This window comes from Cucurbita pepo, chromosome 11 (genome assembly GCF_057944985.1).
Source record: "Cucurbita pepo subsp. pepo isolate OVF chromosome 11, ASM5794498v1, whole genome shotgun sequence".
In the NCBI taxonomy this organism is placed as follows: domain Eukaryota; kingdom Viridiplantae; phylum Streptophyta; class Magnoliopsida; order Cucurbitales; family Cucurbitaceae; genus Cucurbita; species Cucurbita pepo.
This window is the reverse complement of record NC_141808.1, coordinates 12,107,334-12,179,422: the sequence shown is the minus strand read 5'-3', so window position 1 is coordinate 12,179,422 and position 72,089 is coordinate 12,107,334. Positions and strand designations below refer to the sequence as shown.

General features: G+C 35.8%; 3 non-coding genes and 2 pseudogenes across 3 annotated transcripts; 2 read left to right on the top strand and 3 right to left on the bottom strand.

The window, feature by feature from the left end:
- Positions 1–26,236: 26,236 nt before the first annotated feature.
- On the bottom strand, positions 26,237–26,310 carry TRNAV-AAC (transfer RNA valine (anticodon AAC)). The gene has a single exon. It is a non-coding gene; the product is annotated as a tRNA-Val (tRNA).
- A 711-nt stretch (positions 26,311–27,021) lies between these two features.
- On the bottom strand, positions 27,022–27,095 carry TRNAV-AAC (transfer RNA valine (anticodon AAC)). Its single transcript has one exon. It is a non-coding gene; the product is annotated as a tRNA-Val (tRNA).
- Positions 27,096–27,963: 868 nt separating this feature from the next.
- TRNAV-AAC (transfer RNA valine (anticodon AAC)) lies at positions 27,964–28,037 on the bottom strand. The gene has a single exon. It is a non-coding gene; the product is annotated as a tRNA-Val (tRNA).
- A 4,398-nt stretch (positions 28,038–32,435) lies between these two features.
- Positions 32,436–36,705, top strand: LOC147790328 (uncharacterized; annotated as a pseudogene).
- Positions 36,706–37,996: 1,291 nt separating this feature from the next.
- LOC147790327 (uncharacterized) lies at positions 37,997–39,041 on the top strand (annotated as a pseudogene).
- The last annotated feature ends 33,048 nt before the right edge of the window (positions 39,042–72,089 follow it).

Genomic DNA, 72,089 nt, shown 5'->3' with positions numbered 1-72,089 from the left:
AGTTCTCATGATATTATTAGAATGCCTATGATGATGCATCGATATTGATATTAATATTATTATTTGGACATGTGCATTATTTTAAGTTTTATGGTTTTCATACTATTTTTCTTGAAATGGTTTGTCAAAAAGGAGGAGATGGTTGGCTTTTTCGCCTTAATCGTTTTGATGATAACAAACCTACCTTCAATTATTAACAATTCTCATCATTTTTGTCCACAATGTAAGGTTGGGAATAACGATTTCAACGTCTTTTTTGGTTCACTAAAATTAGAGATAAAACGAAAAAGTTCCAGTCAAAACAAATACCCGACATGATGATGTGGTGGCAAAATTGACATCATGGACCAATCGAATTCAAAACAAGATACTTGACGTAATGATGTGGTGACAAAATTGACATTATGGATCAGCGGCAAAATTGACATCATAGACCAATCGCAGTATGACATTTATAAATTTGGTAGAGTAACAAATGGTGGAATTTTCAATTACATTTATAAAAGTTTTCGATTACTTTTAAATGGAAAAAAATTATAATGAATTCATTTACATTTATGAAATTGTTACTTTTAAATAGAAAGAAATTAAAATTAGTTTTGAAAAAGAAAATTATTAAAATTATAAAATCATTTCAATTATGTTTATAATTTATAATGGTTTTAACTACAAAATCATTTCAATTACATTTATAATGGTTTCAATTAGATTTATAAAACTTTTCAATTACCCACGTCGTTTTCATTAACATTTTTTTATTATATTATTATATTTCAATATGTGATATATATATAAATAAATAAATGAATTTAAAATGTTTATAATATTTATTTAAAATAATATATATATATATATATATATATATATATATAAATTTAAATGAAACATGTGGTTTATAATTTTTTACGATAAATTTAAAAATAAATAAATATTATTTTTCGTAGTCCACGTTTCGATTCACGTTTTAGTGGTCCGTATCAATTCCTAATTTTACAACTTGATCGCTATTTAAACTCATTACCTCTTTTTCAGAACACAAAACCGAAAACATTTGTTTCCTCAATCTAAATTTTTTTTAAAAGCTTCCATGGTTGCTCTCTCCAAAGCTTCCAATTCTATTTCTTTTTTATTTTATTTTATTCCTAAGAGAGATGTCTATTACTTCAGAGTGTTGTGGTGTGTTTCTATAAGATTTCAGACAATCGTACCGGTTTGATCCTGAGCCGTGGAAAGGATTGAGTTTGCTCTGAGCGGTGTAGCGGTTGGGCTCTGGTCCGAGGAAAGAGTCAGAAAGTTTTATTCAAATTCTCAAGAGGCGCTTGGGGAGTGAAGTAGGTCGAGTTTGACCTAACCACTATAACACTACGGTGTTATATTTCTTTTCCTATTTAAATTCTAAATTATTTTTAAGTTTTATTGCATGTTATAAGTTTTATTATTATTAAAAAAAATTAATAATTACATTGTTGAAACTCTATTCACCCGTATCTAGGGTTGTCATATCGATGGTACAATTGGTATATTGTTGGCTTTTTGGCCCTTAATCTCAAATTAATTCATTTTAATTAATTAATGAATTAATTGATGTTTTGATGATAACAAACCTACCTTCAATTATTAACAATTCTCAGTATTTTGTCCACAGTGTAAGGTTGGGAATAACGATTTCAACGTCTTTTTTAGTTCACTCAAATTAGAGATAAAACGAAGAAGTTTCAGTCAAAACAAGATACCCGACGTGATGATGTGGCGGCAAAATTGACATCATGGACCAATCAAATTCAAGATACCTTACGTGATGATGTGGTGACAAAATTGACATCATTGACCAGCGGCAAAATTGACATCAGAGACCAATCGAAGTATGACATTTATAAATTTGGATTTATAAAAGATTTCTATTACTTTTAAATTAGAAGAGGAGTATTTGAATTATAAAATCATTTCAATTACATTTATAAAAGTTTTCGGTTACTTTTAAATGGAAAGAAATTATAATGATTTCATTTACCTTTTTTATCTTATTATTGACAATTACTTCTAATTTTTTTTTATCTTATTATTGACAATTCTATTTCTTTTTTATCTTATTATTGAGAGAGATGTCTATTGTACTGTGAAATGTTCTATGTGTTGTGTTCTTAAAAAATATGAAGAGGTAATGAGTTTAAATAGGGATCAAGTTGTAAAAATAGGAATTGATGAAAACCACTAAAACGTGGACCACGAAAAAATAATATTTATTTATTTTTAAATTTATTGTAAAAAAGTTATAGACCACATGTTTCATTTAAATATATATATATATATATATATATATATTATTTTAAATAAATATTCAAAACATTTTAAATTCATTTTTATTGTCTATATAAAACATATTGAAATGTAATAATATAATAAAAAAATGTTAAATCAAAACAATGTGGTAACATTTTAAAAGTAATTGAAAGTTTTATAAATCTAATTGAAATCATTGTAATTAAAATGATTTTGTAATTTCAAACGGTTTTCTTTCTCAAAGCGAGTTTACATAAATGTAAATCATTATAATTTCTTTCCATTTAAAAGTAAGGAACTAATTTTCATAAATATAAATAAAATTATTATAATTTTTTTATTTATTTAAAAGTAACCACTCATTTTTATATATGTAAATGAAATCATTATAATTTCTTTCTAGTTACCTGAAAACTTTTATAAATGTAATTGGAAATCTTTTATAAATGTAATTGAAAACTCCACCATTTGTTACCCTACCAAATTTATAAATGTCATACTTCGATTGGTCTCTGATGTCAATTTTGCTGCTGGTCCATTATGTCAATTTTGTCACTACATCATCACGTCAGGTATCTTGCATTTGATTAGTCCATGATGTCAATTTTTCCACCACATCATCACGTCGGGTATCTTGTTTTGACTGAAACTTCTTCGTTTTATATCTAATTTGAATGAACTAAAAAAGACGTTGAAATCGTTATTCCCAACCTCACACTGTAGACAAAATACTGAGAATGGTTAATAATTGAAGGTAGGTTTGTTATCATCAAAATATCAATTAATTAATTAAAGATGAAGGGCCAAAAAGCCAACAATATCCCCCTTTTTTATGACGATAAACCATTTCAAGAAAAATAGTATGAAATTCATAAAACCATAAAACTTAAAATAATGCACATATCCAAATAATAATATTGATACATCATGATAGGCATTCTAATATATTATCATAAATTTGAAATTCACTCAAATTCATATTCTCCCCCGGTATGAATGCTTCAATGAATTATGAAATAACACAACAACAAAGTGATTCATTAATTATACAATAACAAATTTAGAGCATATTTTTCCTAATTTTCTCCCACTTCGTAATCATAAAAAAGAAGAATAAAACAATAATAAAAGAATGACATTCTCCCCTAACAACATGCCTATAATTAAGATTATAAAATTCAAGATATATCACACCGAGTAATACCAAATTCAAATTCAAGATATATCACACCGAATAATACCAAATTCAAATTCAACATATATCATACCGAATAATACCAAGCTCAAGTCGATTTTTGCAAAAAAAAAAAAAAAAAAAAAAAAAAAAAAAAAATTCATTTAACGGCTTGGTAAAAATATATGCTAATTGATTATTAGAGTTTACAAAATCAAGAATAATATGTCCATTTTGCACCTGCTCTCTAATAAAATGATGTCTAAGGTCCATATGTTTAGTTCTAGAATAATGAACAGGATTTTTGGTTAAATTAATAGCACGAGTGTTATCACAAAAGATAGGCACACCATCAAATTTTAATACAAAATCACGAAGAGTTTGTTTCATCCAAAGAATTTGAGCACAACTAGCAACCGTAATATATTCCGCTTTCGTAGTAGATAAGGCAATCGAATTTTTCTTTTTACTAAACCAAGAAATTGACAAGTTCCACCAGTACTTTTACGATCAAGTAAACTTCCCGCAAAATCCGCATCAGAATATCCTACCAATTTAAATTCAACATTTCTAGGATACCACAATCCTAAATTAATAGTCCCAAGCAAATATTTAATTATTCTTTTAACGACATGTAGATGAGATTCCTTAGGACAAGATTGAAACCTAGCACAAAGACATACACTAAACATAATATAAGGTCTACTAGCAGTCAAGTAAAGTAAAGATCCAATCATACCTCGATAAGATTTTATATCTACACATTTACCATTTTCATCCTTATCAAGCTTGGTAGATGTGCTCATGGGAGTTTTTGCAATCTTACCTTCATTGAACTTGAACCTTTTGAGTAAATCCTTGATGTACTTCTTTTGATTTAGGAAGATACCATCTTTCAGTGGTTTGATTTGAAGTCTAAGAAAGAAACTGAGCTCTCCCATCATACTCATCATACTCATCATACATTAATTCTTCCCATAAATAAGGATTAGTAGAACCAAAAATAATATAATCAACATATATTTGCACTAATAACATATCTTTTTCTTTAATTTTAATAAAGAGAGTAGTGTCGAGCTTACCCATTTTGAAATCATTCTCAATCAGAAAATTACTAAGTCTATCATACCAAGCTCTTGGAGCTTGTTTTAAGTCATAAAAAGCCTTTTTCAACTTATAGACATGACGTGGAAAATCAAAATTTTCGAATCCAAGAGGTTGTTTTACATAAACTTCCTCCATAGTATAACTATTTAAGAATGCACTTTTCACATCCATTTGATATAATATAAAATTTTTGTAAGAAGCAAATGCAAGTAACATTCTAATCGCTTCTAATCTAGTAACGGGTGCAAAAGTTTCTTCATACCTTCCTCCTGACAATAACCTTGAGCTACAAGTCTAACTTTATTTCTAATGATATTTCCATTTTCATCAATTTTATTTCTAAAAACTCAAGTTTAGCTTTATTTCTAATGATATTCCCATTTTCATCAATTTTATTTCTAAAAACCCATTTGGTTCGAATAATGGAACTACAAATAAACTCATTAGAAATATTATTATAAGATTCATCAAATACCTCATTTATAGATTCTTCTAAAGTTCTCTTATTGAAAACTCTATAAGCTATACTACTAGATGAATAACCAAGAAAAATACCAATATCCGTTTTAGAATCAAAATTTTCCAACTTTTCCTTGGTGTTCAAAATAAAACATTTGCAACTAAAAACTTTGAAATACCCACTATTTGGAATTTTATTATGCCAAAGTTCATAAAGAGTTTTATCTAAACAGGGTCTAATTAAAACTCTATTTGAAACATAACCGGCGATATTAACAGCTTCCGCCAAAAAATATTTAGGTAAATCATAATCATTTAACATTGATCTAGCAAATTCTTGTAAAGTACAATCATCCGCGAAAAGTAAATTTTCAGAGAGAGTACCAGAGTCATTACCTATAGTACCCTTACCAATTATTTTACCTTCTTGTTGTCGCCAACCGTTACTAAGCCACCATCCTTATTGGAAAGACTCACAAACTTGGATTCGTTTCCCGTCATGTGTCTTGAGCAACCACTTTCCAAATACCACTTATTTTTCTTGGATGCTTTCAAATAAACCTATAAACAACGATATTCAAAATTGACCTTTTGTTACCCATACTTGTTTAGATCCTAACAAATTAGTTCATAAATTTAGGAATCATGCTTGCATTCATATTAAAAAACTTACCACACAAAAACAAACAGCATCATGCATGAATTTATTTCTTGGACTAAGTTTATGTATTCTATTTTCAATTGAAAAATTATTTCTTAAAACATTGCTAAATTTTACATTTTGAGAAAATTTTCTTCTCCAAGGAATGTTTTGAGAATTTTTCAATTTAAAGCAATTGGATCTAGTATGACCTTCAACACCACAATAATGAAATATAGGCACAAATCTAGATTTATCATGAGATACAAATTTGCATGTGTTAGGCTTGAGCATAATGGGGGATGGTTTAACAAATATTGTTTCAGAACTTGAAGGAGTAGAACATTCATCAACATAGCCTAATCCTCTTTTATCGCCATAAGGCTTACCTGCTCCAATTATTTTATCTAATTTTTGAGCACCTATAGTTAATTTTTGAATAGACTCTTTAGCCTTACCAAGTTCTTGCACAATATTTGATTCCTTTTCTTTGAGTAATTTAATTAACTTATCTTTTTCACAACAATCATGCTCAAGAAATTTAATTTTATCAAGTAATGCAGTTTTCTCATCACAATCATTTACATGCTTTTCACAGGGTATATCAAATTTTACAACATTATGATTATTCTCTTTCAAGCAAGAAATTTCATTTAATAAAGACTCATCTTTAATAATTGAAGCCTTATATTTCTTTTGAAGCATAACATACTTTGAACCAAGTTTTTCTAAATCAAGTTGCATCTCCTCAAAAACTTTAAATAATTCATCATAAGAAGGAGATTCAAGAATTACCTTGTCTTCTTCATCCTCTTTGTTACCCGGAGCCATGACTTCATCCTCTTTGTCACCATAAGCCATGAAGTAAAAATTTGCTACTTTTTCATCACTTAGAGATTCATTTGCATACATTTTGTTATGAGCCAACATGCTAATTTTTGTTTCTTTAACTTGATTTGTTCCCTCGTGAGTTACTTCAAGAGTTTTCCAAATTTCATATGCTCAACAACAGATGGATACTCTATTAAATTCATCATTACTTGGGGCACAATAAAGATAATTTATAGCACTAGCATTAAAAGAACATTTTTTTTATATCATGTTCATCAAATTCATTCTCTAATTTAAGCTCCTCAATGTTATTAACAATTTTTATTGGAATGAAAGGACCTTTACTAACATTCAACCATAATTCATAATCAATCGATTGCAAATAAATTTTCATTCTAACTTTCCAATAAGAATAATTTGTTCCATCAAAATAAGGAGGTCTAGAAGTTGATTGTCTTTCTCTAATAGCCCAAAAATAAATAAAGAAATAAACAAATAAAAAAAATAGTTAAAATAATAATAATAATAATAATAATAAATTAATTAATTAATTAAAAAAAAAAAATCTTTCCCCACCTCTCTCCACTAACCTCTCATCCATTCCCACAATTATCTCTCACCATCTAACGCCAACTGCAAAAAAAGAAAGAAACAGAAAAACAACTATGGGCAGATTTGAGAAGTAAAATGGCTTTGAGCAGATTGCAGATTTAGAGTTTGTCAGTTATTATGGTAAAATAGATTTCCTTTTCCTTTACAGGTATGATTATAAGAAATTAATTGAGTTGTGGTTATAAGAAATTAATTTAGGATCAAATCTTATTTTCTTTCTTACCGTCTGTAATAATTAGATCCCATATAGAATTATTAGATTTTTGTTAGCATTTTAGTTATAAGAAATAAGGTTATAAGGTTAGATTCAATAAAATTTTAGGTGGCAGATCTATAAACTAAAAGATCGTAGCCGGTACTTAAAATTGGCCAGTAATATTTGTTTACACACTTGAAAAAACCTATTTACAAAATAAAAAAAATGAGAGAGAGAGAGAGAGGGAGATTGAGGAAAGATTTGTTAAGCAGTATTTAACCATATCAGAGGGCAGTGAGCTCTTTAGCTCCTTTCAATTTTGTCTAACAGAAACTATCAGAATTTCCTTTCAATTTTGTCTAACAAGATCAGAATTTTTATCCTTTTATGAGAGGGCAGTGAGCTTCTTTCAATTTTGTCTAACGGGAAAGGTCAGAATTTTAAGATGGCCAATGTAAATTAGAGAAATAATTTTATAGAGTTCAAACTTGAAACTGATGTCATGAGCTCATATAGATTGACTCGGATTTCAAAGGATGGAATCGAACTTTCATTAAAGATATATTTGTGACATAATTATTGTCTGTGGATCGATATGCTTCCTATATGTTATGTTATGTTATAATATGTGGATTGTATGATAATAATTATGGTACGATGTGCTCTAGGAGATGTTTGAGATAGGATACGAGAAGGATGCACAAAACGAAATGTAACGATAGGAGTAAGATACGTTCATGAAACGTTAAGGTTAGGTTACACACTGGAGTGCTATGGATAGGAGAGATTGATGAAAGAATACGGTTAGGTTATGGGTAGAAAGAGAAAGGTTTGTGATAGATTGATAGAACGATGGCATTGGGATACGTTCTGGTGGGTACGTTACGTAGTGATATGTTTGTGATAGGTATAAGAACGTTAAGGCTATGGTAAGTTAGAGAACGATATGACTATGAAGTGTTTACGTTATGACTTGTTTATGATATGATGCATTGTATGCTAGCTTATTGTGCTTAAGTACGTAGTTATGTGAACGTGAATGTATGCTTTTAGTCTGATGTGATGTGTAATGCATGTAACGATGTGTGGTCCTTGAACGATTATGGCTTGTTGTATGAGTATTGGAATGTAACTGAATGAATTGTATGACATGAAATACGGTAAATTGCATGATACATAACCCCGCTAGGAATATGTATGATATGTAACGAAATGAGAATGAGAATGACATGTAAGCATGAAAACGTGACACAGGGTTATGTTCATTAAATGATGACTGTAGGACTAGTGGGACCTCATGCATATTGTGTGATCATGCATTTTGGGGGATACCCCTATCCCATCACGAGGGTACGGACGTGTACATCCAAATGGCAGGACAACGATCGTTATGCCCTGCATAGCGCTGTCGTGACGATTTTAGTTTTAACGGGTCCCGGTAGGCCCCCAGAGCATGCCCACCGGCTAGGGACAGTGGCCCAGCGGTGTGCAAACTAGCTGGTGAGCCCATACTCGCACGTATGGGCTGCGTGTAGAGTATATGGTACACGTCCACGATTACCTGTTAGGATTACACCGTAGGAAAAACGAAACGAAACGAAACGAAACGAAATGAAATGAAATGAAACGAAACGAAATGAAAGATAGGTTCCATCATGGCATTGCATGTGATTGTTGCATTTAACCCCAATAGTGGGGTCACTTACTGAGTATTTCTTTAAATACTCAAGCCATGTGCTACTACATTTTTCAGGTTAAGGCAAGGCATTCCTGTACGGCTGACGACGGCATCGCAACTCAAGATCATGGCACATGCATAGGATAGTGGCATTTATTTTCTTAGACTTATGATAGAATATGATGTTTTAAACTTAAACGCTTATTTATTCTATTTCGAGTCTTTTGTTGTGTCGTTTTAAAGATGTTTTCGAAACACGTAAGTCCATGGCTGTGTTTTAAGTTAAAGGTTATGTTTTATGGAGTTTAAATGAAGTCTTCCGCATTCAATGTTTATGGTATGTATACAGTAGCGACCTTATATTTTACGATGTAGGCTTGGCATGTTCCATGGTCCCACCGTCGGTGCCCCGTCTCTGTCAGGTATGTCTTGCGTAAGATAAGAAAATGAAATGTCGTTGATTGTGTATGTTGTTATTGCTTGGTCATTATAAAATATAACTCATAATTGGACTTTTACTTTATTGATTGTATTATAATTTCCCGCATTCATGTTAGCTTAATTTTATATTTATTTCAATTTAGAATACGTTATGTTTTACCTTGCATGGAATGTGAAGGTAAATTGTTGTATTGATGATGTTTAGATTTACTAAGATTGTTGCTAGCTTTAATTTTAGTAAGCTACTAAATGTTTGTGCATGCGTGAAAATGATTTTGCTAAGCAAGATCATATGTTTTAGTTAGACGTCTTGAACATAGATAAACTACACAGTCTTATGACCATAGAGATGGGGAGGACTATACCAATGTATACGGAAAAGTAAGTAGTTTTAGATGAAATAAAATGACCTAAGAAGCTTGATAGATGTCAATATCTTATAGTACACTATAGATACTAAAAGTGGTAGTGTTTGTAAGAAAATTTTATAACTTTGAAGTATGTAAAGATGAAATTAAAAGTATCAGTAAAAAAAAATTTTGAGTTAAGACCATAAAAGTTTAAAACATGTATACTTAAATTGATTGGTGAATGACATAAGTGCCTTTAATGGAAGCTGAGCTTTGGAAGTACTGAGATATAGAAAACTTTCCTGCCTTAATAATACAACCAATTAGAGAAGTTGTGAGGTGATTTAAAAGTATCGAGCCACAGTTTGGACGAGGCATTACGATCATGGTCAAAATTTTAGAGGTGTATGGAGAGGGACTACGGTATGAGATTGTCAAAGGTACCTTAAATTTAAGAAACCATGATTTAAAATGAACTTGGGTGGGGGATACACTAGGATTAGAGTGGGACATTGTCTCTAAATCAACTAGAAGTTTTGTTGTAATCCTTCTTAGGGTACACGAATGCACTAAGGAAGCTCAACATAAACAAATTGTTGTAGAAAATTACCGAACAATTTTTCCAACCTGGTTAAAAGGTATTACCATAGCTAAAGTTTCAAGACTATCATTTTAAGTTTGATTTTCAAGTATCCCAAGTTTTATGGCATCTGAGGATATCCACCATGCTTATACAATACCAATTTTTATAAGAGAATTTTGTTAAGTCCATTCTTGATATTACACCGGCGTTGAAAGGGTTGTATTGTTTTTCCATTATGGTTATAGGAGCATTAGTTTTGGGCTGTACTAGATAAGGTATACCAAGAGAACAGCCTATTTGACGATGTTTCCTATGAAAGTTACCAAATCCTCAAACTCTAGCTTGACCACAAATCAAAAACAGGAGTCGTTCGTAGATCCATGTGATTTACTAGTGCATTCTAGTTGCATTGGGATAGGGTGGAGTTCTTAACCAGTTTCATGTCATGATTTTGACTCCAAAAATTTACTAGAATTGGGGTAGGTAGCCAAAAGAGAAGAAGTATTACAAATTTCTTGATTTTGTATGGGAAAATAGACAAATTTGTATATGGAATTCATCTACAAAGATAGACATTAATGATGAACCAAATCAAGTGGACACAAACAATAATGAGGAAAGGAAAACAATTCTTTCTTTCTTTTTAATTATTAAAAATATAGAGAACTAACAATTTTAATTGAAAACATTCCTCTAATGAATTCCCGAGGAACTCCTATAGTAGATGGACTATACAGAATTGTGATCAGTCAAATATTGCAAAGCCCCGGTATCTATTACCGATCAGAATTGGACTGTAACGAAATTTTGGTCTACATCAGCACCGTAATATCTTATTGGGGAGGAAGATTAAAATTAGAGATGGATCGAGAAGCAAAGATATGAGCGCGTGTGAGTAGGAAACAGAAAATATCTATCCTAGTTCTACCATCAGCTATGGGTTCAAATCTCAAGAGAGATTCTGGAGAATGTTTCTAACCCGAAATTTTTCTTTGTATTTCTTTAATGATAGGGAGAGAGAGAAAAAAAAAATTGGTTCAAAAGAAAATGCCATTTTGGATATTTAAAAATGAGATTTTGAGAATGTATGGACAGAAAGGTCAATGAGTGAACCTTTAGCTAGGTTTAGAGAATTTGATTTGGAGAACAATGTAAAGCAGAAACTAAAACTAGTAAAACTATTAGATTGAAAAAAAAGAAAATGCCATTTTGGATATTTAAAAATGAGATTTTGAGAATGTATGGACAGAAAGGTCAATGAGTGAACCTTTAGCTAGGTTTAGAGAATTTGATTTGGAGAACCATGTAAAGCAGAAACTAAAACTAGTAAAACTATTAGATTGAAAAAAAAAAAGTGAGAAACTATTCAGATTGAGTAAGTTTGCCAACCTTATTGTATACGCGAACATTTATTTCAATGAAGTGTCTGAGCCACAAACCTTAGATGAATTATGTTGTCCATGAAATTTTAGAATAAGACTCAATATGGCATGATAAAGTTATGTACGAAATTTGGTAACCATTAGGTTATGATAATGGGCTAAACCAACTGTAGGTGTAAAATGACTAAAATACCCTATAATTACGTACCACTAGTTTACGACCAAAGTGACCTCTAAATGACATGAAATTTGATGAGGAGCTTTATGACATGGTGTAAAGGGATTACACAAAGTTACAAGGCCATTGGAATATGTTGAAGAATTAAACCAAGATTTGGGGGTAAATGACCAAAAGACCCTTTTGGAGTATGAATTAAGATTTAAAATACCTAACTATGTGACAAAAACTTTACAAGGAATCAAAGATTTTATGAATACAAAGTGATAGGCTTATGAAAGTTTTATGCATGCAAATAAATGTTTATGACTCATACGGATTAGGGTATACTTGTTAAGAATTTCCCCACCTCTCTCCACTAACCTCTCATCACTTCTCACAATTATCTCTCCTCGACCCATCTTACGCCAACTGTAAAAAAAAGAAAGAAACACAAAAACAAGCATGAACAGTTTTGAGAAGTTAAATGGCTTTCAATGGATTGGAGATTTAGAGTTTGTCAATTATTACGGTAAAATCCTATCTCAGATTTCCTTTTTCCTTTACGGTTATGGTTATAAGAAATTAATTTAGTTATGGTTATAAGAAATTAATTTAGGATCAAATCTTCTTCCTATCTTACCGTCTGTAATAATCAGATCCCATATAGAATTATTAGATTTTTTCTAGCATTTTAGTTATACCAAATAAGGTTATAAGGTTAGATTCAATAAAATTTGTTAGATTCAATAAAATTTTAGGTGGCAGATCTATAAACTAGATTCAATAAAATTTGTTAGATTCAATAAAATTTTAGGTGGCAGATCTATAAACTAAAATATCTTAGCCTGTACTTAAAATTGGCGAGTAATATTTGTTTACACAATTGAAAAACCTATTTACAAAATGAAAAAAAAATGAGGGAGAGAGGGAGATTGAGGAAAGATTTGTTAAACACTATTTAACAATAAAAGGAAATATCAGAGGGCAGTGAGCTCCTTTAGCTCCTTTAAATTTTGTCTAAATGAAAGAACAGAATTTCTATGAGAGGGCAGTGAGCTTCTTTAAATTTTTTCTAACAGAAAAAATCATAATTTTAAGATGGCGAATGTAAATTAGGGAAATAATTTTATAGAGTTCAAACTTGAAACTAATGTCATGAGCTCATATAGGTTGACTCGGATTTCAAAGGGCGGAATCGAACTTTCATTAAAGATATATTTGTGACAATGACTTAAGCGAGCCAGGTAAGTGACCTTACTATCGGCATGGTTATATTTGATGTTGACACGTGCCCTGTGGTTCTGCACGTGTCATATATATTGATATGTGTGAATTGTTTGTGGATCGATATGCTTTCTATATGTTATGTTATGTTATAATATGTGGATTGTATGATAATAATTATGGTACGATGTGCTCTAGGAGATGTTTGAGATAGGATACGAGAAGGATGCACAAAACGAAATGTAACGATAGGAGTAAGATACGTTCATGAAACGTTAAGGTTAGGTTACACACTGGAGTGCTATGGATAGGAGAGATTGATGAAAGAATACGGTTAGGTTATGGGTAGAAAGGGATAGGTTTGTGATACATTGATAGAACGATGGCGTTAGGATACATTCTGGTGATGATATGACTAAGGTACGTTACGTAATGATATGTCCGTGATAGGTATAAGAACGTTAAGGCTATGGTAAGTTAGAGAACGATATGACTATGAAGTGTTTACGTTATGACTTGTTTATGAAATGATGCATTGTATGCTAGCTTATTGTGCTTAAGTACGTAGTTATGTGAACGTGAATGTATGATTTTAGTCTGATGTGATGTGTAATGCATGTAACGATGTGTGGTCCTTGAACGATTATGGCTTGTTGTATGAGTATTGGAATGTAACTGAATGAATTGTATGACATGAAATACGGTAAATTGCATGATACATAACCCCGCTAGGAATATGTATGATATGTAACGAAATGAGAATGAGAATGACATGTAAGCATGAAAACGTGACACGGGGTTATGTTCATTAAATGATGACGGTAGGACTAGTGAGACCTCATGCATATTGTGTGATCATGTATTTGGGGGGATACCCCTATCCCATCACGAGGGTACGGATGCGTACATCCAAATGGCAGGACAACGATCGTTATGCCCTGCGTGTTTTTCTAAACTTTATTTTTAGAGATTATGGCGAATCTACGTGTTAAAAACGGTTTTTGTGAAAGACAATCAACTTCTAGACCTCCTTATTTTGATGGATCTAATTATACATATTGGAAAGCTAGAATGAAAATTTATTTGCAATCAATTGATTATCAATTATGGTTAAATGTTAGTAAAGATCCTTATATTCCCATAAAAAAATTGTTAATAATATTGAGTAGCTTAAAATGGAGGATTATCAATTATGGTTAAATGTTAGTAAAGACCCTTGTATTCCCATAAAAAAAATTGTTAATAATATTGAGTAGCTTAAAATGGAGGATGAATTTGATGAGCATGATATGAAAAAATGTTCTTTTAATGCTAGTGCTATAAACGGTCTCTATTGTGTCCTAAGTAATGATGAATTTAATAGAGTATCTATGTGTTCTTCAGCCTATGAAAATTTGAAAACTTTTGAAGTAACTCATGAGGGAACAAATCAAGTTAAAGAAACAAAGATCAGCATGTTAGTTCATAATTATGAACTATTTAAAATGGATGCAAATGAATCTATAAGTGATATGTTCACTAGATTTACGAATATTCTAAATGTTTGAAAAATCTTGGAAAAGTATATTCTACTTCCGAAAATGTAAGGAAAATTCTTAGGTCTCTACCTAAAAGTTGGGAAGCAAAAGTGACGGCAATTCAAGAAGCAAAGGATCTCACAAAGCTTCCTTTGGATGAACTTGTTGGTTCTCTCATGACGCATGAGATTACCATGAAGGAGCGCATGGAAGAGGAGGAGCGCATAGAAGAGGAATCCAAAAAGAAGAAAACTATAGCCCTAAAGTCCATCACATCAGAAGTTGACTCCGACGATGATGAAGCCCTTGATGAAGATGATGTTGCCTACTTCACACGTAAGTGTAAAAATTTCATCAAAAGAAAGAAACAATTTAGAAAATATTTCACCAACCAAAAAGGTGAGAAGAGCAAACATGATGAGATAATATGTTATGAATGTAAAAAGTCGGGTCATATAAGATCGGATTCTCCTCAAATTATCTAAGAAATCCAGGAAGAAAGCAATGAAGGCTACTTGGGATGTTAGTGATGAAAGTGCAAGTGACGTAGAAGTCGCAAATTTTTGCTTCATGGCTCATAGTGACAAAGATGATGAAGAAAATGAGTGGTTTCTCAAGACACATGACGGGAAACCAATCCAAGTTTGTGAATCTTTCCAAAAAGGATGGTGGCTTAGTAACTTTTGGCGACAACAAGAAAGGGATGATTTAGAAAGAAATTTTGGAGATTTACTTGTCAGTGACAAAGGAAAGGAAACTCTTTCAAGTAAAGAAGAAGTGAGCTTTAAATGAAAAGAAGGAAGAAAGTTCTTCATCAGTGCCAAAAGTATGGAGGTATGCCTCATCTCATCCCAAAGACTTGATTATTGATGATCCCGAACAAGGTGTGAAAACTCATTTCTTTATTAATTTATTTAATAATCTTGCTTTTGTTTCTCAAATTGAACCAAAAAGTCTTAAGGATACCGAAAATGATGAGTTTTGGATTTTAGCAGAACTGAATCAATTTGAAAGGAATAAAGTTTGGAAATTAGTCCCTATACCCTCTAATATTTCCATTATTTGAACCAAATGGGGTTTTAGAAATAAAATTGATGAAAATGGGAGTATCATTAGAAATAAAGCTAGACTTGTAGCTCAAGGTTATTGTCAAGAGGAAGGTATAGACTATGAAGAAACTTTTGCACTCGTTGCTAGATTAGAAGCTATTAGAATCTTACTTGCATTTGCTTCTCACAAAAATTTTATATTATATCAAATGGATGTGAAAAGTGCATTCTTAAATGGTTATATTATGGAGGAAGTTTATGTAAAACAACCTCCTCGATTTGAAAATTTTGATTTTCCACATCATGTCTATAAGTTGAAAACGACTCTTTATGACTTAAAACAAGCTCTTAGAGCTTGGTACAATAGACTTAGTAATTTTCTTATTGAGAATGATTTCAAAATGGGTAAGCTCAACACTACTCTCTTTATTAAAATTAAAGAAAAAGATATGCTATTAGTGCAAATATACGTTGATGATATTATATTTTTTTCTACTGATCCTTCTTTTTGGGAAGATTTTTCTAAATGTATGCATAATGAGTTTGAGATGAGTATGATGGGAGAGCTCAGTTTCTTTCTTGGACGTCAAATCAAACAACAGAAAGATGGTATCTTCCTAAATCAAGAGAAGTACGTCAAGGATTTACTCAAAAGGTTCAAGTTCAATGAATGTAAGATTGCAAAAACTCCAATGAGCATATCTACCAAGCTTGATAAGGATGAAAAAGGTAAATGTGTAGATATAAAATCTTATCGAGGTATGATTGGATCTTTACTTTACTTGACTGCTAGTAACCTTATATTATGTTTAGTGTATGTTTTTGTGCTAGGTTTCAATCTTGTCCTAAGGAATCTCATCTACATGCCGTTAAAAGAATATTTAAATATTTGCTTGGGACTATTAATTTAGGAGTGTGGTATCATAGAAATGTTGAGTTTAAATTGGTAGGATATTCTGATGTGGATTTTGCACGAAGTTTACTTGATCGTAAAAGTACTAGCGGAACTTGTCAATTTCTTGGTAGTTCATTAGTTTCTTGGTTTAGTAAAAAGCAAAATTCTGTTGCCTTTACGGAAGCGGAATATATTGCGGTTGCTAGTTGTTGTGCTCAAATTCTTTGGATGAAACAAACTCTTTGTGATTTTGGATTAAAATTTGATAGCGTGCCTATCTTTTGTGATAACACAGTGCTATTAATTTAACCAAAAATCCTATTCATCATTCTAGAACTAACATATTGACATTAGACATCATTTTATTAGAGAGCATGTGCAAAATGGACATATTATTCTTGATTTTGTAAACTCTGATAATCAATTAGCAGATATTTTTACCAAGTAGTTAAATGAAGAATTTTTTTGCAAAAATAGGCTTGAGCTTGATATTATTCGGTGTGATATATCTTGAATTTGAGTTTGGTATTAATCCGTGTGATATATCTTGAATTTTATAATCTTAATTATAGGCATGTTCTTAGGGGAGCATGTCATTCTTTCATTATTGTATTATTGTTCTTTTTTATAATTACAAAGGGGAGAAAATTAGGAAAAATATGTTCTAAATTTCTTATTTTATAATTAATGAATCATTTCGTTGTTATTTTATAATTAATGAATCACTTTGTTATTGTGTTATTTCATAATTCATTGACACACTAATATAGGCGGAGAATATGGATTTGAGTGAATTTCAAATTTATGATATTATATTAGAATGTCTATCATAATTGATGAATATTATTATTTGGACATGTGCATCTTTTAAGTTTTATGTTTTACAGATTTCATACTATTTTTCTTGAAATAGTTTGTCATCATCAAAAGTGTGAGATGGTTGGCTTTTTTGGCCCTTAATCTCAAATTAATTAATTTAAATTAATTAATTTTAATTAATTAATTAATTAATGTTTCGATGATAACAAACCTACCTTTAATTATTAACTATTCTCAGTATTTTGTCCACAGGGTAAGGTTTGGAATAACGATTTCAACGTCTTTTTTGGTTCACTCAAATTAGAGATAAAACGAACAAGTTTCAATCAAAGCAAGATACTCGACGTGATGATGTGGTGGCAAAATTGACATTATGGACCAATCAAATTCAAAACAAGATACCTGACGTGATAATGTGGTGACAAAATTGATATCATGGACCAACGGCAAAATTGACATCATAGACCAATCGAAGTATGACATTTATAAATTTTGTAGAGTAACAAATGGTGGAGTTTTCAATTACATTTATAAAAGTTTTCGGTTACTTTTAAATGGAAAGAAATTATAATGATTTCATTTACATTTATGAAAACTAGTTGTTACTTTTAAATGAAAAAAAAAATAATAACAATTTCATTTACACGCCACTCTGAAAGAGTAGATTTACAATTTTCTCACACACCTCTGTCTCAGAATAAGATAAACTATAGATTTACAATTTTCTCACCCTACAAACTATAGATTTACAATTTTCTCACCCTACAATAGACATTTCTCACCCGAATAAGATAAACCAGAAATAAAATTGAAAACTTGGAGAGAGCAATCATAGAGGCTTTTAAAAAAAAGTTTAGATAGAGGAAATGATCGAATTTGTGTATTGTGAAATGTTCTGTGTGGGTTGTGTTCTGAAAAAATAGGAAGGGAATTGATACGGACCACTAAAACATGAACAAACGTGGACCACAAAAAATAATATTTATTTATTTTTAAATTTATCGTAAAAAATTATAAACCACATGTTTCATATATATATATATATATACCATGTAATAATATAATAAAAAAATGTTAATGAAAATCAGGTAGGTAATTGAAAAGTTTTATAAATTCAATTATAAATGTAATTGAAATGATTTTGTAATTTAAATAATTTTCTTTCTCAAAACGAGTTTTCATAGATTTCACATGATTTTTTTGTAATTTAAATAATTTTCTTTCTCAAAATTAGTTTTTTTTTTCATAAAGTAAATCAAATCATTATAATTATAATTTCTTTCCATTTAAAAAGTAATAACTAGTTTTTATAAATGTAAATGAAATCATTATAAATTTTTTTTCATTTAAAAGTAACAACTAGTTTTCATAAATGTAAATGAAATCATTATAATTTTTTTCCATTTAAAAGTAATCGAAAACTTTTATAAATGTAATTGAAAACTCCATCATTTGTTACTCTACCAAATTTATAAATGTCATAATTCGATTGGTCTATGATGTCAATTTTGCCGCTCGTCCATAATATCAATTTTGTCACCACATCATCACATCAAGTATCCTGTTTTGAATTTGATTGGTCCATGATGTCAATTTTGCCGCCATATCATCACGTCGAGTATCTTGTTTTGACTGAAACTTCTTCGTTTTATCTCTAATTTGAGTGAACCAAAAAAGACGTTGAAATCGTTATTCCAAACCTTACACTGTGGACAAAATACTGAGAATGGTTAATAATTGAAGGTAGGTTTGTTATCATCAAAACATTAATTAATTAATTAAAATTAATTAATTTGAGATTAAGGGCCAAGAAGCAACACTAAGACACCTCAAGAAATTGAGGATATGAGACATATTCTCTATGTATCAGCAGTCGGTAGTCTGATGTATGCCATGTTGTGTACTTGACCCGACATATGCTATGTTGTGGGAATTGTCAACAGATATCAGTCCAATCCGAAACATGTTCATTGGACTGTCGTTAAAAATATCCTCAAGTATCTCAGCAGAACGAGGGACTATATGCTAATGTACGGCGCTAAGAATCTGATCCTTACAGGATACACTGACTCAAATTTTCAGACCGATATCGATTCGACAAATCGACATCGGGATCTATTTTCACTATGAATAGAGGAGCAATAATATGGAGAAGCATAAAGTAAGGTTGCATTGCTGATTCCACCATGGAAGCTGAGTATGTTGCTGCTTGTGAAGCAGCGAAAGAATCAGTATGGCTTAGGAAGTTCTTAACTGATTTGGAAGTCGTTCCAAATATGCATTTGCCTATAACTCTTTATTGTGATAATAGTGGAGCAATTGCAAATTCTAAAGAATCAAGAAGCCATAAGCGAGGAAAACATATTGAGCGCAAATATCATCTCACAAGGGAGATTGTGCAACGAGAAATGTGATCGTCACACAGATAGCTTCTGAGCACAATATTGTTGATCCATTTACAAAGCCCCCCACAGCTAAAGTGTTTGAAGGGCACCTAGTGAGTCTAGGACTATGAGTTATGTAATCTAGAGCAAGTGGGAGAAAATGCATGGGTATGTGATGCCCTAGTTCATTGTACTTATGTCTTTCTGTCTACTCAACATTATAAAACCCCACTAGAGTTTTAGTCCAAGTGGGAGTTTGTTGGGTTTTATGTTCTAAAACTCCTAGTTTGTAAACAAATACATATTCTATTTTCAATAAAATTATTATTGATGTTTATTCAGTAAAGATTGTTATTGAATAAAGTGAATGTTACAATCATTAATATAAATTCAATAAACTAAGAACACTATGGCTATAGTATGATTACTTGAAATATATGTAGAGACATAAGAGCGGATCAAGTTCAAGTATAAAGTCAAAATTATCTATAGTACAGGGATAAGACTGAGTACCTTATTCTGGGGACACTATGGATGCGGCCCAGTTTTGTATATAATATAAACAATGTGATCACTAAATTGTACATGTGGAGACATGTGAGTGGGGGCATCCTATGCAATGAGTATTGCATAAGATCGGACCATGAAGAAAACCACTCTCACTTTATAATGTCATTTACTGTTGAGACTAATTTTTTTCATTCGATGACCTAGGTAACTCAATCTTAATCCTGAGCTAACTATGAACTCCTGTTTATTTGGAATTATCCTTAGATTTGCATGGGTTAGAGTGGCCCGAGTTCGCCGACTCAATAAGCCTCCCATTTCAGGGGTAAGATTGGGTGAATAGTTGAGGACTCACTCCTACCCGCTTGTAGGGATAGTAGAGAGGTTGTTCCCTTAAGTACTAACTCCAAGTCTTGAATAAGGGACCCCACCCTCTCACTGGCCCGAGAGGGACTCGGTTTAGTGATTGGACCACAAACCAATTGTTCATTAGAGGATCAGTGGGACTTAAGGACCAAGAAGTAACTTTAGGGGTAAAATGGTAAATTAACCTAGCTCTAGTTACAAACAACCTGTGAAGGATCGACTTACTAATCATGGTTATAACAAATGACAGAAATATATCTATAGTGAGGGGAGTGCAACTACTAGACTATAGTTGAGTGTCCTCGTAGTTAACGAATGTTGGTTAACAAGGTTAATGAGTTTAGCCGGTTAATCTAGGATTGTTGGAGCCCATGATCTGTAATAATGAGTAGAATTTTGAGTGTCAAAATAGAGTAATAAGTTGCATGCAAAGTTTGCATGAAAACCTTGAGAAAATCTCTCTTCCTCCACATTATCCTGATTCTAAAGCACAAAAATTATAAGCCACGGTTATAATAGCCAAATAATAATAATAATAATAATAATAATAAAATAAAAAAATAAAAAAATAAAAAAATAAAAAAAATTATATAAAAAAAATATATATGTCAAAATAATAATAATAATAATAATAATTCATAAATAAATAACTAAAAATGATTACTTAAAAATAAAATTAAAAATAAAATTTACCCACCCTTCCCCATAGACCCATAAATAAATAACTAAAAATGATTACTTAAAAATAAAAATAAACATAAAATTTACCAACCTCTCTCCACTAACCTCTCATCCCAACCACATCCTCTTTCCTCCACTCCACAATATCACAAAATGTCATATTTAAGAAAAAGTAAAATGTGTTTCACCCAAAGTAGATATGATGCAGATTTATCTAGAGAGATTTTGGTATGTTATTACGGTAAAATCCTATCTCATTTTTTTTCCTTTGTATATAGTTATGGTTAAAAGAAATTAATTTAGGATCAAATCTTTTTTCATATTTTACTAGATAATCGTATCCCATATTCAATTAATTAGATTTTTTGTTAGCATTTGTAGTGATAGGACATAATGTTAGAATCAATAAAATTTTAGTTGGCAGATTTATAAATCTATAAGATGGTAGCCAAACAATCGATTAAAATTGGCCAATAATATCGGTTTACATAATGAAAATAAATATAGGGTTAGAGTAATATCTTGTTTCCAGAATTGAAAAGGTTTACAGAATTGAAAATCTATTTACAGAATGAAAATAATTACAAAGACGTAGGAGGGAAGATTGAGGAAAGATTTGCCCAACAGAATTTAAAAATAAAACAGTAAATATGGGCATGGAACTCCATCAAATTTTGTCTAACAGTAAATATCAGAATTTTAGGATGGCGAATGTAAATTAGAGAAATAATTTTATAGACTTTAAACTTGAAACTGATGTCATGGGCTCACATAGGTTGACTTTGATTTCAAAGGACGGAATCGAACTTTCATTAAGGATATATTCGTGACAACGACTTAAGTAACCAGGTAAGTGGCCTTACTATCGGAATGGTTATATTTGATGTTGACACGTGCCTACGGTTTTGCACGTGTCATATATACTGATATGTGTGAATTATCTGTGAATCAGTAGACTTATATTATGTTTGTGTTATGTTATAATATGTGAATTGTATGATAATAAGTGTGGTACGATGTGTTCAAGGATATGTTTGAGATAGGATACGAGAAGGATGCACAAAACGAAATGTAACGATAGGAGTAAGATACGTTCATGAAACGTTAAGGTTAGGTTACATACCGGAGTGCCATGGATAGGAGAGATTGATGAAAGAATATGGTTAGGATATGGGTAGAAAGGGATAGGTTTGTGATAGATTGATAGAACGATAGCGTTAGGATAGGTTCCTGTGATGATATGACTAAGGTATGTTCACGTAACGATATGACTGTGATAGGTATAAGAACGTTAAGGCTATGATAAGTTAGGGAACGATATGACCACGAAGTGTTTACGATACTCAATGTTTATGATACGATATATTGTGATGTGATGTGTCATGTTTAGATTGTTTTGTGTGACCATTGAGGTAATTGTTGTATGAATTGCACATTATGAAATGACATGTTAAAAGCATGGAGTGTTATGTTATGTTTTCTAAATTGTATGTATACAGCATGTTATGAATGACATGATATCACCACAAATGAAATGAAATGAAATGTAACCCCGTTAGGATTATGTATGATACGTAGACTGAAAATGAGAAATGACATGTTAAGCATGAAAGATGATAGTGGGGTTATATTCATTAATGATAAAAGTAGAAATATTGGGGACCCCATGCATTATGTGTTCTCATGCATTTGGGGGATACCCATATTCCATCACGAGGGTATGGACACGTACATCCAATGGCAGGACAACGATCGTTATGTTTGCATAGCGCTGTCATGACGGTGACTAGTTCTAACGAGTGTCCAGCCTAAGGAGCTCCCAAAGTATGCTCACCGAACAAGGAAAGTGGCCCAGCGGTGTGCGAATTGACTTGTGAGCCCATACTCGCATGTATGAGCTGTGTGTAGAGTAGATGGTACACGTCCAAATTACCCGTTAGAACAGCACCGTAGGAAGACAGATTGAAAGATAGGTCCCATCATCACATTTGCATGTGATTGTTGCATTTAACTCCAATAATGGGGTCACTTACTGAGTATTCTTTAAATACTCATGTCATGTGCTACTACATTTTTAAGGTTAAGGCAAGGCATTCCTGTACAGCTGACGACGACATCGCAACTCAAGACCATGACACATGCATATGATAGTGGTATTTATTTTCTTAGACTTACGCTAGAATAAGATGTTTTTAACTTAAACTCTTATTTATTTGATTTAGTCGTTTGTTGTGTCGTTTTAAAGATGTTTTCGAAACACGTAAGTCCATGATTGTGTTTTAAGATAAAGGTTATGTTTTAAGGAATTGAAATGAAGTCTTCCGCATTCAATGTTTATGGTACATACGTACTAGCGACCTTAAATTCAGTAGAAAATTTCGGGTCGTTACACTAAGAGTGGTCAAAAAGCTGTGATTTAGCTATTGGAAGCAAAATGACACAGGGGAAGACTCATGTGTTTGGGATTGATATGGTGAAAAGTGTTGTAGAAGCTGTTTTTGATTATGGCGTTACTATGCACCTCTATTTATTGTGAAATCTTTGATATAAGTGTTTCACTTATACAAGCTACAATTTGGAGATGAAACTAACATGAAACAGACCTGCTAAAGATGGAAATGCTTGCAGTCTGAATAATATTCAGTTATGGAATTAACATCCCCTTCTTTTGTCTACTTGTAAACTTGTAGAAGCTACAATTTAAAGACAACATGAAACAAAAAAATTATTATTTTTTTCACCCTTAACTATTATAATTCAAACATAATGAACTAATTATAATTTGTACCTCTAATAAACTGAACTAAAATAAATGAATGTTTGAGTTTTACCTGTTTATAAACAAAGGAGGTGCTCCGACAGTTAGTTATCGAGTTTCTTCCCTTCTGAGGCCACAAGCCATGGATTGTGAAGGAATTTATCCCTCCTCCTACACATTGTCCTAATTGTAAAGCACAAAAATTATAAGGCCACTCTGCTCGACAAACTAAAAGTTGTTAAAAAGCTGTTATGTAGCTATTGGAAGCAAAATGACACAGGGGAAGACTCGTGTGGGAGCTGTTTTTAATTATGGCGTTACTATGCACCTCTATTTATTGTGAAATCTTTGATATAAGTATTTCACTTGAACAAGCTACAATTTGAAGATGAAAATAACATTAAACAGACCTGCTAAAAATGGAAATGCTTGTAGTCGAAACAATATTCAGTTCTCGAATTAACATCACTCTTCATTGGTCTACTTGTTCACTTGTACAAGCTACAATATGAAGACAACATGAAATAAGAAAATTATTATTTTTTCCCCTTAACTATTATAATCCAAACATAATGAACTAATTATAATTTGCACATCTAATACACTGAACTAAAATAAATGAATGTTTGAGTTTTATCTATTTATAGACAAAGGAGGTGCCCCAGCAGTTAGTTACCAAGTTTGTTCCATTCTGAGGCCACAAACCAGTGAATAAATTTATCCCTCCTCCTACCCATTGTCTTGATTATAAATGTAACGACCCTAAATTTTTCCTATTTAATCTAAGGTCATTACTATACCTTAAATGCGAAATTTGCATTAAATGGGCCCTGATCATAAATGCGACTTACACTCGCCTTTTATTACCTCGTGAAAGAGAAAACGAATACAAGAGAAATAAAGGAAAAACAACAATATTGAAATAAAGAAAAAGAAACAAAACTGAAATCAATGTCTTACCCTACCCTAAGGTTTATTATGCAAATACAATTCAACCTATGCTAACCTATACTAATGATGCAAACTGAATGCAACCTAGACTACACAATGGAAAAACAACTACCCTATGCATGTGCTATGGTCCCGGTGTGTTCGATGTCGCCGTCGATGTCACATGGGTGCCTTGCCCTTATCTAAAAAAGTAAAGTAGCACGAGGCTTGAGTATTTATAGAATACTCAGTAAGTGGTCCCCTATCGGGGTTATGCAACAAACACATGCAATGATATGATGGAACTTATCTTTTTATTTCGTTTTCCCTACATTGCTGTCCTAACGGGTAAACTTTGTACGTGTACCATATACTCTACACACAGCCAGTACGTGCGAGTATGGGCTCACCAGCTAGTACGCACACCGCTGGGCCACTTTCTTTATCTGGTGGGCATACTTTGGGAGCTCCTTATGCTAGAACCTGTTAGAACTAGTAACCGTTGCGGCAGCGCTATGCAATGAATAACGGTCGTTGTCCTACCCTTGGATGTATGCGTCCGTACCCTCGTGATGGGATAGGGGTATCCCCATATATGCATGAACACACATAATGCCTGAGGTCCCCATTACTTCTACATCTAACATTAATGAACATAACCCCCCTTGTCATGTTCCATGCTTACATGTCATTCTCATTTTCAATTTACGTATCATACATATTTCTATATTTTAAATTGCATTTTCTACATGCTTAATTTAATTTTACTTTTAGTTTTATTTTCGTCACGGTCCGAGATTTGAAGTCTCGAAAATCACGTAACGAAAGACTCAATGACTCTACATCTAGCAAAAACCGTCTGTTGGACCAATCAACCTAGACCTCTGATACTAAGTTGAGTTCATAAATTTCTTGGCTAAATCCAGCATATGACGTGCTCACAATCATTCCACCCTAGTCCTTGTTGATTCGTACACGTATTTCTTCAATAAAAGTCCAAACAATTAATTACATGCTCAATGTGTGTTCGAGGGCACGATTCTCGGGCCTATAAGCTCCAAGGCTCTTAAACTTTCATGTAGAGGTCTAAAATGAATCAATGTGTGTTCGAGGGCACGGTTCCCGGGCTTACCAAGCTCGAAGGCTCTTAAACTTTCTCGTAGAGGTCCAAAATGAATCCAGATTATTATTATAAAAATAAAAATTGCAAAGATGGCGTCGCCCAGACTTGAACTGGAGACCTTCAGTGTGTTAGACTGACGTGATAACCAACTACACCACGACACCGTTGGAAGCCTCACCAAAAGGTCAGCCAAACTATAGAGTTAAGCCCAAACTTCCTAGAGCCTAAAGAAAAGCCCGTGGAAACCTACGAGGAACTACTGGATGCGATGACAGCCTACAAGTAGGCTGCTTACCGAGTACTTTTTTACTCACCGCATTTTAGATTTCTTTTTCAGGTCTTCGCTAACTGTCGCTCGAGGTGGGGGAGCGTTCGAGAGCTGCATTGTCACTTGAGGGTCGTTTATGAGTGTCGACCCGGTTTGTGTACTTCGGGTCTTTTATATTTCGTTAGAAACAGTATCCCGAACTCTTTCTCCGTTTGTAATAAATTTTAACAACACTTGTTTGTGTTGCCTTTCAATTTGTTCTAGTCGAGGTGTTGATTTTAAATTGCATTATCTAAATGTTTAATTTAATTTTACTTTTAGTTTTATTTTCGTCATGGTTCGAGATTTGAAGCCTCGAAAATCATGTAACGAAAGACTCAATGACTCTTGGCTAAATCCAGCATATGACGTGCTCAAAATCATTCCACCCTAGTCCTTGTTGATTCGTACACGTATTTCTTCAATAAAAGTCATAAGAATTAATTACATGCTCAATGTGTGTTCGAGGACACGGTTCTCGGGCCTATAAGCTCCAAGGCTCTTAAACTTTCTCGTAGAGGTCCAAAATGAATCCAGATTATTATTATAAAAATAAATATTGCAAGTATGGCGTTGCCCAGACTTGAACTGGAGACCTTCAGTGTGTTAGACTGACGTGATAACCAACTACACCACGACACCGTTGGAAGCCTCACCAGAAGATCAGCCAAACTATAGAGTTAAGCCCAAACTTCCTAGAGCCTAAAGAAAAGCCCGTGGAAACCTACCAGGAACTACTAGATGCGATGACAGCCTACAAGTAGGCTGCTTACCGAGTACTTTTTTACTCACCGCATTTTAGATTTCTTTTTCAGGTCTTCGCTAACTGTCGCTCGAGGTGGGGGAGCGTTCGAGAGCTGCATTGTCACTTGAGGGTCGTTTATGAGTGTCGACCCGGTTTGTGTACTTCGGGTCTTTTGTATTTCGTTAGAAACAGTATCCCGAACTCTTTCTCCGTTTGTAACAAATTTTAACAACACTTGTTTGTGTTGCCTTTCAATTAGTTCTAGTCGAGGTGTTGTTTGATTTTAAATTGCATTATCTTAATGTTTAATTTAATTTTACTTTTAGTTTTATTTTCGTCACGGTTCGAGATTTGAAGCCTCGAAAATCACGTAACGAAAGACTTAATGGCTCTTCGTCTAGCAAAAACCGTCTGTTGGACCAATCAACCTAGACCTCTGATACTAAGTTGAGTTCATAAATTTCTTTACTAAATCCAGCATATGACGTGCTCACAATCATTCCACCCTAGTCCTTGTTGATTCGTACACGTATTTCTTCAATAAAAGTCCAAACAATTAATTGCATGCTCAATGTGTGTTCGAGGGCACGGTTCTCGTGCCTACAAGCTCCAAGACTCTTAAACTTTCACGTAGAGGTCTAAAATGAATCAATGTGTGTTCGAGGGCACGGTTCTCGGGCTTACCAAGCTCGAAAGCTCTTAAACTTTCTCGTAGAGGTCCAAAATGAATCCAGATTATTATTATAAAAATAAAAATTGCAAAGATGGCGTCGCCCAGACTTGAACTGGAGACCTTCAGTGTGTTAGACTGACGTGATAACCAACTACACCACGACACCGTTGGAAGCCTCACCAAAAGGTCAGCCAAACTATAGAGTTAAGCCCAAACTTCCTAGAGCCTAAAGAAAAGCCCGTGGAAACCTACCAGGAACTACTAGATGCGATGACAGCCTACAAGTAGGCTGCTTACCGAGTACTTTTTTACTCACCGCATTTTAGATTTCTTTTTCAGGTCTTCGCTAACTGTCGCTCGAGGTGGGGGAGCGTTCGAGAGCTGCATTGTCACTTGAGGGTCGTTTATGAGTGTCGACCCGGTTTGTGTACTTCGGGTCTTTTATATTTCGTTAGAAACAGTATCCCGAACTCTTTCTCCATTAGTAACAAATTTTAACAACACTTGTTTGTGTTGCCTTTCAATTTGTTCTAGTCGAGGTGTTGTTTGATTTTAAATTGTATTATCTAAATGTTTAATTTAATTTTACTTTTAGTTTTATTTTCGTCACGGTTCGAGATTTGAAGCCTCGAAAATCACGTAACGAAAGACTCAATGGCTCTTCGTCTAGCAAAAAACCGTCTGTTGGACCAATCAACCTAGACCTCTGATACTAAGTTGAGTTCATAAATTTCTTTGCTAAATCCAGCATATGACGTGCTCACAATCATTCCACCCTAGTCCTTGTTGATTCGTACACGTATTTCTTCAATAAAAGTCCAAACAATTAATAAAAATTGCAAAGATGGCATCGCCCAGACTTGAAATGGAGACCTTCAGTGTGTTAGACTGACGTGATAACCAACTACACCACGACACCGTTGGAAGCCTCACCAGAAGGTCAGCCAAACTATAGAGTTAAGCCCAAACTTCCTAGAGCCTAAAGAAAAGCCCGTGGAAACCTACCAGGAACTGGATGCGATGACAGCCTACAAGTAGGCTGCTTACCGAGTACTTTTTTACTCACCGCATTTTAGATTTCTTTTTCAGGTCTTCGCTAACTGTCGCTGGAGGTGGGGGAGCGTTCGAGAGCTGCATTGTCACTTGAGGGTCGTTTATGAGTGTCGACCCGGTTTGTGTACTTCGGGTCTTTTGTATTTCGTTAGAAACAGTATCCCGAACTCTTTCTCCGTTTGTAACAAATTTTAACAACACTTGTTTGTATTGCCTTTCAATTTGTTCTAGTGGAGGTGTTGTTTGATTTTAAATTGCATTATCTAAATGTTTAATTTAATTTTACTTTTAGTTTTATTTTCGTCACGGTTCGAGATTTGAAGCTTCGAAAATCACATGGATGGGAAGGGATGGGACTATTGTTGGCAAGAAAAGGGATTGGGGCGGTTGCTAGCAAACCACATGGAATTCTAGAACCAAGAAAATGGACTGGGGCTGCTGTTGGCAAGAAAAGGGATTGGGCGGTTGTTGGCAAACAAATGGAATTTCTGAACCAAGAAAAGGGATGGGGCAAACAAGGGTGGAATTTCACAACAAAGAAAAGGGAAGAGATGGGGCTGTTGCTGGCAAACAAAGGAAAAGAGATGAGGCTGTTGCTGGCAAACAACCAACAAAGAAAATGGGGAAAAGGTAATTCCATAACCAACAAAGAAAAAGGAGAAAAGGTAATTCCGAAACCAACAAAGAAAAAGGAGAAAAGGTAATTCCGAAACCAACAAAGAAAAAAAGGGATGTAATGGTTCTTTTTCTGGAACCAACTAAGAAAAGGGATGGATGGTTCTTTTTCCAGAACCAACAAAGAAAAAGAATGAGATGGTAATTTCAGAACCAACAAAGATAAGGGATATGATGGTAATTCGAGAACTAACAAAAAAGAGGGAACCAACAAAGAAACAAAAAAGAGGGAACCAACAAAGAGAAGAGATGAGATGGTAATTCCAAAACCAACAAAGATAAGGGATATGATGGTAATTCCATAACCAACAAAGAAAATGAATGGTAATTCTAGAACAGAGAAAATTGATGGTAATTATAGAATAAAGAAAATGGATGGTAATTCCAGAACCAAGAAAGAGAATGGATGGTAATTCTAGAATAGAGAGAAAATGGAGGGTAAGTCTAGAACCCATGAAGAAAATGGACGGTAATTCGAGAATAAAGAAAAGGGATGGTAATTCTAGAATAGAGAGAAAATGGAGGGTAAGTCTAGAACCCATGAAGAAAATGGACGGTAATTCGAGAATAAAGAAAAGGGATTGTAATTCTAGAACAAAAAAAATGGATGAGATGAGGATGGTAATTCCAGAACCAACAAAGAAAATGGATGGTAATTCTGGAACAAAAAAAAAAGTAATTCCAGAACTAACAATCATACATCATCATAACTCATACATCATCATAGACTCATCCATCATCATATACTCAAACATCAACATATACTAGGATACCGCATCATACGATACAACTCATACATCATCATAACTCATACAATTTCTAGTCTATCCTGTAGTAAGGCCACTTACTTAGTTGATCTTAGCCGAAGCATTTTCTAATTTAATTAACATAAGCTCCCGTTCCTCGAGATCTTCTCCAAAGGTTGTCGGGGTTCGCTTCCTATCTCACCATTAGTCACCTTTTGTTAGTATTTCACATTTTATTTAATAATCCAATTAATAATGTGAATACGGCTCTAAAATGGCCTCAATGACCTTAAACGCTGCCCAAAATAGGTTCGAAAGGGTTAGAACGGTGATAATTGGATCAAAAATTGAAAGTTGAGCCAGATAAGCCTAGGAGCCGCCAAAGGAGCTGCCAGAGGAGCATCGCCGCAGCCCTTTACGCCGAGTGAAGCCGAGGGTGCGTCTGTGCCGCTTGGTGCCATGTGGCTGCAGCAGGACGCGCCACGTAGTACAGGTGGCATCGGGTCGAGGTCGATCAGAGTCGCGGGTTTGGGTTGGCTCCCGGGTCGTTGGCTACAGGTGTTGGCTGCTGGGCTTCTGTTCCCGAGATGGGCCGCAGACGCGTTCGGCTGCAGAGCGAATTCGCTGGGTTGAGGAAACTTTGGCTTCAGGTTCTACAAATGGGCTGGATTCGAATCAGGTCCGACTGAGATTTGGTGAAGATGTCTCCAATTTGTTCCTCTGTTTGGATGATATCAATCTTCATGAGCCCCCGATTTGCACATTCTCGGATGTAGTGGAATCTAATTTCTATGTGCTTGCTCCGGTCGTGCAAAATTGGATTTTTGATCAGGGAGATCGTAGCTTTGTTGTCCACGTATAACATTGGTGGATCGCCTTCTCTTTCGATGAGTTCTTCCATCAGTTGCACAAGCTAGACCCCCTGTGTTGCTGCCGTCAAAGCGACAATGTACTCTGCATTGCAAGAAGATAAAGCAACTACCTTTTGCTTAGTTGATTGCCAGCAGATCGCGGTGCCTGAGAGGAAGTAAATCATCCCGCTAGTGCTCTTACGATCATCAACGTCACCGACCATGTCACTATTACTATAGCCGACCAGCTCAAGCTTCTCTTTTTCTCTCTCTGCGCAGTATCTCACACCCCAGCCTCTGGTTCTAACCACATAGCACAGATGCGCTTGACAGCCACAAGATGCTCCTCCCTAGGTGCTTCCATAAACCTACTCATGTATCCAACGGAATAAGCAAGGTGAGGGCATGTGTTTACCAGATAGCGCAGGCTCCCGACAATGCTGCGGTAATGGGTGGAGTCAATTATCGTTGTAGTGCCGACCTTCCTTAGTTGGAGTCGGGCCTCCATTGGTGTCCTTGTAGGGTTACTGTCTGCTAGCCCAGCTGTGTCCAGCAGCTTCTTTGCATATGCACCTTGACAGAAGGTGATGCCTGCAGTACTCTGTTGCACTTAGATGCCGATGTAGTAACTGAGCACGCTGAGATCACTCATCTTGAAGTTCTTTGATATCTCCCTCTTGAATCTCCCAAGAACTTCATGTCGCCTCCACTGATTATGAGGGCGTCAACGTACACTCCCACGATCAACCGCTGTTTGTCGTGGCCTTGCATGTACATGCCATGCTCAGAGGCATATCGCTTGAACTTCAGCGACAGAAGGGTACTGTTGAGCTTCGCATTCTAGGCTCGTGGTGCTTGTCGAAGCCCGTAGAGTGCCTTCTGCAGGCGCAGTACCTTGTCGGAGTTGTGGTTGTCCAAGAAGATAGGTGGTTGTCGGACGTAGACGGTCTCCTTCAGCTCTCTGTTGAGGAAAGCGGACTTCACGTCCATGTGGTGGACCTCCCAGGAATGATGTGCCGCGATCGCCAGCAATAGGCGACAGATTCCAACCCTGCCACCGGCGCGAATACCTCTTCAAAGTCCGCTCCTTGCTTCTAGACATAGCCCTTCGCCACCAGACGGGCCTTGTGCTTCACAACTTCTCCTTTTTCGTTACGCTTCAGTTAGAAGACCCATTTGAACCCTATGGCTCGGTGTCCCGGCGACATGTCCTCCAGACTCCACGTCTTGTTCCCAGTGATGGACGTCATCTCTTCCTACATTACCTTCAGCCAGCATGAGTTCTTTTCTGCTCCGGCGAAGGTGTTCAGTTCATTCGCGCTGATGGCATGCAGCTTAGCCACCTCTTCTTCAAGCTCGCGTGCCGCAAGTTCAGGTGGTTCACCTCCTCCCAATAGGTCTTCCATCCTCTAGTGTGGTTCCTTAGTAGACCTCATAGAAGCCCAAATGTAGATTGCAGCGGTAGAAACAACCTTTGAGACTATGGAAATCGGCCCGAGTCAACGAAGGAGCAAATGAGTCTATTTTTTCCTTCATCTGTTATAGAGAAGTGGTACCCTAATAGTAGTCATCAACAAAAAGGAAATTGGTAGTGGTTAAAAAGTTTGAAAATTATTAACAAGAAATTATTTAACATTTTATTTTTCTTTTGTAGTTTAATAGTATTATTAAGTAAGAATAAAGAGAATGTTCTCGATTTCTTTTTTTTTTTGAATTATTAATTTAGCTTTTAAATAACTATGTTGACTATAAAGAACCATGAATTGACTATAAAGAAACGGATGAATTCTTTATTTGAATTTTTATTATTTTTTATTCGCTAAATATGGCCTAATCTACCGTAAATATAGGGTTGGGTAAAGAAAGAAGAAGCCCCTACCGCCAAATTTCTTCAATTTCTTCAATCAAATTTTTTTTACTCCTTTGCTCCATCGAATTTTACACCATAAATATTATTTTTTTTACTCCTTTGCTCCATCAAATTTCTTCAATCAAAGTTCCTCCTCCTCCTCCATCAATGCCCCTACCGCCACCATCAACGGCTATTCCTCCTCCTCCATCAATGCCCCTGCGGCCACCATCAACGGCAGTTGCCAATCCAGGGCCATCTTTATCCGGCTAGACTAAAGCCATTACATTGGGATAAGATCAATACCAATGTAGATCATCCTACGGGGTGTGGGACAAGATCGATGGAGGTTCTTTCAGGTATAACTCATCATTATAATTCAATTTGGCTCTCTTCTTTGAGTTTTTCACTACGGTTTGATCTTTTTTCTTCGGCTTTAATGTCAACCTTATGGAAGCTTTGTTCGAGTATGTTGCCACAAACAAGAAACAGCCAACAAAGCTAAGAGGCCTCAACAATGGCGGACAAGCGCTAATCTCCATTCTCGAAGGGCAAGAAACATTGCAATAATTCTTAAATCCCTCACCATAACTCGGCAAGAACTTCTCGATGCTCTGACGGAGGGACATGACCTCGATTCAGACACACTCGAAAAGCTTGTCAAGATCACTCCAACCAAAGAACAACAATCTCAAATCCTCGAATTTGATGGCGATCCATTAAGGCTTGACGATGCAGAATCCTTCATTTTCCATCTTCTCAAAGATTTTCCGACAGCCTTCAATCGTCTAAACGCCATGTTTTTCAGATCAAGCTTCAAATCAGAGCTTAATCGACTCAAGGACTTTTCCCAAACACTTAGTAGGGGTTGCGAAGAACTAATGAATAAAGGGTTATTTACTAAACTCTTGGAAGCAACTCTCAAAGTTGGAAACCGATTGAATTCAGGAACAACGAGAGGTAATGCAAAAGCTTTCCATCTTAATTTACTCTTAAGACTTTCAGATGATAGAAAAACCGCATTGCTTCCTTTCATTGTCAAAGAAGTCATAAAATTCGAAGGGAAAAAACAATTCTCAAACACAAATTCAAAGAATCTCAAATCGAAAAAGGAAATAGAAATCGAATACATAATACTTGGATTATCAGCTATGGAATCACTCACCTTAGAGCTCTCTAACGTCAAGAAAGCGTCCACAATCGACTACGAAACCTTCACTATCACTTGCCCTAATCTATTAAGCAAAATCTCAGAGATACAAAACCTTCTATCGATTGAAGGCTGTGGTGAATACAAGAGAAAGATGTTAGAATTTGTGAAATCCGCAACGGAAGAAGTTGAGATAGCAAGAAGAGAACAAAAAAGAGTGTTGGATGAATTGAAGAAGACAAATGAGTACTATGAAACAGGGGATAGAGAAAATCCGTTAGGGCTTTTTGTGATAGTAAAGAATTTTGTGAACGCCGTGAATCAGGTGTGTCGTGAAATAGCTCGGGAGTTGAGAGGGAAGATCAAGATGGGAAATATGGATGCATGTCTGCCATTGAAGAGCACAATTAGCTTGAGATTTCCAGGTTTGGCGGAACATTTCAAGTGTAGAAGCTGTCCCGCCCATTCCATGGATTAGCTTTTCTGAATTGGATTCTCCTACAAAAAAAAAAAAAAAAAAAAACTTTTATATTTGGTCTTGAAAAGATTAAATGTACAAATTATTTTATAAAGAAATACACATTTTTGGTTAATATGGTTGATTGATTTCATGGCTAATGTGATATAAATCTTTAATACTCAAATCTATTTGCCTGTTTGTTGTGATTCTTCATTCTTATAATGTATCATCGTTGGATAACTCCAAAACTAATAAGAAATATGAATAATATTATAGGCTCAATCACTCATCCATATATGGGATTGGAGGCATTGGTAAGACCACTTTGGCCAAAACTTTATACAAAATTTTTTTCTCTAATTTGAATGTTGCTTTCTATCAAATCTTAAGGAAGCTTCAAAGCAATTCAATTGCCCTGTTCAACTTCAAGAACACTAGATCCATGAGATCTTAAAGGAAATTTTGAAGGTTGAAAATCTTGATAAAGGAATCAACATGGTAAGAAATAGACTGCGTTCAAATAAAGTTCTTATAGCTCTAGATGATGTGGATAAGCTTGAGCAGTTAGAAGCATTGGTTGGTAGACATGATTGGTTTGACGCTGGTAGTATAATCATTGTGACAACAAGAAACCGTCATTTACTTTTATCCACAAATTTGATGAAAAGTATCGTATTCAAAGAATGAATCACAATGATGCCCTTAAACTTTTTAGTTCACACGCTTTTAAGAAAAGTCATCCACCAAGTACATACCTAGACGTTTCAAAACGTGCTACAAGTTATTGTAAAAGGTCATTCGTTGGCTCTTGTTGTTTTGGATTCTTTCCTTTGTACTAGATACGACCAAGGAGAATGGACAGGTATGTTTGTCAAAGTAAGTCGATAGTAATGTTGAATTACTAAACTATGAGTTTGTAGGGAACCGATGCAATTAAAGCTATAAAGTTGGAGTTACCTAAACCCACAAGGTTGGGTGTTGATCCTCGAGCTTTTAGAAACATGAAAAACCTAAGATGGCTAATGGTTCAAAATGCAAGATTTTTCACTAATATTGAATATCTACAGAATAATTTAAAGTGGATTAAATGGCGTGGATTTGCTTAAAAATCTTTGCCATCTTTCTTTATTACAAAAGATCTTGTTGGATTAGATTTGCAACATAGCCTCATCAAAAATTTGGGGAAAGAATCGAAGATAATTATATTGCTACTTTTATGATTCAAAAATTTTCATTGATTTTCTTATAATAATATTTTATCTAAATTAGATTTTTCTTTTCTAGGATTGACAATGGTTGAAGTTTGTTGATCTTAGTTACTCTAATTCATTAGAGAAAATTCGTAACTTCTCTCCAATATCGTCAAACTTTGAAGAATTGTATCTTAACAATTGCACAAAATTGAGAACCATTCCTACGTCAATTGTTTCTCTTGGTAAGCTTGTTACCTTATACCTTAATCATTGTTCGAATCTTAAAAAGTTTCCAAGCTATCTCAGGTCGAAATCTCTTAAAATTTTGAAGCTTAGATACCGAAAGAAAGAGAGAAAGAAAGAAAAAAAAAACTTTAGGAACTTACAAACTTCTCCCCATCATCAAACCTTAAAAAATTATATCTCAATAATTGCATAAAAAGAGTGATTCTGAGTCTATTAGAGCTTTAGATAGTCTTCGTATCTTAGAGCTTACAAAATGCACTAACCTTGAAAAACTTTCAAGCTACCTCGAGTTAAAGTCCCTTGTATATTTAAAACTATCTAGGTGTTCTAAGCTCAAAAAGTTTCTAAAAATTGTCGAAAACATGAAATCTTTAAGGATTTTGGATTTGGATTTTACGGCCACAAAGGAGATACCTTCAACAATTGGATGCCTTAGTGATCTCGCTGTGTTAGACCTTGAAGGTTGCACAAACCTCATCTCCCTCCCTAGTACCATTTATTTGCTACTGAATCTTCGTCATCTTCGTCTTAATGGGTGTTCCGGAATTGAAATGTTACCCAATAAATGGGACCCAACCAACGATCCAGTATGCTCTTCCCGAAATCATTGACACTTTGTTGAGTTCACAATTTTTGAGCTTGAAAATTGCAAAATATCAAATCTTATATGGGATTGCAAATTTTTGATCTTGTAAAAGAAGTATTGTCGATATTAAATCTTACTTGCACGCCTTTATATGGTTGGAATTGATTCTCAACTAGAAAATTTAAGGTCAAACTCCGATTATTCGAAATAAGATGAGCCATGTAATGGTGTCAATCGAATGTTAGGGAAGCTTCAAAAATGTCCTTGTTCAACTCCAGGAAATCCTACTCCATGAGATCTTAAAGGAAGATTCAAAGATTTTAGTAATCTTGACTGAGGAATCAACATCATAAGGAATAGACTTACATTTAAAGAAAGTTCTTATAACTCTTGACGATGTGAATAAGCTTGAGCAACTAGAAGCATTGGTTGGTGGACATGATCGGTTTGGCCTTGGTAGTGTAATCATTATGACAACAATCAGCAACCATTTACGTTCCATCCATGAATTTGATGAGCAGTATGATGACGACACACTTGAACTTTTTAGTTAGCATGCTTAAGAAAAATCATCCACCAAGTAATTACTTAGACCTTTTAAAACGTGCTACAAGTTATTGTAAAGGTCTTCCTTTGGCTCTTGGTGTTTTGGTTTCTTTCCTAAGAGACCAAGCAGAGTTTTTTATGGGCTTGAAGAAAAAGTAAAGGAGATTTTCCTTGATATTTCTTGTTTTCTAGTGGGATAAAAAGTTGACTACATTAATAATACTATTTCAATCCAAGTTTTGAAATTTTACTCCTCGAGAATCTTTCACTTATTACGATTAAAAATAACAAGGTGCACTAAGCTTGAGAAGCTTCCAAGCTACTTCCAGTTAAAATCTCTTAAATATCTTGAACTCTCAAGCAGATCTAATCTCAAAATGTTTCTAAAAATTGCTGAAAACATGAAATTTTTAGTGTCGTTGTATTTGGATTCTATCGACATAAAGAAGCTACCTTCATCAATTGGAAACGTTTATGAGCTCAAGGTCTTAAACCTTGACGGTTGTACGAACCTCATCCCCACTCCTACCACTATTTATTTGTTACATAATCTTAAAGAACTTCATCTTAGTGGCTGTTCTACATTTGAAATGCTCCCCAGTAAATGGAACTCACCAATCCATCCAATATGCTCTTCTTCAAATTATGGAAACTTACTGAAAAACCTTATGTTTCCCAGTTGATTTTGTTGAATCTTCAATGTTACAACATATCGATGCATATTTACTCTCATGTATCCATAAGTTCATGTCCTTGTGGAATCTCCATAGATGGGACTCACCCATCCATATTATTCTCTTCTTCAAGTCATGGAAACTTACCCAAACGTCGTGTTGACTTTGTTGGAGGTTCCATATGGAAACATAGATTTCTTGAAAATTGTATGTGATGCCAACCCTTTATTAAATAGCATAGTCTTGTCCAGAAACAAATTTGTACTCTACCCTCATGTCTTCATAAGTTTATGTCCTTGAGGAATTGCAAGTTTCTTCGATAAATTCTAAACCTTTCTCAGCGTATGAAAAAAATGGATGTCAGTGGTTGTGAATCGTTGGTTAGAAGTCTAGACAACGTTTTGGATATAATATCAAGCAAGCAGGTTCATCTCTTCTCATTTTATTTCTCTTTGTTCATATTGTATTTTTCTCTCTCGTTAATATTTTCATGCATGTTAATTCTTATGTCATAGGACATTACACTGGGTAACTTTCCTAGAGTATTCTTCTAGTGGACAAAGACTTTCCATAATGATTTAGCCACCAAACTATACAAATTCAATAAAGGTTAGCTTTCTACGTGATCACAATATAGAAAGAACTTTGGCTACCTATGTTAAATTGAGAGTGGATGGAGATTCATATCAAGGGGAAGCCTTAATTTCATGTAACATATTCATCGGCTACAGAATCCAAAATTCTTTTATGACCAAATTTCCATCATCAACATAGGTGGTTAGTAACAACTTCTTCTCCAACATTTAGTAGCTCCTTAGTGGCGAATGATTGGAATGATGTTATAATCTCGTTTGAAGTTCCAGATGGATCAGGCAACCTCGTGGTGTACAGTGACACATCAGGGAAAGGATTAGGGTGTGTGCTCATGCAGAAGGGTAAGGTGACAGCGTATGCCTCTAGACAATTGAAGAAATATGAACGAAACTATCTCATGCATGACCTTGAGTTAGCAGCAGTAGTATTTGCTTTGAAAACGTGGCGACATTACCTGTATGGGGACAAAGTTCAAGTCTTCACCGATCACAAGAGTCTCAAGTACTTGTTCACGCAGAAAGAGCTCAATATGAGACAGAGACGATGATTGAAATTGGTAATGGATTACGATATAGAGATCCTGTACCATCCAGGCAAAGCCAATGTTGTAGCTAATGCATTGAGCAGGAATGTCATTCATACTTCTGCGATGATCACCAAGCAAGAGAAATTACAAGATGAGATAAAGATCGCTGGGATAGATGTTGTGGTTAAAGGTGGCTCCGCTCAAGTAGAACAGATGACCATGCAACCCACCCTAAGAAAACAAGTCATTGATGCCCAGAGGTTTGAGGAACACCTCAACAAAGTGTGGAGTCAGAAAGAAGCGAAGAGACCAACTGGGTATTCTATCTCCTCATATGGGGGCCTGCGGTGGCAAGATCGCCTGTGCGTTCCTGGAGACGAGAGAATCCTGAAGGATATTATGACCGAAGCCCATGATACATCTCTTATACGTTTCACCTGGAAGTACTAAGATGTATGAGGATTTGAAAGGATGTAAGTTGATTTCGTAATAGCAGATTTCATAAGTTGAAGTTTAACCTGCTAGCAGGTAAAGGCCCCGAGACAACGTCCAGCAGGATTGCTATAGCCCTTGAATGTTCCTCAATGGAAATGGGAAGCAGTTTGTATGGACTTCATCTCAGGGTTGCCCAAGACTAAGCAGGGATATAATGTAATCTGGGTGGTTGTAGATTGACTAAGCAAGACAGATCACTTCATTCCAGGCAAGTCCACATATCGAGTGGATCGGTGGGCTCAGTTATATATCAGGGAGATAGTACGACTACACGGAGTACCAGTGTCCATAGTCTCAGACTGGGGCACCAGGTTCACCTCTAGTTTTGTAAAAGTCTCCAAAAGCACTAGGAACCCAGTTGAGATTCAGTACAACATTCCACCCTCAAACAGACGGACAGACCAATAGGCTAAATCTGATGTTACAATATATTATGCGAGCCTGTGTCATAGATTTCTCTGGGTGCTGGGACGAACATTTGCCTTTGAGAGATTTTGCCTACAATAACAGTTACCAATCTGTTACGTTTTATGTTCTAAAACTCATAGTTTGTAAACAAAAACATATTTTATTTTCAATAAAGTTATTATTGATGTTTATTCAGTAAAGATCGTTATTGAATAAGGTGAATTTTACGATCATTAATCTAAATCTATTAAACTAAGAATACTCTGGCTATAGTATGATTACTTGAACTATATGTAAAGACATAAGAGTAATCAAGTTCAAGTATATAGGCAAAATGATCTACAGTACAGGGATAAGGCTGAGTACCTTATCTTGGGGACACTATGAATGCGGTCCACTTTTGTATATGATATAAACAATGTGATCACTAAATTGTACATGTGGAGACATGTGAGTGGGGGTGTCCTATGCAATGAGTATTGTATAAGATCGAACCATGAAGAAAATCACTCTCACTTTATAATGTCGTTCACTATTGAGACTGATTTTTTTACTCGATGATCTAGGTAACTCGACCTTAATCCTGAGCTAACTATGAACTCTTGTTTATTCAGAATTATCCTTAGATTTACATGGGTGAAAGTGGCCCGAGTTCGCCGACTCAATAACCTCCCATTTCAAGGATAAGACTGGGTTAATAGCTGGGGACGTGGGGTGCAAGATAGAATTCACTCCTACCCGCTTTTAGGGATAGTAGAGAGGTTGTTCCCTTAAGTACTGACTCCAGGTCTTTTGGTGGTTGGACCACAAAAACAATTGTTCATTAGAGGATCAATGGGACTTAAGGAACAAGAAAAAACTTTAGGGGTAAAAATGGTAAATTGACCCAGCTCTAGTTACGAACAATCAGTGAAGGATCGACTTACTAATCATGGTTATATAAAATGGATAGAAATATATCTATAGTGAGGGGAGTGCAACTATTAGGCTATAGTGGAGTGTTCTAGTAGTTAACGAATGTTGGTTAAAAGATTAATGAGTTTAGCCGTTTAATCTCGGATCGTTGGAGCCCATGATCTGTAGGTCCATTGGGTCCCCTTGCTAGCTCATATCGGACTAAACCTTAGAACAGTGTAACGAGTGAGATTGAAGTGTTCGAACTCAAGTTAGGAAATATGCGCTCAATATATACAATATATTTAACCCCATTTTGATTTAATTACGAATTAAACAAAATGAGAGAATTGGAGATATTTAAATAAGAATTTAATTATGAATAGAGATTCATAATCAATATGTTGACTCCACTTAATGGAAAAATTGATGTTTGAGTTAGTGGATATTGAGTGTCGATATATGGTTTAACCAAACTTTCATGTTTGCCCTGTAATCACACATTTTAGTGGAATGTTGAGTGTCAAAATTTGGTTAACTCAAACTTCATGCTTGCCACATAATCCCACAAATTTGAGTGGAATTTTGAAGTGTCAAAATTTGGTAATTTCAAATTTGCATGAACATTCAAAAGACTAAAATAGACTAAAATACGTGTGTGCTGCATATAAAAGACTAAAATAGTTTTTTTTTTTTAATTGAGTTAGTCACTTTTAGTAAATACAAATGTTCATCCATAAGATATAATACTTTGTAAGTTAGACAAATTTAAAAAGAAATAAATTATATAAGAGAAAGTTTCTAATTCTTAATGGAGGTTTAAGTTCTTTTGTTTTTTTTTTTTTTTTTAATTTTTTTTAATTTTGATGAATTAATATAAATTGATATAAAGCAGCCGATGCACTGAGTCGGAAGACAAGGCAGGGAAGAGTAATGAAGCAGCCGATGCACTGAGTCGGAAGGGCAAACATGCGTCCCTGTGCATGTTAGCCCATATCCATTCAAGTAAGATCGATGGATCGATGCGCGACATCATCAAAGAACATTTACACAAAGACCCATCGGCCAAAGCCATCGTCGAACTAGCTAAAGCTGGGAAGACACGACAGTTTTGGGTTGAGGGAGACCTTCTAATGACTAAAGGAAACATGTTATACGTCCCAAGAACTGGAGAACTGAGGAAGAAGCTCATTCAGGAATGTCATGATACCTTATGGGCAGGACACCCTGGGTGGCAAAGAACATATGCCCTAATAAAAAAGGGGTACTTCTTGCCGAATATACGGGACGATATCATGCAATACACCAAGACGTGCCTCTCTACCAACATGACAAAGTTGAGAAAGCCAAATTATCGGGACTCTTGGAACCTCTACCTGTGCCAACAATACCTTGGGAAAGTGTGTCTCTGGACTTCATAACACACCTCCCAAAAGTTGGAGAATATGACGCCATCTTCATTATCGTAGATCGATTCTCGAAATATGCGACGTTCGTTCCCACTCCCAAATTATGCTTGGCTGAACTAACAGCCCAATTATTTTTCAAACACGTTGTCAAGTTATGGGGCATTCCGTCGAGCATCATCAGTGAATGACTTTAAACATCTCTTTGAGCTACCATCCCCAAACTGATGGACAGACAGAACGGTTCAACTGCTTACTCGAAGAATACTTACGTCACTTCATCGACGCTCGCCAGAAGAACTGGATACAACTGCTAGATGTGGCCCAATTCTGTTTCAATTGTCAAACGAGCTCGTCTACGGGGAAGAGCCCCTTCGAAATTGTAAGTGGACGACAACCGACCTTACTACATATTATTGATCATCCTTATGCAGGAAAAAACTCTCAAGCTCAAAACTTCACAAGCGAATGGAAGTAGACAACAGATATAGCCCAGACATATTTAGAGAAAGCTTCCAAGCATATGAAGAAGTGGGCAGACAAGAAGCGTCGCGCCCTTCAATTCCGAGCAGGAGATCAAGTTCTCATCAAGTTGAGACTAGAACAGATTAGATTTTTCAACCGAAAGGACCAGCGACTAGTTCGAAAATATGAAGGCCCGGTTGAAGTCCTCAAAAATATCGGGGCTACCTCCTACGGAGTTGCACTACACACATGGATGAAAATCCACCCAGTAATTCATGTGAGCAACTTGAAGCCTTATCACCCTAACCCAGACGACGACCAGCGAAATGTAATCACAAGACCGAGCATCGATCTAAAACAAAGAGACAACAAAGAAATAGAGGAGATCCTAGCAGACAGGGTTAGGAAGATAGGAAGACCCGTACGGACGATTCGCAAGACCGAGCATCGATCTAAAACAAAGAGACAACAAAGAAATAGAGGAGATCCTAGCAGACAGGGTTAGGAAGATAGGAAGACCCGTACGGACGATTCGCAAGACCGAGCATCGATCTAAAACAAAGAGACAACAAAGAAATAGAGAAGATCCTAGCAGACAGGGTTAGGAAGATAGGAAGACCCGTACGGACGATTCGCAAGACCGAGCATCGATCTAAAACAAAGAGACAACAAAGAAATAGAGGAGATCCTAGCAGACAGGGTTAGGAAGATAGGAAGACCCGTACGGACGAAACGCCGCCAAAGAAATAGAGGAGATCCTAGCAGACAGGGTTAGGAAGATAGGAAGACCCGTACGGACGAAACGCCGCCAAAGAAATAGAGGAGATCCTAGCAGACAGGGTTAGGAAGATAGGAAGACCCGTACGGACGAAACGCCGCCAAAGAAATAGAGGAGATCCTAGCAGACAGGGTTAGGAAGATAGGAAGACCCGTACGGACGAAACGCCGCCAAAGAAATAGAGGAGATCCTAGCAGACAGGGTTAGGAAGATAGAAACGCCGCCAAAGAAATAGAGGAGATCCTAGCAGACAGGGTTAGGAAGATAGGAAGACCCGTACGGACAAAACGCCGCCAAAGAAATAGAGGAGATCCTAGCAGACAGGGTTAGGAAGATAGGAAGACCCGTACGGACGAAACGCCGCCAAAGAAATAGAGGAGATCCTAGCAGACAGGGTTAGGAAGATAGGAAGACCCGTACGGACGAAACGCCGCCACCCACATCGCCAGGTTCTTTAGTAGTCGGATGACAGGGACGTCAACCAATTAGGTGGGGGAGGATGTCACGGTCATGCTCGTCCAAGGCGTGTTTTCCATGACCGCATGCCCACGACAAGCCCAACCCCTTGTGCCTCAGAATGTACGGATACTATAGGGGGGGGGGATACGACTAGTTGTCAACTTCTCCCTACCAAGGTTATATACTTTCTGCTCGAACCTAAGACCTGTGTGTTGTTAAGTCAACGCTCTAACCACTTGAGCTATTCAATTTGAATGTTGATTAAGTTGGCTTCTTCATAATAATATACCACCAATGGCTTCAACCGGGCTCTGATACCACTTGTTGACTCTCGCAATTGGGAGGAAAGTGTCGACGTAAAAATTGGCCGAAGGAAAATTTATTGGAAGGAAAAATAACGGAAAGTAAAAGGGGAGAGATTTGAGATTTGCTGAAGACTTATGATCTGATTTCCTTGGTTGAATAGTTTAAATAACAAACCCTAATCCTTAGAATGGAAAACATGGGCAAAAACTTTGGCCCAAAGTTGCCAAAATGCCACGCTCTTAATCCAGATTTTTGAAAAAGTAAAAACAACCCACGAAATCTAAGGAAACATAGCTTTTATTTAACAGAATTACCATTTTTTTTTTGTTGGTTCCCCATTTTCTTTGATGGTTGTAGAATTACCCCAACCCCTTTTCTTTGTTGGTTCAGGAATGGAATTACCATCCTTTTCTTTATTGGTTCTAGAATTACCATCCGTGTTGGTTCTGCAATGGAATTACCAACCCCATAACACTTTTTTTTTTTTTTTTGGAATTACATCATTTTATTATGATTTTTTTATTTATTTATTTGGTCAAAAATACCACTCTAAAATTTGAGACGGGAGAGGGCTTGTGGAGGGAGAAAGTGAGGGCATGAAACTTGAGAAGGAAAAGGGTTCATAGGAGAGAGAAAAGTGATGGAAGTTAGGGCTAAATTTAGCCTTAGAAGAAAACTATAAAAGGGCCTCCATGTATCTTTTGGAAATGTGGGGGAGAAAAAAGAACAAGGGAGAAACATGTATCTTTTAGAAATGTGTTTTGAAAATGTGCAGGGAGAAAAAAGAACAAGGGAGAGAAGAAAAGCATAAAACAATTTATTATCTGAGTTGTAATAACTTTTGACAACTTCTTTGTTTCCTTGTCCCTCTCCCCTTTCAACACTCAGTTTTGTGAGAGTTATCCGAGTTAGATTTAGAGCGATCGTTTTATTTTGTGGTTGGTATCAGAGTTGGTATCATAGTGATTTCAATTTCAATATTTTCTTTGTTGGTTCTCCCTTCTCTTTGTTGATTCTGGAATTACCATCTCGGTTCTAGAATTAAAGCCTCCATCTCGGTTCTGGAATTAAGGCCTCCATCTCGGTTCTGGAATTAAAGCCTCCATCTCGGTTCTAGAATTAAAGCCTCCATGTATCTTTTGAAAATGTGCAAGGAGAAGAATGAAAATGTGCAGGAAGAAGAATGAAAATGTGCAGGGAGAAGAATGAAAATGTGCATAAAATGTGCAAGGAGAAGAATGAAAATGTGCAGGGAGAAGAATGAAAATGTGCAGGGAGAAGAATGAAACTTTTGAAAATGTGAAGGGAGAAGAATGAAACTTTTGAAAATGTGAAGGGAGAAGAATGAAACTTTTGAAAATGTGCAAGGGAGAGAATGAAACTTTTGAAAATGTGCAAGGAGAAGAAAGAATTAAAGCCTCCATGTATCTTTTGAAAATGTGCAGGGAGAAGAATGAAAATGTGCAGGGAGAAGAATGAAACTTTTGAAAATGTGCAAGGAGAAAAATGAAAATGTGCGAGAAGAAAGAAAATGTGCAGGGAGAAGAAAGAAAATGTGCAGGGAAAAGAGAGAGAAAAAAGAAAATGTGCAGGGAGAAGAAAGAGAAAAAAGAAAATGTGCAGGGAGAAGAAAGAGAATAATGAAAATGTGCAGGGAGAAGAAAGAGAATAATGAAAATGTGTAGGGAGAAAAAGAACAAGGGAGAAAGAAGAATGAAAATGTGCAGGGAGAAGAAAGAAAATGTGCAGGGAGAAAAATGAAACTTTTGAAAATGTGCAAGGAGAAGAATGAAAATGTGCAGGGAGAAGAAAGAAGAAGAAAGAAAATGTGCAGGGAGAAGAAAGAGAATAATGAAAATGTGTAGGGAGAAGAAAGAACAAGGGAGAAAGAAGAATGAAAATGTGCAGGGAGAAGAAAGAAAATGTGCAGGGAGAAGAATGAAACTTTAGAAAATGTGCAAGAAGAAGAAAGAAAATGTGCAGGGAGAAGAAAGAAGAAGAAAGAAAATGTGCAGGGAGAAGAAAGAAGAAAAAGAAAATGTGTAGGGAGAAGAATGAGAAAAAAGAAAATGTACAGGGACAAGAAAGAGAATAATGAAAATGTGCAGGGAAAAGAAAAAAAATGTGCAAGGAGAAGAAAGAACAAGGGAGAAGAATGAACATGTGCAGGGAGATGAATGAAACTTTTGAAAATGTGCAAGGAGAAGAATGAAAATGTACAGGGAGAAGAATGAAACTTTTGAAAATGTGCAAGGAGAAGAATGAAAATGTACGAAGAAAGAAAATGTGCAGGGAGAAGAAAGAGAAAATGAAAATGTGCAGGGAGAAGAAAGAACAAGGGAGAAAGAAGAATGAAAATGTGTAGTGTACGAAGAAAGAAAATGTGCAGGGAGAAGAAAGAGAAAATGAAAATGTGCAGGGAGAAGAAAGAACAAGGGAGAAAGAAGAATGAAAATGTGTAGGGAGAAGAATGAAAATGTGCACGGAGAAGAAAGAACAAGAGAGAAGAATGAACATGTGCAGGGAGAAGAATGAAACTTTTGAAAATGTGCAAGAGAAGAAAGAATTAAAGCATGTACAGGAGAATAATGAAAATGTATAGGGAGAAGAATGAAAATGTACAGGGAAAGAACAAGGGAGAAGAAAGAGAAGAATGAAAATGTGCAGGGAGAAGAAACAACAAGAGAGAAGAATGAACATGTGCAGGAAGAAGAATGAAACTTTTGAAAATGTGCAAGGAGAAGAAAGAATTAAAGCATGTATAGGGAGAAGAATGAAAATGTACAGGAAGAAGAATGAAAATGTGTAGGGAGAAAAAGAACAAGAACTTTTGAAAATGTGCAAGGAGAAGAAAGAGTTAAAGCCTCCATGTATCTTTTGAAAATGTGAAGGGAGAAGAATGAAAATGTGCAGGGAGAAGAAAGAAAATGTGAAGGGAGAAGAATGAAAATGTGCATGGAGAAGAAAGAAAATGTGCAGGGAGAAGAAAAAACAAGGGAGAAGAATGAAAATGTGCAGGGAGAAGAAAGAAGCATAAAACAATTTATTATTTGAGTTATTGTGTAATAACTTTTGACTTCTTTGTTTCCTTGTCCCTCTGCTTTCGACACCCCTTTAAACTTTTGACAAATTGGTATCAGAGTGATTCCATGTATCTTTTGAAAATGTGCAAGGAGAAGAAAGATCAAGGGAAAAGAAAGAAGCATAAAACAATTTATTATCTGAGTTATTGTGTAATAACTTTTGACTTCTTTGTTTCATTGTCCCTCTGCATTTCGACACCCCTTTAAATTTTTGACAAATTGGTATCAGAGTGATTCCATGTATCTTTTGAAAATGTGCAAGGAGAAGAAAGAACAAGGGAAAACAAAGAAGCATAAAACAATTTATTATCTGAGTTATTGTGTAATAACTTTTGACTTCTTTATTTCCTTGTCCCTCTCCCTTTCGACAGAAAATGTGCAGGGAGAAGAAAGAAAATGTGCAGGAAAGAAGCATAAAACAATTTATTATCTGAGTTATTGTGTAATGAAAATGTGCAGGGAGAAGAAAGAACAAGGGAGAAGAAAGAAGCATAAAACAATTTATTATCTGAGTTATTGTGTAATAACTTTTGACTTCTTTGTTTCCTTGTCCCTCTCCCTTTCGACACCCCTTTAAACTTTTGACAAATTGACATCCCTTTAAACTTTTGACAAATTTGTATTAGAGTGATTCCATGTATTTTTTGAAAATGTGCAAGCATAAAACAATTTATTATCTGAGTTCCTCCATGTATCTTTTGAAAATGTGCAGGGAGAAGAAAGAACAAGGAGAAGAATGAAAATGTGTAGGGAGAAGAAAGAACGAGGGAGAAGAATTGCATAAAACAATTTATTATCTAAGTTTAATAACTTTTGACAATTCTTTGTTTCGTTGTCCCTCTCTCTTTCGACACCCCTTTAAACTTTTGACAAATTGGTATCAGAGTGATTTCAATTTCAATATTTTCTTTGTTGGTTCTGGAATTACCATCTCATCCCTTTTCTTTGTTGGTTCTGTAATTATCATCTCATTCCTGAAATTACTATTCCTTTACCATACCCTGAAATTCTTGGTTAGTTCTCGAACTTTGTTAGTTCTGGAATTACCCTCATCCATTTAAACTTTTCTTTTACATCTCTTTTCTCTGTTGGCCAGCAACAACCTCATCCCTTTTCTTGGTTGTGGAATTACCATCTCTTTTTCATTTGTTTGCCAACCGCCCTATCCCTTTTTTGCCCTCTCCCTTTTTCATTTGTTTGCGAGCAACAGCCCCATTGTTCTGGAATTACCCTTTTCCAACCATCCCTTTTTCATTTGTATGCCATCTAGAACTACCATCAACCTCATCCCTTTTCTTGGTTGTGGAATTACCATCTCTTTTTCATTTGTTTGCCAACAGCCCTATCCCTTTTTTGCCCCTTTTTCATTTGTATGCCATCTATAACTACCATCAACCTCATCCCTTTTCTTGGTTGTGGAATTACCATCTCTTTTTCATTTGTTTGCCAACAGCCCTATCCCTTTTTTGCCCTCTCCCTTTTTCATTTGTTTGCGAGCAATAGCCCCATTGTTCTGGAATTACCCTTTTCCAACCATCCCTTTTTCATTTGTATGCCATCTAGAACTACCATCCCATTTTCATTTGTTTGCCAGCTTTACCAGCAACAGTCCCATGGTTCTGGAATTACCCTCCATTTTTCATTTGTTTACTAGCAACAGTCTATCCCTTTTCCTTTGTTTGATAGCAATAGCCCCATCCCTACCTATCTCTTTTCCTTTGTTTATAGCAATAGCCCCATCCCTTTTCTTAGTTTTGGAATTCCATTTGTTTGTCAGCCTCATCTCTTCTCTTGGTTCTGAAATTACCATCTCTTTTCCTTTGTTTACCCCATCCCTTTTCTTGGTTCTGGAATTACCTTCTTTTTCCTTTGTTTTTTGGAATTACCCTTCTTTTTCCTTTGTTTGCCCCATCCCTTTTCTTGGTTCTAGAATTCCATTTGTTTGCCAGCAATAACCCCATCCCTTCCCTTTTCTTGGTTTTGGAATTGCACCCTTGTTTATCCCACCCATTTTTCTGGAATTACCTTCTTTTTCCTTTGTTTTTTGGAATTACCCTTCTTTTTCCTTTGTTTGCCCCATCCCTTTTCTTGGTTCTAGAATTCCATTTGTTTGCCAGCAATAACCCCATCCCTTCCCTTTTCTTGGTTTTGGAATTGCACCCTTGTTTATCCCACCCATTTTCTTGGTTCTGTAATTCAATTTGTTTGCCAGCAACAGCCCCATCCTTTCCCTTTTCTTGGTTCTGGAATTCCATTTGTTTGCCAGCAACCGCCCCTTGTTTGCCCTGTCCCTTTTTTTTGTTCTAGAATTCCACCCTTGTTTGCCCAATCCCTTGGTTCAGAAATTCCATTTGTTTGCCAGCAACAACCCCATCCCTTTTCTTGCCAACAACCAGAAATTCCATTTGTTTGCCAGCAACAACCCCATCCCTTTTCTTGCCAACAACCACCCCAATCCCTTTTCTTGGTTTTAGAATTCCATTTGTTTGCTAGCAACAGCCTCATCCTTTTTCTTGCCTACAATAGCCCCATCCATTTTCCTTTGTTTGCCAGCAATCGCCCCAATCCCTTTTCTTGCCACCAACAGCCCCATCCTTTTTCCTTTGTTTGCCAACAACAATAACCCCGTCCCTTCCCCGTCCCTTTTCATTTGTTTGCCAGCAGCAACAACCTCATCCCTTCCTCTCATCCCTTCCTTCTTTGTTTGCCAGCAACAACAACCCTATCCCTTTTCCTTTGTTTGCCAGAACCCCATCCCTTCCCCCATCATCCCTTCCTCTTTTGTTTGCCAACAACAGCCCCATCCCTTTTCCTTTGTTTGCTAGCAACAGCCCCATCCCTTCTCCTTCAACATAATAAAATAATGGATGAACTAACACCCTTTCATGAAGAGTAGAACTTGAGTCTGGCACCTTAGACCACTCAACCATCCTGACCATTTGTTAACAAAATAAGTTTCACTATACACAACTAAGTTAATTCTTGAGCTATTCTAACCCATAATATTAAGGGACTTGAACTAGAACCATATTAAAACCTATCTAATACTTTAGGCAGCCCTTAGAAAAAATTAGGTAATTAAATTCACCTATTTTATTTTATTGAATATTTAGATTTCAAAAATTTCAATTTCATCTTCACACAACTTAATATTGTTCTGTATTTCATGAAACGCTTAAATATAGTTCTTCTATTCAAAGATAATATTCTTATCTCCTAAAAGATTGTTATGAGTGCAATACAAAATGCATCCTCAAATAATTTCATGATTCTCATTTTTCTTAATGAAGTCAATTGGTTAATTTCAAAAGGTGCATTGATGTTTAATTTCAAAAGGTGCATTGATGTTCAAATCTGCTTTGCACTATGTTGTTATGATCTATTTAAGTTGTATTAATCATTTGGTCACTATTATTTCCAAGGTTATAATTTTTTTAATTCTTTTTTCCAATAGAATAACTCCAACATGCTAATTTAATTCATAATCTCTCTATCACAATATAAAATAGAGAAAAGTAACACACTAACAACACTTTCTTTTAATAGAACATGAAGAACATGAAGAAGGAGAAAAGACAAACACCTTAAAAGTAAGAGCAGAGAATAATGACATTATAGAACACAAAGACAACAAAAATAAAAAATAAACACATTTGGGAGGGGATGACTTGTGAACCAGCTACTTAGGAGCAACAAAAAGGGTCATGCGACTAGGAGGGCAATTGGTGCTAACAAAATTGGCACAATCAAAGTCGTCCTCCATTAAAAATTTGTTGTTCGATTTTAAGTTTGTTCTATGAACATGCGATTTTAAGTTTATTGTACAAACATGAGATTTTAAGTTTATTGTTCTAAGAACAGGAGATTTTAAGTTTGTTCTATGAACGGGCATTTTTAAGTTTATTGTACGAACATGAGATTTTAAGTTTGTTTATAAACTGACTGCTTTAAGTTTGTTATAAGGGAAATTTAAGTTTGTTGTACTAATAGTGGATTTTAAGTTTGTTGCTTTACAAATTGGCGAGTTTAAGTTTGTTGTTCGAATATGAGATTTTAAGTTTGTTCTATGAATCGGTGATTTTAAGTTTGTTGTTCTACTTAGGAGCCATTTTAAGTTTGTTGTTCTACGGGCGATTTTAAGTTTGTTCTATGAACATATAATTTTAAGTTTGTTTATGAAGGGATTGTTTTAAGTTTGTTCTACTAACAGAAAAATTTAAGTTTGTTGTATCGAACAAAATGAATTTTAAATTTGTTCTACTAAAACATCTTATATTTTTACTCAAAAACATATTTTTATTATATTTTTTTACTCAAAATAATATTAGATTTTTTTTAACTTAAAATACGTTTATTATTTTTTTATCCAAAATAATATTGTTTTTACCCAAAATATTTATATATTTATTATATGAATACTATGAATCATTTGTTAGGGGTGAATTTAATTCCACCCATGGGTTACTTACTTAAAATAGTTTTATTATTTTTTTTATCCAAAATATTTATATATTTATTATATGAATACTATGAATCATTTGTTAGGTGGTGAATTTAATTCCACCCGGGGTTGGTGGAGTGTAAATACACATTTGAACTATTTTGTATTTTATAAATACCTTCTAATTCAAAACTAAACACTTTATTTGTTTTTACAAGGTCACAATGGCTGAATTGCTGAGATTGATGGTGTTCCAGTACTCACTCATCTTTGGGGTCACCTCCAGTCCATGCCAATCGATTTTGTTAGAGTCTTACTACAACTTCCTTCTCATTTTCATCCTTCACTTTTCAGATCTGAGATGGGAGGTGTTATGGTCATATTTCTATGTTTTGTATTGTTTTATAACAAAAGTTCAATATTAATATGAGTAGCTCTGGTCTATTATTTTCGACAATCGCCGCCATCACAGAAGTCACGAGTAGAGACAGAAAAAAAAATAAAGCCACTTCGAGTTTGTAATGGTGAAGAGAGAGAGAAACAAGACATTAACCGCCATTAGAGTGGTCGCGTTTCCGACAATCGCCTCCATTAGAGAAGTCACTAGTAGAGACAAAAATAAAATATAAAGCCACTTAGAGTTTGTAACCCTGAGGAGAGAGAGAAAAAAGAAGATAAACGAGAGTTTGAGTGGTGGTGAGGAGAGAAAAAAAATATCAGGACATGTTTTAAGTTTTTTTTACCGTTAATTTTAAAATTGGGATTTTAAGTTTGAACATAGTGAATTTTAAGTTTGTTTGAAGTATAAAGAATTTTAAGTTTTTCTACCAAGATTTTAAGTTTGTGGCAGGAACAAAAATGTTATTTTAAGTTTGTTCTTGGATTTTGAGTTTGTTCTACAAGAAGGGATTTTAAGTGTGTTCTAGGAGCAAGTGATTTTAAGTTTGATTTAAGAATAGGTGCTTTTTAGTTTATTTTACGAACCTCTGATTTTATATTTGTTCTAATAACAGTGATTTTTAGGTGCTTTTATATTTGTTTGTTATAAGAACATGAGATTTTAAGTTTGTTCTAAGAACGTATTTTAAGTTTGTTCTAAGAACCTGAATTTTAAGTTACAAATAATTTAAGTTTGTTCTATCAAGAGGGATTTTAAGTTTGTTCAAGTAAATTAGCTAGCATGTTCAAAAACATTCAAACTAAATGAGTTTGAATACTAACCTTTTCTAGTTTAAATTCCTTTTTTCTCACGAACCGGTTTTGAACGACCACTAGTGTCTTCTCTACTATTCTCCGACCTTAGAACAGGATTGTGGAATCCTGTGAGTGACTAAACTTGATAAGAATTTAGTATAGGTAAAAGAGAGAGTTTTGAGATATTTTCTCAAAGTTTTTGAAGCAAACTTTGATCACTCTATTTATAGAGTTATATTTGTATGTTATGCAAACTTGAGATTACCAAATTTTGACACTCAACATTCTACTCAAATTTGTGGGATTAAGTGGCAAGCATGCAAGTTCAAGTTAACCAAATTTTGACACTCAAAATTCCACTCAAATTTGTGGGGTTTCTTGGGCAAACATGCATGTTTGGTTAAACAAAATTTTAACACTCAAGCATGTATTTTTCAATTAGGTGAAGTCAACATTTTGACTTTCTTTATTTTAATTCAACAATTAATTTAAATAATTAATTTCAAATCAAAATAATATTAAATGATTAAATAAAAAATTTAATTAATATTTAACATGAAATAAAATGTCAATCCAAATGGATTCGTATTGATTATAAATCCCTATTCATAATTAAAATATTTAAATATTTCCAATTCTCTCTTTATGTTTAATTCATAATTAAAACAAAATGCGGTTAAATATATCGTATATATTTAGCGTGTATTCCCTAATTTGAATTTGAACACTTCGAACTCACTCGTCACACTGTTCTAAGGTTTAGTTCGATATGAGCTAGCAGGGGGACCTAATGGACCTACAGATCATGGGCTCCAACGATCCGAGATTAACCGGCTAAACTCATTTATCTTGTTATCCAACATTCGTTAACTACTAGGACACTCCACTATAGTCTAGTAGTTGCACTCCCCTCACTATAGATATATTTCTGTCCATTTGATATAACCATGATTAGTAAGTCGATCCTTCACAGGTTGTTCGTAACTAGAGCTGGGTTAATTTACCATTTTACCCCTAAAGTTACTTCTTGTTTCTTAAGTCCCACTAATCCTCTAATGAACAATTGGTTTGTGGTCCAACCACTAAACCGAACCCCTCTCGGAACAATGAGAGGGTGGGGCCCCTTGTTCAAGACTTGGAGTTAGTACTTAAGGGAACAACCTCTCTACTATCTCTAGAAGCGGGTAGGAGTGAATTCCATCTTACACCCTATGTCCCCAGCTATTCACCCAGTCTTACCCTTGAAATGGGAGGCTTATTGAGTCGGCAAACTCGAGCCACTTTCACCCATGCAAATCTAAGAATAATTCCGAATAAACAGGAGTTCATAGTTAGCTCAGGATTAAGATCGAGTTACCTAGGTCATCGAATGAAAAAATTAGTCTCAATAGTAAACGACATTATAAAGTGAGAGTGGTTTTCTTCATGGTTCGATCTTATGCAATACTCATTGCATAGGATGCCCCCACTCACATGTCTTCACATGTACAATTTAGTGATCACGTTGTTTATATCATATACAAAAGTGGGCCGCATCCATAGGGTCCCCAGAATAAGGTACTCAGCCTTATCCCTGTACTATAGATAATGTTGACTTTATACTTGAACTTGATCCACTCTTATGTTTCTACATATAGTTCAAGTAATCATTCTATAGCCAGAGTGTTCTTAGTTTATTGAATTTATACTAATGATCGTAACATTCACTTTATTCAATAACAATCTTTACTGAATAAACATCAATAATAATTTTATTGAAAACAGAATATGTTTTTGTTTACAAACTATGAGTTTTAGGACATAAAACCCAACAAACTCTCACTTGGACTAAAACTCTAGTGAGATTTTATAATGTTGAGTAGAGAGAAAGACATAAATACAATGAACTAGGGCATCACATACCAATGCATTTTCTCCCACTTGCTCTAGATTACATAACTCATAGTCCTAGATTCACTAGCTGCCCTTCAAACACTTTAGCCGTGAGGGGCTTTGTAAATGGATCAGCAATGTAACGACCCTAAATTTCCACATATCTAGAGTCGCCACTAACGTCTCATGCTCATCTCTAATGCAGAATAAAAACCTAAGCATGCTCATCTTTACTAGCGGAAAAATTTAAAACTTCAGAATACGTTAAAACATTGAAAAACACTGCCGGACTTACGTGTTTCAAACATCATGCTGGAGTTCAAAAGACAAAATAAAACGATTACAAATTAATTAATATAAATGAATGAAATGCAAACGCCCTATCCTAACCAAGACTAGGAATTTTAAATATGCAACTATCCTATGCACGCGCCACAGTCTCTGATCACGATGCCACCGTCAACCGTACATGGGAGCCTTGCCTATACCTGAAAAACAATATGGCACACGGCCTGAGTATTTCGAAGAAATACTCAGTAAGTGACCCCACTATAGGGGCCATGCTAATGCAAACACATGCAATCATGAATAGGGACCTATCTCTAATCATCTTAGGGGTGGCCTCCAGTCTCGGACAAATTGGATGTGTAGTACTTCCCTACACACGACTCACACGTGCGAGTGTGAGTCCCCAGGGCGCTCGCACACCCCCTGGACCCTCTGGTCAAGCTAATCTGTAGCGACGTCCGGAGGTCAGCGGAACCCCATAGTGTCATGCGCCTCATGAACACCCTCATCTGTGTGCTTTCGCACCTGTGCGCATTCGCGCTCATCATAAGGTGCGCGTCCGCACTCATCATCTCTAGGGGAAGTAGCCCTATGCTTATGAACATACAAAATGCATGAGGTCCCTCTAAATCCATCGTAATGTCTCTTCTGACACAACCCTCTAGTCTCATCTCTTTGTTACTCTAGGTAACGCATATCGTGGATATTTATATTAATATCATTTTCATGCTCTTAGGGTTGTGTCCTACGTCGATCTAACGACATGATGCAATATGGCACTCATCATCATCTAGCATGCTCAATATGGAAAACATCATCATATTAAGGTAAAAATCATGCAATCATCATGCTCATCATAATGCCACAACGTGCGTCAAACATATTAAGCGTCACTCAACAAAATATGTATAAACTGGCACATATCATCAAGCATCATACAATTTATATAGCCTATCCTATAGTAAGGCCACTTACTAGGTTGACCTCGGCCGAAGTACTCCCTAAATAGCTAAACGTAAGCTCCCGTTCCGTGAGAGCTGCTTCCTACTTCGCTGGGGTTTGTTTCCTATCACACCGTTCACCACTTTCCGTTAGTATTTCACAATTAATTTACCTAATTTAATAAATGTGAAATACGGCTCTAAAACGGCCTCGGATACCTTAATCGGGGCCGAAAACAGAACTGGGAGGGTCGAAACAGTGGAAAACCGGGCTGAAAACAGGTGAGCCGAGCCGAACAGCCGCTGGAGCCGCCGGAGGAGCCGCCGGAGCGTCACTGGAGGGAGCCCGAGCCGTTTGCGCCGAGCCGAGCCGAGGACTGCCGCGCCGCTGTGTGACACGTGGCAGCAGCAGAGAAAGCCACGTCGGGCGGTAGTGTCGGGTCGAAGCGCGGGTCGAAGTCCGGTTCGGGTCGTCGTTCGGGTCGCGGGCTGTGGAAGGCTACTGGGCCAAGGCTAAACGTTGGGCCTCGGCTTACTGGGCTGGGCCGCAAGTGTTTGGTTTGCAGGCCGGCTCAATTGGACCATGGGTCTAGTCTGGGTTGGTTCAACTGAACCGTAGCTTCTGGGCCGGTTTGAGGTTTGGGCCGCTGTAGTTGGGCTGGGCCGAAGGCAGAGGCCAAGGGGGGGAGAAGGGCTGGCTCTCCCGGGTTCTGGGTTCGGGTTGACCCGGATCCGTGGATCTCGTCTTCCTTACCCGACTTTGGCCGATTTTCCGGCGAGTTTTCTCTCTCCTTCCCGCGGCGTTTTCGTTGCCGATTTCGGTCCTCTTCCTTCTCTTTTCCTCTTTGTTCGTCGTCCTTCTTCCCTTTTTGGGAGTTTTGCGGCCTAAAAGCTCCTAAAAGCCATAGATCTAAGAATCGATTAAGAAACCTAACTTTCCGACCTCGGTTACCGACGACGACGCTTACGAAATAACACCAAATGCCCCTGAGTTATTGTGCTTTCGTTAGGGATCTCTCTTACGGTAGTAACAGGTTGTTTGGTGTCGGTTTAAGGGTGATTTGAGGGCTCGTCGGAGAAACTGAACACTCGCCGACGTTTGTCCGAAATCTCTCTCTCTCTCTCGAAATTTTTCTCTCTTTTCTCCCTTTGCAGGCGTTCTGAAGATGCTGGGCTGAGGGTGGGCGTGCTGTGGCCGTCGTTTCGCGTGGGTTCCGCGAAACACGGCGGTCGCCGGAAAACTCGCGGGTTTTCCGGCGACTGGGTTTTTTTTTTTTTTTTTTTTTTTTTTTTTCGTTTTCTCGTTTTCATTTATTATATATATATATAATATATATATATATATATATATATATATATATATATATATATATATATATATATTAATATTTTCTTTTTCTTTCTTTCTTTCCCGGGTCGTTACAAGCAATGTTGTGCTCAGAAGCTATCTGTGTGACGATCACATCTCCTCGTTGCACAATCTCCCTTATGAGATGATATTTGCGCTCAATATGTTTTCCTCGCTTATGGCTTCTTGGTTCTTTAGAATTTGCAATTGCTCCACTGTTATCACAACAAAGAGTTATTGGCAGATGCATATTTGGAACGACTTCCAAATCAGTTAAGAACTTCCTAAGCCATACTGATTCTTTTGCTACTTCACAAGCAGCAACATACTAAGCTTCCATGGTGGAATCAGCAATGCAACCTTACCTTATACTTATCCATATTATTGCTCCTCCGTTTAGAGTGAAAACAGATCCCGATGTCGATTTCCTCAAATCGATATCGATTTGAAAATCTGAGTCAGTGTATCTTGTAAGGATCAGATCCTTAGTGCCGTACATTAGCATATAGTCCCTCGTTCTCCTAAGATACTTGAGGATATTTTTAACGGCAGTCCAATGAGCATGTCCCGGATTGGACTGATATCTGCTTACAATTCCCACAGCATAGCATATGTCGGGTCAGGTACACAACATGGCATACATCAGACTACCGACTCCTGATACATAGGGAATATGTCTCATATCCTCAATTTCTTGAGGTGTCTTAGGACTTTGTTCCTTCGACAAATGAACTCCATGCCTGAAAGGTAATAATTCTTTCTTGGAGTCTTGCATCTTATATCGAACCAACATTTTTTCGATATATGATGCATGAGACAATGCTAGTGTTTAGTTCTTACGATTCCGAACAATTTGGATTCCAAGAACAAACTGAGTCTCTCCCAAATGTTTTATTTGGTATTGTGTCATTAGCCAATACTTAATGTCAGTCAGAAATTCCACATCATTCTCAATGAGTAGGATATCGCCAACGTACAACACCAGGAAAACTACTGTAGAATTGACTATCTTCTTGTAAACACAAGGTTCGTCAACATTTTGTTTAAAGCCATAAGATTTGATCGCAGTATCAAACCTTATATTCCAAGATCGAGATGCTTGCTTCAACCCATAAATGGATCTTTTAAGCTTGCAAACCTTTTGCTCGTGATCCTGTTCAATGAACCCCTCTGGTTGAGCCATATACATACTCTCCTCAAGATTTCCGTTTAGAAAGGCTGTCTTGACATCCATTTGCCAAATTTCACAATCATAAAATGTGGCAATGGAAAAGAGTATTCTAATCTGTTTAAGCATAGCAACAGGAGAGAAGGTTTCTTCATAGTCCACCCCTCTCTTTGGGTATAACCCTTTGCTACAAGTCGAGCTTTAAAGATCTGTACCTTACTGTCTCGTTTCCTCTTGTAGATCCATTTGCAACCAATAAGTTTTACCTCATCTGGTTGATCTACAAGTTCTCAGACTGAATTGAAGTACATTGACTCCATTTCAAGATTCATCGCTTTGATCCACTGATATATATCTTCATCATTCATTGCTTGTTTATAAGTCAATGGATCCTCAACGCCATCATCAGGTATGATGACCTGTGTTTCTGCAAACCCAAGTAACGATCGGGTTGAGTTATAACCCTCCCACTACGTCGAGGCATTCTCAACTCTTGAGAAGAATGTGATTGACCAGAAGTGTCAGCTTCATCAACAACTCTTGTTGAATGACCAGCCTGATCAACAACTCTTTTTGTTTTTATCAGTAGCTTCTTTAGAAATCTCACTCAATACTAGTTTGTTGCGAGGTTGATGATTTCTTACGTGGTCTTTCTCTAAGAATAGCGTTTGTTGATACAAACACTCTGTTTTCTTGAGGTCATAAAATAGACCACCTTTCGTCTCTTTGGGGTTATCCTATGAATAGGCATAATTTTGAATGACGTTCTATTTTCTTAGTGTTTTGCACCAACACATGTGCTGGGCATCCCCACATCCTGAAGTAACGTAAACTACCTTTACGCCCTCTCCATAACTCATAATGCGTTTTTGAAACACTCTGAAGGAACCATGTTCAAAATGTATGCAGCAGTCTCCACTGCATATCTCCAAAACGAATCAGGTAGTTGAGTGAAACTCATCATAGAATTGTTCTAATAAAAAAAAAGATAGATATTAGATTTCTTTTTATTCCAGGAACAAAAAGTACATTATCTAATATAATGAATCTATCTCAAAAAAAAAAAACACAACTTTAAATTTCCTACTGATCTTGCTGAGACAACATCTTCTGTTCCAACCCTAAGTGTTATCTTGCCTTCCGCAAGCATTCTCTAGGAACTAGTTTCCTGAAAAAAAAAAAGAACAAATATGATTAGTGGCCCCTGAATCCAGTATCCAGGTTGAGTGATTATACTCTACAAACATATTTCTACAACTAGTAAATCAAATTTACTTTGTTGTGCCTTTTCGGCTTTCTTCTCTACAAGGTATTTTGGGCAGTTTCTCTTCCAGTGCCTGTTTTCGTTGCAATGGAAACATTTTCCTTGATCTGCCTTTTGAACCTTGTGTTTGTGGTCAGTAGGAATCTTTTTTTCCCCTTACCCTCTTTCTTTAACAAAACATTTTTAGAAGTTGATTTTCCTCGTAGTAATTTCTTAGAGACAACAACATTTGTTTCTCCTATTTGTCCCTTGTTCGTTAAGAGGGACTGATAAGTTTGTAGCTCATTGTGAAGAGCAGTCAAGTTATCTTTTATCTTGTTCATCATCGCATTTGTGCGGAACTGGAAGAAGCTCTTCGGAAGAGACTCCATGATAAAACTGACTTGACTCTTCTCATCCATGACAGCTCCATTTACTTCTGCCACATTGAAATGGACCATCACGCCCAGTACATGTTCTCTACCTGAGGTCCCTTCTTTCATACGGCAATTGTAAACGTATTTTATGGCGTCATGTCTAAGGGAGAAGGATGGTTGTCCAAACATCCCTTTTTAGAGATTCCATAATCTCTTTAGTAGTACTCATAACATCGTGTTTCTTAGCCAAAACATCAGATATGCTAGCTAAAGTGTGCACTCGGTCTTTGTCATTTGCCTTTGTCCATCTGTCATATGCATCCCGAACTGTTCAGTTTGCATTTGAGATGGGTTTTGGAGGACATTCCTCAGTTAAAACAAACCTTCAATCATCAATTACACCTATTGTGTTTAGGTTTGCTTTCCAAGTTGCGTAATTGTCGCCGTTTAATTTCTCAGAAGCGAGTAATTGTACTATTGAGCTTAACATGCTGAAATTTAAAACACATTCTATTAGTGAATTGACTTAATCCTTTTTAATCCAATCAAGTTTAGCAAATGTAATAATGTACCCAAAATTATTAATTTGCAACGATACTTTAGTGAGTTAGAGCAATTGCTACCGAGGGACAGTCAATCACTTCTTCACTAAACCAAGACATTCTTGACTTAAACACTAATCCCATAATAACTCTTATTCCTATAGTGTTTTAGTCGTCGCCACTTTGGTCAAGAATATACTAACTCTTAGTAATTCATTGTAAGTGTGACCCGCCATTTTCAGACCTCAGAGATCGGCTCTAACAATGCTATCGAATGAAAAAGCCAAAGTTAGGAATGGACCTAAGAAATCCTATCCATTTCTGGAGTTTGCGTTGTTCTGACTCTCATGTTATGTAACACCCAAAATATGAAAGGAATTAGATCCAACTAAAATAAGCCGCCCATGTAAGACCCAAATGATCAAAAGGGGAGAAAGTAAGGATTAATCAAGGATGATGATCTCAAGCAAGTTATTCTTATACCCTAACAAGTAATGTTAAGGAGTTTAAGACCTATGGAAAAAGGATTGGAATGTAAAAGTAAGTGAAAAGGGCAAAAAGGTCATTTTTTCAATTATTAAGGATTTTTCCGGATTTTTAGTTCCTTATCTAGAAGAAATTTCAAGATGCTCAAGAAGGAAAGAATGATCAACCTGAGATGAAGGATTTTTAGAAAAATTATGGATTTTTCAGGAAAATAATATTAAAATATTCGGAAAGTGAAAAATTACCATAATACCCCTGGAAGAATGGATAATTACGAAAATGCCCCTCTGATCAGAATCAGAGCATCTACAGTGACTATCTGAGCAAAATCTCTCAAAACTCAAATATCAACCGTTAGATCTTCCCTAAAATTGGATATGATCTAGAAGATGGACAGATCATCACATCCAACGGCTAGGATTCAAAACCAAAGTCGGTGAGTCTCTGATCGGAGTAGATATTTCCGATGAATTTTCAAGAAAATCCAACCGACAATTCACGACGAGCTCCCAATGTCGGTTTAAGTTTCGCCTATAAATTCTGAAGTTGTGGCAATCGTTTGGAACAAGAATCGAGCAAGTTCGAGCTCCCAATCGTTGGCAATAAGTGTTTAGATTTTGGGTCTCCTACTCTTGGGTTTCTTCTAAATTCGAGAGAAATTCTCCACCATTTCCTTTCAAACTTGTTCCTATAGCTTCTAAACACGATTACCCACAAGTTCTATGAAGGAATGGAGAGCTGAAACGTCGTAGAACAAGATACCCAAGAGATCGAAAATTGGAGGTGTTGGGTAACTTGCAGACCGAGAGTGGTTTCTCAAAATTAAGATCCCACACTCAAAGTTGTTCCTCCAAACCAATTCCTTTATCTTGAAGGAAGAATAAGGAAGAGGTTTCGTGAAGAAATCGAGCTTCGAAAACCCCTAGAATCGGCTACCCAATAAGAAATCCTCTGTTTTTACTATGGCGAGAAATCATATTTTGGACGAACTTTGGAAGCAAATATCTTAGGCTACAATCCAAGAAAAGGTACAAAATCTATCCCTAGCTCTTCTTCTAACACCCTCTTTAAGTTTCTTGAAGGAATCGAGGGGTGAAACGGCATGATAGGAGCTGGGGAGGGCGAGTTACAGATGGCGGCACGAACGGTTGCGTGCGACTTCTTCCCGTCTGGAGGAAGAAGACGATGACGTGGTCGGTTCAGTTGAACCGGCCATGTCAACCCAAAACTCGACCTTCCCTCAGTTTTTCTCTATTTTAACTCCCTTCCAGACCGGTTCTCATGAAAAACTCTATGTTCCAGAAAGTAGACACAATAAGGAGTCTGTGAAAGGAAAGTTGAAGTAATTCGGGTACCGGAAGCTCAAGAGAAGAGTTCCCGAACGTTGACAACAAGGTAAGTAGCCACCTTGGACTTTTTGTTAAGAAATGCTTGTAGGAATCGCTTGGACTTCCATATGAACTCTAAACCAAGTATGAAATTAGGATATATGAAAGAAAAAACCCTAGGAACTGTAAGTTAAGACCTTGAACCGAACAAATTTTTCGGGATTTAGGTAACGTTAAAATAACCCACTAGATGAACTCCGCTGTCTATGAAATTTTAATGCTGAGGATACCAGAGCATGTTGAGGTAAGTTTGGTAGTCATTGGATAAGGATAAGTAGGTAAACCAAGAAATGGTGCAAAATGACCATAATGCCCCTAAGGACATCTACCTACGGTTCATGACCTAGATGACCTCCAAATGCTATGAAACCCTGAAGTAGATCTTATTTTATGATGTTTGATGATTTGGTGAAGTTTGAAAAGCCATTGGAAAACGTTAAGTAGCAAAACTAAGAATTAGGTGTAAAATGACCAAAATGCCCCTAGGACTACTTAAGAGATTTCAAGGTCTATACATGCTTCAAATGATTCACTACTTCTTATAAGGTCGATTATGAAGAGCATGAAGATAAGTTTGAGGTTTCAAGTTGATTGGAGCAAGTTTGGTACCTAAACCAAGTTAGGACCCAAGAACCACCTAAAGGAAACGCCACAAGACTCTAGACTCTTCTAGAACACTCTAAAGAACTCCCTAGGAATCTATGACCTTCTAGAACAACTCACACTAAGATGGGTTCATATGGTTACAAATACAAGTTACAACTTATACCTCAATAAATCAAGGACCTTAGAAACTTACAAGATTAAGAACCAAGAACAACAACACACAAGCTTTACAACTACCCAAGTAAGAAGAATGTTAGGTACCACTCAAGGATGAGGGACCAAGGTCCCCAAACACAAGGAACTCAAGAATGCTAGGTAATACTCTAGTCATGTCCAAAGTTACCCATGACCTCCCACCAAGCGGTGCCCAAGAATTCCTCTTCTAGGTGGGATGCCCTGCACCATGTTTCCTTTGCAGGATGTCATGCCTCAAGTTTTCCTCACCTAGAAGAGATGCCCTGCAGACTTGCAAGATGCCATGTTTAAGTATGCACCGAGCAAGTGACTTTTACGGTCTATTAAAGGGAGTAGTCTAAAGTCACGGAGGAACAAGAAGAGAGTACGTTACCTTAGCCACGAATCAAGAACCTTCTAAGACCTCCCACGGTACAGCATGCTCATGACTTAGACTACGCTGCTTGGAACGCATGAAGCCTTGAACGTATGTTAAGCAGACTGTATTATAGGGCAAGCCCTTGATGCAGTATTAAGACTACATCGCTTGGAACGTAAGAAGCCTTGGATGTAGGTTTTTCAGACTATGCCGCTTGGAACGCATGAAGCCTTGGGCATAGGTTAAGCAGACTGTATTATGGGGTAAGCCCTTGATGCAGTATTAAGACTATATCGCTTGGAACGTAAGAAGCCTTGGGTGTAGGTTTTCAGACTATGCCGCTTGGAACGCATGAATCCTTGGGCATAGGATTAAGCAGACTGTATCGAAGGGCAAACTCTAAGATGCAGCAAGACTACGTCGCTTGGAACGCATGAAGCCTTGGACGTAGGTTAAGGCTGTGTCACTTGGAACACATGAAGCCTTGGACACAAGATTGTCAGGTACATGTCTAATGCCGTAAATTCTAGGGGGAGTGTCTTGGAGAACGAATCAAGAACAAAACAAGAACCAAGAAAGTACCAAGAACAAGAGAAAGATCAAGGAATAGAACAAGGATCAAGATCCTAGTTCTAAGGACAAGAACCAGGAACAAAGGACTAAGAACCAAAAACCATAGTACTAAGGCTTTAAAGGAAAACCAAGGTTTTAGGATTCAAGGATCAAGGTCATCAAGAAAGATCAAGATAAGAACCCCAAGTCAAGAACAAGAATTAAAAGGGCCTAAGTACTAACAACAAGAACAAGATCAAGAACAAGTAAGAACAAAGAATGTGGTGCCCGAGCATATCAAGGACACGATTAAGAGCCTACAAGTAGGCTACTTACTGAGTCTTGTACTCATTCCTTATTCTCCATTTTTTTTCCAGGTGATAAGGAGCTGGTCAAGGTCAGGAGCGGACTCTGGAGCAGGTGCCATAGACTAACCTCACCCGTCGTTCTCAAACCTTTGTTTTAAAATGTTTTGTGTCTATTCCTTATTATGTTTTTTAACTATTATGTTGTATTACACACTATTTTGATTATAATGTAAATTCTGTTTTAAATTTTAATGGTTTTATCAAGAAGGAAAAATTTACCCGTCTTTTAGAGCCATCGAGTCAACCCGGTCCTTACATGTTACGACCCTCCGAATGGGTAGTTGCTCTAGGGCAACATGCAGACAGAACATGAGAATCTCACGATGCAACCTAGTGGTGGAGACCATTGGATGTGTTGATATACTTCCTTCTCTCACTTACTATAAATACTTTATCTATTCACATTGTTATTGACTCGTGCAAATATCTTCCGAATGGAGGCCGCTCCCAGGGCGACACGAGACCGAGCATGAATCTCACGGTGTGAATTTTCCAGAGAGCATAAAAAGAAAACGATGTATCTCATATACCTTTTTCCTCCCATTATGTATTTTAGATGGTTGGGTATACTTATTACTTAGGTATATTCCGGCTAATTAAATATAACCTAAGTCTAGGTGATTTTTCCAAGTATAACATTTATACTGGATTTTTACCTATGATGTCTAGGTGATTTTTTATTTAAAAAAAAAATCTTACATCACTCACGCATGCTTGTAAACTGGGCTAACTAAGCTCAAGTACTGACCTGATCCCCAGGTAGCAGGTGTTCCGTAAACCGTCAACTTAAGTACCTCTAGCCTTAGACAAGATCGTGCCAGGTGAGCTTCCTTATAACCGCAGTTTCACAAGATATCGACCTATTTTAACTATTAAAATTGATCGTGCTTGGTTGTTAACCTTAAGTGAGCATGCATTTATCTGTGTTATAGATTTTAACGTCTATCTTGTTTTATGACGTTGAAAATAACCTATAACATGCATCTAACATGCTTTATATAACAATTATATAATCATTCATTCCATGCAATAATATAATAATTTATATCTATCACTCATGGAACCCTAAACATGCATACTTTACGTTATAACACTTATAACATACTTGTAATGCATGAAACATGCTTAGCCTATGGTGGGATTTTAAATCTATATGACATACTTTATGCATATACATTATAACATACTTGTAATGCATGAAACATGCTTAGCCTATGGTGGGATTTTAAATCTATATGACATACTTTATGCATATACATTTTCTATTTAATTAAAACATATATTCACAATGCATAATTAATTAAACACACTAAAGTGGACTGGTTTTGGCATTTTAAAGCAAGCAATTAACTAATTATTACATTAATAATTTGAAATTAACGTGAACCACTCCCGAGGATCACGAATCGATCGAACCAACCCTTAAAAATGTTGAACCGGATCCCAACCAGCAGAAAAACACCCAAACCGCCTCTTCCATCTTCTTTGGTTCAGCTTGCTTTTGTTTCCATTATCGATTAATTACAACCTAAAATGGACTCTAAGGACTCCATAAAAATTATAGACCTTTCTTCACTCATTAAAACCCATACACATTAGGCCAATTACAGTAATTGTATCAAATGGAAGCATAAAAAAAAATGCCAAAACCATAAGCATCCACTTTAGCAACCACAAAATTTCATTCATGAGATGGTATCCACCATGCTCAAATTAATGTAAATAAAGTGCCTAAAACTTTCTCTGATACCAATTGATGGTGTTACTATAACACGTGCGGAAGCAATTTGGATCTTAGGCACTCTAAGTACATCAATTATAGTAAATTAGCTATCATGCTCAAAAGCATTAAAACCGAATGAGTTTGAATACTAACCTTTTGTAGTTCAAATTTATTTTTCCTCATGAACCGGTTTCGAATCACCACTAGTGTCTTCCCTACTATTTTACGGCCTTAAAACGGGATTGTGGAATCCGGGAAGTGACTAAACTTGATAGGAATTTTGTATATGCAAAGAGAGAGAGTTTTGAGAGATTTTCTCAAAGTTTTTCAAGAAGGATTTACATGTACTTGATCACTCTATTTATAGAGTCATATTTGCATGTTCATGCAAATTTGATATTACCAAATGTTACTTAAAATTCCACTCAAATTTGTGGGATTATGTGGCAAGCATGCAAGTTTGAGTTAACCCAATTTTGACACTCAAAATTCCACTCAAATTTGTGGGGTTTATTTGGCAAACATGCAAGTTTGGTTAAACCAAATTTTGATACTCAAAATTCCACTCAAATTTGTGGGATTATGTGGCAAACATGCAAGTTTGGTTAAACCATATATTAACACTCAATATTCCATTATAATTCAACAATTAATTTAAATAATTAATTTCAAATTTTGTTTAATTCGTAATTAAAACAAAAATGCGGTTAAATATATCGTATATATGTAGTGCATATTTCCTAATTTGAATTCGAACACTTCGAACTCACTCGTCACACTATTCTAAGGTTTAGTCCGATATGAGCTAGCAGGGGGACCTAATGGACCTATAGATCATGGGCTCCAATGATCCGAGATTAACTGGCTAAACTCATTAACCCAGTTAACCAACATTCGTTAACTACTAGGACACTCCACTATAGCCTAGTAGTTGCACTCCCCTCACTATAGATATATTTTTGTCCATTTGATATAACTATGATTAGCAAGTCGATCCTTCACAGGTTGTTCGTAACTAGAGTTGGGTCAATTTACCGTTTTACCCTTAAAGTTACTTCTTGTTCCTCAAGTCCCACTGATCCTCTAATGAACAATTGGTTTGTGGTCCAACCACCAAACCGAATCCCTCTCGAGCGAATGAGAGGGTGGGGCCCCTTGTTCAAGACTTGGAGTCAGTACTTAAGGGAACAACCTCTCTACTATCCCTAAAAGCGGGTAGGAGTGAGTTCTATCTTGCACCCTATGTTCCCAGCTATTCACCCAGTCTTAACCCTGAAATGGGAGGCTTATTGAGTCGGCAAACTCGAGTCACTTTCACCCATGAAAATCTAAGAATAATTTTGAATAAACAGAAGTTCATAGTTATCTCAGGATTAATGTCGAGTTACCAAGGTCATCGAATGAAAAAATTAGTCTCAACAGTAAACGACATTATAAAGTAAGAGTGATTTTCTTCATGGTCCGATCTTATGCAATACTCATTGCATAGGATGCCCCCACTCACATATCTCCACATGTACAATTTAGTGATCACATTGTTTATATCATATACAAAGTGGGCCACATCCATAGTGTCTCCGGGATAAGGTACTCAGCCTTATCCCTGTACTATAGATCATTTTGACTATATACTTGAACTTGATTCACTCTTATGTCTCTACATATAGTTCAAGTAATCATACTATAGCTAGAGTGTTCTTAGTTTATTGAATTTAGATTAATGGTCGTAAAATTCACTTTATTCGATAACAATCGTTACTGAATAAACATCAATAATAACTTTATTGAAAATAGAATATGTTTTTGTTTACAAACTATGAGTTTTAGGACATAAAACTCAACATGGGCTTAACTCTATAGTTTGGCTGACTTTATGGGGAAACTTCCAACGGTGTCGTGGTGTATTTGATTATCACATCAATCTAACACACTGAAGGTCTTTAGTTCAAGTCTAGGCGACGCCCATTTTTATTTTTGTTTTTATATTTATCATCTGGATTCATTTTAGACCTCTACGAGAAAGTTTAAGATCCTTAGAGCTTGATTAGCCCAAGAACCGTGCCCTCGAACACACATTGTATTGGCTTTTTGACCCTTAATCTCAAATTAATTAATTCATGTTGTGATGATAACAGATCTATCTTCAATTATTAACAATTTTAAGTATTTTGTCCACAGTGTAAGGTTAGAAATAACAATTTTAACGTCTTTTTTAGTTCACTCAAATTAGAGATAAAACGAAGAAGTTTCAGTCAAAACAAGATACCTGACGTGATAATGTGGTGACAAAATTGATGATGTGGTGACAAAATTGACATCATGAACCAGCGGCAAAATTGACATCATGGACCAATAAAAGTATGACATTTATAACTTTGGTAGAGTAACCATCAATGTTTTAGGTTAAGAAAGAAAATTATTTCAATTACATTTATAATGATTTTAATTACGAAAACTAGTTTTGAGAGAGAAAAATATTTGAATTATAAAATTATTTCAATTACATTTTAATGATTTTAATTAGATTTATAAAACTGTTCCATTACTTTTTTTAATTGTTACTCTGTTTTCATTAACATTTTTTTATTATATTATTACATTTAAATATGTATAATATATATAATAAAAATGAATTTAAATTTTTTTTAATATTTATTTAAAATAATATAATATATATATATATATATATATTTATTTATTTAAATGAAACAGGTGGTCTATAATTTTTTATGGTAAATTTAAAAATAAATAAATATTAGTGTTAGTGGTTAAAGTCTCGTTCATGTTTTAGTGGTCCGTATCAATTCCTATTTTTAGGACTTGATCACTATTTAAACTCATCTTTTAGAACACAACACACAAACCATAAAACACAACCCACAAAGCATAGAACACACACACAAAGCATAGAACACAACACAGAGCATATAACACAATACACAACTCCCATAGTTTCATAGTTTCCTCGATCTTAAACTTTTTTTTAAAAGCCTCCAAGTTTTCTCGATCATAAACTTTTTTTTAAAAGCCTCCATTGTTACTATCTTCCAAGCTAACCTCCAAGTTTTCTCGATCATAAACTTTTTTTTAAAAGCCTCCATTGTTACTATCTTCCAAGCTTCCAATTTTATTTCTTGTTTATTCTATTTGTTTATTCTATTTTGAGAGAGATGTATATTCTTCATATTTTTCTTCAGAACACAACACACAGATCATAGAACACAATACACAACTCCCATAGTTTCATAGTTTCCTCGATCTAAAACTTTTTTTTAAAAGCCTCCATTGTTGCTCTCTCTCAAGCTTCCAATTTTATTTCTTGAGAAAATTGTAAATCCACTCCTTCAGAGAGTTGTGGTGTGTGGTGTGTTTCTATAAAGTTTCAGACAATTGTACCGGTTTGATCCTGAGCCGTGGAAAGAATTGAATTTACTCTTGAACTCGTAAAAAGAGCGGTGTATCGGTTTGATCTTGAGCCGTGGAAAGAATTGAATTTGCTCTTGAACTCGTAAAAGGAGCGGTGTAGCGGTTGGGCTTTGATCCGAGTAAAGAGTTAGAAAGTTTTATTCAAATTTCCAAAGGCACTTGGGGAGTAGAGTTGGTCGAGTTTGACGGAACCACTATAAAACTACGGTGTTATATTTTCTAACCCTTTTTCTATTTAAATTATTGTTAAGTTTTATTCTATGGTATTGCATGGTATCAAGTTTTATTGTTATTAAAAAAAAAATTAATAATTATATTGTTGAAACCCTATTCACCCCTCTAGGTTGTTATACGATCCAACAATTATCAGAGCAGTTGCTCTTATTGATTTTTTTTTTTATATAAACTTTATTTTTAGAGCTTATGAAAAATGTGTGTTAAAAACGGTTTCAACTTCTAGACCTCCTTATTTTGATGGAACAAATTATACTGGAGAGCTAGAATGAAAATTTATTTGCTTAAATCTTAGTAAAGGCCCTTATATTCAAGGAGAGCTAGAATGAAAATTTATTTGCTTAAATGTTAGTAAGGCCCTTATATTCCAATAAAAATTGTTTATAATATTGAGGAGCTTAAATGAGAGAATGAATTTGATGAGTATGATAAAAATAAATGTATTTAATGCTAGTGCTCTACATTGTCTTTGTTGTGCCCTAAGTAGTGATTAATTTAACATTGTATCTATGTGTTGTTTAGCATATGAAATTTGGAAAACTTTTGAACTAACTCAAATTTTTGCTTCATGGCTCACGGTGACAAAGAGGATGAAGTCATGGCTCACGGTGACAAAGAGGATGAAGTCATGGCTCACGGTGACAGAGGATGAAGTCATGGCTCACGGTGACAAAGAGGATGAAGTTATGGCTCACGGTGACAAAGAGGATGAAGTCATGGCTCACGGTAACAAAGAGGATGAAGAAGACAGGTAATTCTTGAATCTCATCTTATGATGAATTATTTAAAGTTATTTAAAGTAACTTATGTCGTAAAATTTGATATACCCGGTAAAAAACATGTATTTGATTGTGATGAGAAAACTGCATTAATTGATAAAATTAAATTTCTTGAGCATAATTGTTGTGAAAAAATGAGTTAATTAAATTACTCAAAGAAAAGGAATCAAATACTATGCAAGAACTTAGTAAGGCTAAAGAGTCTATTAAAAAGTTAACTATAGGTGCTCAGGATTAGGCTATATTGATGAATGTTCTACTCCTTCATGTAAGCCTTAGGGTGATAAAAGAAGATTAGGCTATTGTAACGACCCTAAATTTCCACATATCTAGAGTCGCCACTAACGTCTCATGCTCATCTCTAATGCAGAATAAAAACCTAAGCATGCTCATCTTTACTAGCGGAAAATTTTAAAACTTCAGAATACGTTAAAACATTGAAAAACACTGCCGGACTTACGTGTTTCAAACATCATGCTAGAGTTCAAAAGACAAAATAAAATGATTACAAATTAATTAATATAAATGAATGAAATGCAAACGCCCTATCCTAACCAAGACTAGGAATTTTAAATATGCAACTATCCTATGCACGCGCCACAGTCTCTGATCACGATGCCACCGTCAACCGTACATGGGAGCCTTGCCTTTACCTGAAAAACAACATGGCGCACGGCCTGAGTATTTCGAAGAAATACTCAGTAAGTGACCCCACTATAGGGGCCATGCTAATGCAAACACATGCAATCATGAATAGGGACCTATCTCTAATCATCTTAGGGGTGGCCTCCAGTCTCGGACAAATTGGATGTGTAGTACCTCCCTACACACGACTCACACGTGCGAGTGTGAGTCCCCAGGGCGCTCGCACACCCCCTGGACCCTCTGGTCAAGCTAATCTGTAGCGACGTCCGGAGGTCAGCGGAACCCCATAGTGTCATGCGCCTCATGAACACCCTCATCTGTGTGCTTTCGCACCTGTGCGCATCCGCGCTCATCATAAGGTGCGCGTCCGCACTCATCATCTCTAGGGGAAGTAGCCCTATGCTTATGAACATACAAAATGCATGAGGTCCCTCTAAATCCATCGTAATGTCTCTTCTGACACAACCCTCTAGTCTCATCTCTTTGTTACTCTAGGTAACGCATATCGTGGATATTTATATTAATATCATTTTCATGCTCTTAGGGTTGTGTCCTACGTCGATCTAACGACATGATGCAATATGGCACTCATCATCATCTA